This window comes from Spea bombifrons, chromosome 7 (genome assembly GCF_027358695.1).
Source record: "Spea bombifrons isolate aSpeBom1 chromosome 7, aSpeBom1.2.pri, whole genome shotgun sequence".
NCBI lineage: Eukaryota > Metazoa > Chordata > Amphibia > Anura > Pelobatidae > Spea > Spea bombifrons.
This window is the reverse complement of record NC_071093.1, coordinates 10,843,415-10,899,901: the sequence shown is the minus strand read 5'-3', so window position 1 is coordinate 10,899,901 and position 56,487 is coordinate 10,843,415. Positions and strand designations below refer to the sequence as shown.

The 56,487-nt window shown below is 39.1% G+C and overlaps 6 protein-coding genes and 1 long non-coding RNA gene across 8 annotated transcripts; 3 read left to right on the top strand and 4 right to left on the bottom strand.

Moving 5' to 3' along the window:
- Positions 1-2,241: 2,241 nt before the first annotated feature.
- KLHL23 (kelch like family member 23) lies at positions 2,242-11,673 on the bottom strand. Of its 2 annotated transcripts, none has more exons than XM_053471785.1 (4): positions 11,601-11,673; positions 8,695-9,909; positions 4,437-4,589; positions 2,242-3,986 (listed from the first exon to the last, which is right to left on the bottom strand). In XM_053471785.1, the coding sequence occupies exons 2-4, from the start codon at positions 9,905-9,907 to the stop codon at positions 3,676-3,678; spliced, it is 1,677 nt and encodes a 558-aa protein (XP_053327760.1). In that variant the 5' UTR covers positions 9,908-9,909; positions 11,601-11,673; the 3' UTR covers positions 2,242-3,675. The 2 variants fall into 2 exon arrangements, with proteins under 2 accessions (XP_053327760.1, XP_053327759.1); XM_053471784.1 differs by lacking the exon at positions 11,601-11,673 and adding an exon at positions 10,841-10,972.
- On the top strand, positions 6,167-15,406 carry LOC128502083 (uncharacterized). Its single transcript, XR_008355086.1, has 2 exons — positions 6,167-6,272; positions 15,240-15,406. It is a non-coding gene; the product is annotated as an uncharacterized LOC128502083 (long non-coding RNA).
- PHOSPHO2 (phosphatase, orphan 2) lies at positions 14,886-16,985 on the bottom strand. Its single transcript, XM_053471787.1, has 2 exons — positions 16,853-16,985; positions 14,886-15,691 (listed from the first exon to the last, which is right to left on the bottom strand). Exon 2 carries the CDS (start codon positions 15,687-15,689, stop codon positions 14,973-14,975), a length of 717 nt encoding a protein of 238 aa, XP_053327762.1. The 5' UTR covers positions 15,690-15,691; positions 16,853-16,985; the 3' UTR covers positions 14,886-14,972.
- Positions 16,986-17,610: 625 nt separating this feature from the next.
- CFAP210 (cilia and flagella associated protein 210) lies at positions 17,611-27,013 on the top strand. Its single transcript, XM_053471790.1, has 9 exons — positions 17,611-17,762; positions 20,033-20,250; positions 21,381-21,554; positions 22,140-22,327; positions 22,578-22,734; positions 23,936-24,075; positions 24,386-24,578; positions 25,409-25,573; positions 26,440-27,013. Exons 1-9 carry the CDS (start codon positions 17,693-17,695, stop codon positions 26,800-26,802), a joined length of 1,668 nt encoding a protein of 555 aa, XP_053327765.1. The 5' UTR covers positions 17,611-17,692; the 3' UTR covers positions 26,803-27,013.
- A 2,249-nt stretch (positions 27,014-29,262) lies between these two features.
- PPIG (peptidylprolyl isomerase G) lies at positions 29,263-38,757 on the bottom strand. Its single transcript, XM_053470634.1, has 13 exons — positions 38,598-38,757; positions 36,448-36,516; positions 35,036-35,110; positions 34,242-34,349; positions 34,112-34,156; positions 33,861-33,948; positions 33,594-33,623; positions 33,339-33,478; positions 32,775-32,967; positions 31,936-32,109; positions 31,630-31,708; positions 31,248-31,384; positions 29,263-30,743 (listed from the first exon to the last, which is right to left on the bottom strand). Exons 2-13 carry the CDS (start codon positions 36,506-36,508, stop codon positions 29,663-29,665), a joined length of 2,211 nt encoding a protein of 736 aa, XP_053326609.1. The 5' UTR covers positions 36,509-36,516; positions 38,598-38,757; the 3' UTR covers positions 29,263-29,662.
- A 586-nt stretch (positions 38,758-39,343) lies between these two features.
- Positions 39,344-48,153, top strand: FASTKD1 (FAST kinase domains 1). The gene is made up of 15 exons (XM_053471138.1): positions 39,344-39,418; positions 40,618-41,088; positions 41,175-41,243; positions 41,547-41,672; positions 41,780-42,178; positions 42,770-42,880; positions 43,008-43,139; positions 43,527-44,013; positions 44,484-44,598; positions 45,200-45,328; positions 45,759-45,890; positions 46,301-46,414; positions 46,766-46,901; positions 47,417-47,531; positions 48,004-48,153. The coding sequence occupies exons 2-15, from the start codon at positions 40,754-40,756 to the stop codon at positions 48,091-48,093; spliced, it is 2,490 nt and encodes an 829-aa protein (XP_053327113.1). The 5' UTR covers positions 39,344-39,418; positions 40,618-40,753; the 3' UTR covers positions 48,094-48,153.
- Positions 48,154-48,959: 806 nt separating this feature from the next.
- Positions 48,960-56,015, bottom strand: KLHL41 (kelch like family member 41). The gene is made up of 6 exons (XM_053471501.1): positions 54,845-56,015; positions 52,564-52,721; positions 52,371-52,478; positions 50,346-50,531; positions 50,025-50,171; positions 48,960-49,196 (listed from the first exon to the last, which is right to left on the bottom strand). Exons 1-6 carry the CDS (start codon positions 55,922-55,924, stop codon positions 49,085-49,087), a joined length of 1,791 nt encoding a protein of 596 aa, XP_053327476.1. The 5' UTR covers positions 55,925-56,015; the 3' UTR covers positions 48,960-49,084.
- Between the last annotated feature and the right edge of the window lie 472 nt (positions 56,016-56,487).

The window sequence follows — 56,487 nt, the reverse complement described above, 5'->3', positions numbered from 1 at the left end:
TAAATTTCAGCCAAAAATGTTAGCTAGGCCAAGTGGAAAGTGAGAAATACATACTTTCAGCTTCTGGTGGCCACTTTACCTGGGTTTGGAACTCTTGCTCCAATCTGATGGTGTCAGCTGGGCCTCGTTTACCACCTTATCCTGTGCAGCCGTGCCCTATAAGTAACTGCTGCTCTCTGCAAACGGGGCCTTTGCATTGTGTTGAATGTTGCGGCTTTGTCATCGGCCCCCTTGAGCTTCCAGCCTGTGCCCTATCCCAGTGCTTCCTGTCAAGTGCGCTTTCTAAGGGCTTCCAACCAGTGCCTTGCCCGCTGGCTTCCAGTCTGCCCTGTCGAGTCTGACCACAGAGCGTCACCCGCCAGTCACCACCAATACTGGCCAAAGTTTGCAGAGGAAAGAAATACCTCCCAATATATAAGATATGTATGCCTACAGTAGCATTTTAAATCTAAGAAGACATTTTTTGGGTTTTTTTCCTTCTTGGTAAATTGTCTAGGCCCTCCTATGCTCACCTTATAACATACTCTTCCTACTTCACCAGTCCAGACCAGCAGCGATTATACAGTTCACTGGGCCAGTCACGGGAGATCAGAGGATTTCCTCAACTATCCCATGATCTCCATTCTGCAAACCCGGAACAGTGGGGCAACTACCCTGGGCAGCGAGTCAGTGCCCAAAATCATGACTGTTAGGAGATATCCTCTCCCACGGAGCTGTCATGATGCGTGTAATGGTTGTAACTAAATATCATGTTTAGTGTTTCAGCCTCACTTCCTGAAAATGGGCCCATTATGGCAGCTTAAAAATGCTTAGGTTTTCACTAAAAAGTGATATAAGTTAAAACAAGCACCATTTTTTCCTTTTTTATTGTAAATACATATGGAATAACAAACCACAATATACAAAACACTTTCAATATTTACATATAACTCCAAAAACTGAAATTATTTACAATGTATTCAACTTTATATAAGGATGCTAGGTATACGCTATAATGTCAAAAAAGACTCAATTCCCAAAATAAGGCAAACATAGAAAACAAATGTACATTCAGTTTGAATACAATATTATTATAAAACTTTTCTTTATGATTCATTTTGTCCTAAGTAGTAGATATAAAACACTAGGAGCTTTAAAGTAAAATCTAAAATACTAAAAGGACAGTCATATAATATAAATATATAATATATTAGCTAATACTAATAGAAATAAAGACAAGAAGAAGAAAAGAGAGCCCTAATAATACATTAAATTGTATTGAGGCAAGACCCAAGCTGTTGGGCTTCCAGTATAGGGAGGAAGCTGCTTTCTTTCAACAATTAGTTCCCAGTCTTCTTCATCGAAGCTAGTCAAGTCTTTCTCAATTCGTGAAAGAGGTGACTTTAAGTTTTTCGCAAATTCATGATAACTATCCACGTACTTCCTGAGCTCCAGAAGCTTGTCCTCATTCAAGTTCCTCTCAAGTTCTCTGGCCATATCTGAGCATCCCACCATAGTCAAGGCAGATGAAATGTGATAATGTGTTATAAGTAGGAAGCTGCTGTCTTTCAACAATTATTTCCCAGTCTTTTTTGAAGTTTTCCTCCATGTGTACAAGTCCTTCTATATCATTATTATGTTTAAGTGTTTCGCAGATTCACGATAACCATCCTTGTACTTCTTGCGGTTGTCCTCGTTCAAGTTTCTCTCAAGGTATTGGGCCATAGCTGTGTGTCCCACCATAATCAAGACAGAGGAAATGTGATCCCTGTCTAAGTACACTGTTCTGGGGTCACAATCTCTCTGCAATGTGGTTTCTTCTGGTTTAGAATAAGCTTGTCTTCAGGTCTCCTGATTCTTTGGTAGAAATCTTGACATTTTTCTGGCGTAAGCATTGACAAATGTGCATGATCTTCACATGAAGTATAAAATAGGAAAGACCAGTCCAGACCAGCAGCGATTGTACAGTTCACTGGGCCAGTCACGGGAGATCAGAGGATTTCCTCAACTATTCCATGATCTCCATTCTGCAAACCCGGAACAGTGGGGCAACTACCCTGGGCCGCGGGTCAGTGCCCAAAATCATGACTGTTAGGAGATATACTCTAATTGCACCCACTCCCACGGAGCTGTCATGATGCGTGTAATGGTTGTAGCTAAATATCATGTTTAGTGTTTCAGCCTCACTTCCTGAAAATGGGCCCATTATGGCAGCTTAAAAATGCTAAGTTTTCACGAAAAAGAGATATAAGTTAAAACAAGCACCATTGTTTCCTTTTTTATTGTAATTACATATGGAATAACAAACCACAATATACAAAACGCTTTCAATATTTACATATAACTCCTAAAACTGAAATTATTTAGAATGTATTCAACTTTATATAAGGATGCTAGGTATACGCTATAATGTCAAAAAAGACTCAATTCCCAAAATAAGGCAAACATAGAAAACAAATGTACATTCAGTTTATATACAATATTTACTATAAAACTTTTATTTATGATTAATTTTGTCCTTACCAGTACCTGAGAATGTGATATTAAACACTAGGAGGTTTGAAGTGAAATCTAAGAGGCGAAAAGGAAAGTCAGAGATACAATCATATAAATAATGTATTGTCAAACCACCATATACAAAAGTTTTTCAATATTTACATATAACTCCAAAAAAAAGTATTAAACTTTATACCAGGGTGCACGCTATAATGTCAAAAAAGACCCAGTTTCCAAAATAAGACAAACATAGAAAACAAATGTACATTCAGTTTGTATACAATATTATTATAAAACTTTTGTTTATGATTCATTTTGTCCTAAGTAGTAGATATAAAACACTAGGAGCTTTAAAGTAAAATCTAAAAGGCAAAAAAGACAGTCATGTAATATAAATATATAATATATTAGCTAATACTAATAGAAATAAAGACAAGAAGAAGAAAAGAGAGCCCTAATAATACATTAAAATTGTTTAATTTTTACATCATAGACTAGATCTATACTAGAATGCGTCTACACATAGCACAGTATTTAAAACTCAATACTTTGTGTGATAACTCCACTTTTGCCATACTATGTACAAGTAAGCTCATTTTACATATCCTAAATTCTACCCCATATTGTACATGAAAGCTATAATACAATGATAACACTTGGTGACGCTCCAAGTTTTATTAATTCATTTAGCTGACAGCACTTACAGTAGTAGTTAAAAATCCTGACACAATTGTAGCCCACAAGGCCTGGAGTCTGATGTAAATGTTGTGTCTATCCCAACCCCTGGAGCCGTGACGTATTCTTGTCTAGGTCAACTACGCCTGGCAGGAAGCCCGTTGGCCCCATTGGAGAGCGTAAGAAGTCAACTAGTGAGACCACACAAGTTCACAATTTGGTAAATTAACCAAGCAAGGAGTGTAAGGAATAGAACCCTTTTTCTTCAAGGCATAAGAAGCAAATGAGCATATATAGCAAAGATGGTGCAAAAAAGTAAAAGTCGACCAATCTTGTAGCAACCAATGGAATGTTCCTGCTGATTCAACCATTTTTACCATTTTGTGCTAGGATTGCTCTTTAAACATACCCCCCTCCCCATTGTAAGCAATATTTGAGAGGTTTCATATATTTGAATGACAGCTCATTGAATAATCATTTTGTACACATCTCTTTTTGTCTGTTTGCGTTCATGGATATTTTCAGCTATACACTGTAGATGCAAACACAGCCGTGTGAGCGCATAGGGCTGGGAAGATTCCCTACTAACTCCCAATTGTCAGAATCCGGATTATACGTCTCTATACTCTGCAGGTAGGTGCCTTTCGAGTACGAGTAGCCTCCCGTGACATAGATACATCCATTCATGATGACGGCGCCGCATTCCATCCTGCGTTCCATTGTTGGAGACATCTCTGTCCATTCATTGGTTTCCAGATCATAGCAGTCAGTAGTAGTGGTCTGTCCTCCAACAAGGTAAAGTTTGTTTTGTAGTGCAACCGAACATAAGCCATATTCTTTGGGGGCAAAAACAGAAATTACATTGTTATTGACGCAAACAATAACAATATAAGATGATCTAATGAAATGGTCTACATATTACAGTTACTATAAAAGAAGGCATGTATAATTTTCCCATTAAATGTGCTGTTCCACCTATTTTGTTGAATTTAACACCTTTCTAAAATCAGCATTAAAAACATAATTTCAAGCCATCTAATGCCGTAAGACCCAGCTTTAATTTCAAATGCGTCAGTTAGATATATTTTACTACATTGTTTTGACAAATTGTCTATTTCTTCTGAAATACAATTTTTTCAGCAATATAACACAGTTGTCAGCTTTTCCACATCTGAACTTCTCGGGAGTACTAATCGGCCAGCGCTTTATAAATAAATATAATGTAATGTAATGGGGTACACCTCTAATATTACGAGTGAATTTATTGCATGAAATAATACAATTACCTGGATGTGGACAAACTGCTAAAATGCTCCATTCATTTATATCTGAATGAAACGTCTGGATTTTATCATATGTACAACTTCCTCTGTAGCCGTAGTGACCTCCGCTTACGTAAATGACATCATGCAGAACGCAAGCAGTCGCGTTTCCAACACCTGTTACGGGAAATAAAAGAGCACATAAAATATGGAAAGCATGACCTTTATTTCATGCAATCACAATGCAACGCTATAATCAATGCAAATGCGTGAAGAATGACAGTCCAAGAATTTAAATAACTACGTTGAGTATTCTAATGTTCTACCACATCGATTCTATTTTTACCGCATCTAAAAAAAAAATATTTTTGGAAATGATACAACTAAATTTTATCAGAATTTTTTATATTTTCTCAAATATATAGCAAGCTTAGATAAACCATGTGGCTACAATTGCTTCAAAATTAGCAGAAATGTTCATCTGTCCTACAAGCTCCATTTTTAAATATTTGCTTCTACATGGTCTTGTATCTGCAAACTGTACGGTCATTCATGCCTAAGCAAGATTTACCAGCTCCTGCCTAACGAAACCAAACAACCCTATAGATCTGGAAAAACACAGGTGGATTGTCATTTTTAGGTAATACTGTCTCGTTGAAAAGTCAAATTAAAATGGAGTTTACTGCAAAATGGTAATGGTTTTACCCTTTTTGTATTTTTATTGCATAATTATTTGAGGTCAACAAATAGGAAACGGTAATGTATTGCTTCTGCCAAGCAGGGAGTTCTACTCTTTACCCGGCAGTAGTAGCACTCAAACAAAAGAAATATAATTACGTGTAATTAATCATCTATATGAGACTATCATTAATGTTTTATAGTAATGTTTCTTTTCCTTAAATTCTTTAATGTCCTTAAATGACCATAAATAAACAATGAATAATCCAAGGACAGGATTTGTTGAAGATAAATTCACTAAGTCTATAATACCTAATCACTATAATAAGACAGACTTGGGTAACCAAGTGAGTAACGCAGTATGTCATCACATTGTGTTAAAATGGAAGAACTCATTAACTGCCTAAACAGCTTTTAAAGCTAAAAGTAATGGCAAAATGAAACATGGCAACAGAACACGGCTAGGGAAGTTGTTAGCAGATATATATATATATGTGTGTGTAGGCGCCGGTTTCAACTGCTGTTCAATATGCGTGCAGATTATGGGGGGAAAGTTAAAATGTTCACTGATATATTTACTAGCCGATTTTGGCTAGCTCAAAGTATAGGTCAAATATAACCCCCTATAAAGTGACATCTTCAAAGACAAATGCACTATAAGCTCATCTGATACACCCTTTTTAGAATCCACAAAAAACAATACTTTTGTGTAACTATAACCTGAAAGTTTCTAAGAGGCCATATATAGTAATTTGTCTAGGTGCCAAAATACCGATTTCCACCTCTGCATGTGTCATTCCAAAGATACAATAGCACTAGTGTCTGTAAAAAAATAAACTGCCGGTTTATAAAATGTTCATTTGGCAGATAAAATCCAAACATCTTTACTGTGAATTGTTTTCTTTGAGGCTTTGTCTTTTGAACCAAAAAAAAAGATTTTACTGTCTTTTGTTTGGCCTATGGTTAATATTTTTCAAATGACACGTTCAAACATTAACGTGATCTTTCACTCTATGAATGAGGAGAGTTCTCATTTTGCGAAACAACAGGTAACAGGCCTGAAATGATCAGTCGCATGCGGTATTATATTGTCTGTAGGATTAACCCCTGATTTAAGCGGTGCATTTAACAGAAAGCCTTCATTTCAGGGGAAAAAAGAGTGACCTATCACAGGGGAAATTGGTAAAGTACTCTGGAACTCAAGGAGTTAATAGAGAAAATACTTGCTTGTATGTGAAGTATTATTATTTAATGATAAATAAAGTACATATTTTAACAAGAGAGACTACTTTGTTTAAAACACCTGTTTATCGGCAGTTCTGTTTTGGCAACATATTTTTCCTGCCTTGTTGAAAGCAGATTCATTTCATAAAATGCCAGACAGTTAGAGAACAACTCGGGGTCACCTAGGACCAGGGATGGACAACCTACGAGAACGTAAATGAGAAATTTGCATACAGAAGACGAACAAGTCCATATTCCTGGACAATTATTGGGTCTGTCCCAGTAGGCCGGAATTATCTACCTAGAAGTACTGAGCAAGAGTGTCCAAGTCTGGACTTTCCTTTTACTCTTCAGAAAAGCCAATAGAGTCAACAATATGAGACTAACCTGACCGCTGATTTTTGCTGGTCCATTAAGGAGTTTAAATCTCTGTTTTTTATTGTTTATTATTTTTGCAGTAACATTTAAATTTCCAATAGCGATTGCTTCCTGGGGTCATGAAAATCACTGTAATGTGATTGAAAACACCTGCCAAGTCTTCTTTGCATCAGAGATGCAATAAGAGATTTCTATGCTAAGATTCTGATCTCTCCTCTGACTTCTAGCTCTCATGCGCGCTCGCAAGACTTCTCACGGCTGCCCCTATCCTCTGGGATATCCTTCCCCGGCTTATCTGTTTTTCCCTCTGCCTTTGAAACTTCAAAAATCCCTCAAGACCCACTTCTTTAAGGACCCCTACAAACTTACAGTACTGCCCATCTTGCTTTAGCTCACCTTCCTAGTCCCTCACCTGCCCTTGGAAAATACTTATATTAGTGTGGCTGGACCTTTCCTACACTTTTACCTCTTTTATAATATACTCCACCACATCTAGATTGTAAGCTTGTTTGAGCAGGACCTCCTTACCTCTGTAATTATGTTATAAACTACTTGATATGTCCTGTCTACCCGTTGTACAGCACTGCAGAATATGGTGGTGCTATATAACACAATAGATAACTTAAGAAATAAATAGTGTAAGAATGAGGCAAATTTGAGACACGTTTAAGCTTTCCAAATGGCAAGCTATTTATCGTTGTCTTTTCTCAGTTGAGTTGGTTTTGATAACAATTTGCATCTGTAGGCAATATAAAGACTAGGTGTTGATCTGTACTTTCCCCTAATTCGCATGCCTGAGAACTTTGTAAATGAGCTGACCCTGACAGTCTTGAAACATTAACCCTGTAATAGCCCATCGTGAAGATTCTATGTACTGTCTCACCAAATGGCTCTGATACCTGTTCTCATGTAAACCTTGACTTGTCATTATTTGCATTCAAGTAGGGATATCAGCCATAGCACACGGGTGGCAAAAGCCCCTGAACTCTGCGTGGTCCCATCTACAAACATAAAGACTGCGCTGGAATAGTCCTATGGTTATGCTGGAGACATGATGAAGTGTCTTATTGTAAGGATTGTGAGGCCAAACTTTGTCTTTAATCCCTTTGTCCAAAGTTAACATTTATCCCCAAGTGGCATAATGGAGTCATTTCCAGTTGGTGGACACTACCATCTATAATGTTCAGCTCAATGGAAGTGACAAACAGAACATACATTCAAATTAGTGAGTTTGGAGAATTGGAGTCTTGTCCAGTTTTAGCATAGCTTGAATTAAATTGTCTGGAGTTTTAGGTAAGGAAAGCCAGGCTGACAAGATACTGGGAGGTTTCCCGGTAGCCCACCTCCTCTAGCGGGGTGTAATTTCACATGTGGCCTGTATCCCGGCACGTATAATTACTTCCACTGCGTGTATGCCAGTCAGAGTTATATCCATAAGATGTTCACAAAGGGCTGATCTGACCTGGACAGGTCCGGCCCTTTGTGAATCATTTAGGACCAGCACGGGGAGGGAGGAATGCAACAGGGCCACGTTGTGTTAAATTATCTGAATTAATGAAAATTATATTTGAATATTGTATGAATATGAAGTAGATATGCTCAGGGAATGTTATTATGATGACGGGGGAAATAAAATATGGTTATAGAGATGATTGTTGTGTTGCAATGTGGGGTGATAATGGTAGGGGATGGATGGTGGAGAGAAATATGATGATGGGGCTATGAATATGGTGGTTGGGGGAGAATGATTGTGGTTGGGTATTGGAATGAATTAGGATGTTGGGGGTATGATGATGTCAGGAACATCTCTAGACCTTATAAACATCCATACACATAAACATATCCACTACACATACACACACCTTTACAACATACACATACAATGACACATACATACACACGCACACTACCAGACACTTAATGCCAGTTATCTGTTTCTTTTTTCTGGAAAAATCTTAAATCATAAAAGTCAGATGTGATACAAATGGATAAAGTTGCATACCTTTGATCATATTTGCAATGGGAAACCAATTCTTCTTTAGTGGATCATAAACCTCCGCTTCCTGGGCAGGAGCCCCTTTTCTATACCCTCCTAAGGCGTACACACAGCCGCCCAGTGTAACCGAACAGTGGTAATACCTTGCATGAAGCATGGGGCAACCTTCTGCCCACTCATCTGTTTCGACATTGTATATCCATACCGTGTTCAGTGCTTCAATGTTATCGGTCCTGTATCCTCCTGTAATATAAACACACGGCCCTAGGCTTGTAGCACTGTAGCTCTCTCTGGTATGATCGGGCATATCTGCTCCCTGAATCCAGTTGTTGTGGACCGGGTCCCACACATGCACTTCCGATAGTGGATGCCAATAATAGCCTCCAATCACAAACATGTTTGCGGTTGATTTTTTGGAAACCTTATGATTTGGGCTTTTTAAAGAGTAGTACAGCAAGGATTGTATTTTGTTTTCATTCAGCAGGTGCTTCTTGTGAAGCTCCAAAGATGACCTCAAATAATTCTCATCCACATCAATTTTGATGCATTTCACTAAGTCATGGATGTACTCGATGCGTTTTCTGGGATCGTGGCCAATCCATTTAGCCAGTGACTTCACAAGTGACTCCTCTTTCCAAACACAGAGGTTCTCTTGGGAGAAGATAAACATTAATTTCTCGAGGCTGATTTCAACGAACTCATCTTGTGAGCTCACTTCCTCAAACCTAGAAACGATTGTCCTCCTAGACTCCTTTTCTAAGTCTGGGCAAACATGGAATTCTGCAAATGAATGCATCCCCAGACAGTTAGTGATATCGAGATGTCTCACCAAGAACTGTTCGCATGCCTCTTTGATTGAAGCAAACTGGAGCTGATCGGCAGCCTGGAGAAGGCACTGCACATCCCTTGCAGTGATCCTTATCTGAGCAGTGTAGGTATAGTTCAGTAGCGCCTCAAGGATAGTGTGATCAACATCGGCCAGCTTGATATGGCTTTTAGATTTCTCCTTCATGTCCGCTGTGAACATTACTTTGAAATATCGGCTGCAGGCAGCAAGAGCCACTTTGTGACACTGAAAAACTTTCCCAGAGGAACTCACCAAAGTGACATCTGTGAACAGACCCTCTTTGTAAAAAGTTCTGAATGACTCCAGGAAATCCACATGGTGAGTTGGATCTTTATAGGTGAAGCAGTAATCCTCTTGGTCTTTTAGTGTCATTGCTATAAAATTAAACAGATATTTACAAAACCAAATATTTTTCACCTCCAGACACAACCAGGGCTAGACTAGCACATTGGGCCAATGCAGGTGGGCTACTGGCTGACATTGCTCAACCACCCCCCCCAGAAGCAGCACATCGGGTGCTAAAGTGTGCGGCCATCGGTTGGATATGCCCGGCCATGCGCTGCATGAGCACATAAATGTAGCGTGAAGCCTCTGATATATCCAGCCGTCGGCAGCGTTTATCTGTCATTGGTGGCCACCAGCCTTAAAGCCACAGAGCTGCCTCATCGTCGTCAGTCTGGCCCTGGAAATAATTACAATAATTCCATGGCATTCCACAGTATATTATCCATACATACTAACAACCTTTTATTTAGGTTTAGTCCCATGCCATACTTGCAAGAACATTTACATTTTCAAAGTTTCAAACAGATAATCTCTGACAACGCAAAGATTGGATTCTGTTCCAAATGAATCAAACTCTAAGCAGAGAACACAGAACATAGTACTGTCTACCTGTATATTTCTCAGATCATCTCCCTGAATCTTGTATTCTCCTCTGCAGATTAAAAAGTAATTTAGATGTAACGTAAGGAAGTTTTACTTTACTCAGAGGGTGGTAGATAAATGGAACTGCCTCCCATCAGAAGTGGTGCGGGCAAATACAGTAAGGGAGTATGCATGGGATAGACATTAAGGCTATCCTGAATCTTAGACGAGACCAAGGACTGATTCAGAAAAATGGGCAGACACGATGGGTTGAATGGGTCCTATCTGATGTCAAATTCTACGTTTCTATATAATATTCACAATGAAATAATCATGCAGTATAAAAAGCCTCTGCCTGCTGTGAATAAGATGTTCTTCTATAAGTGAAAGCTTCCGATACTTAAATAGAACAATTGTTCTAAATATAAGATCCATTACCATGCGTTCCGAGACCTTCTCTGTAACAGCTGCTGGGATTAATGGGGAGCAGTCAGGCTGGGGAGCAGTTTGCGGAATAATCTGCCCTTCCCACCATGGCACGGGGCTTCTGGGCGCTGCGTCTGCTTCAGGTGCCACACAGAGCAGACGCCAATCCATAAGACAAAGGCATGCAAATCCTTTAACCAACTGGCTGCCAAAACATTAGCAACCCTTCACTGTCACTATCACCATTCACTTTTATACAATGAAATAATAAGAACGCTGTGCTGGTGTCAGTTAACCCTCTCCCTGCCACACTGGGTATGCTGGATCTGATGTGCATTGTTGCTTTGCTGTGGCAAAGGTTTAACATTCAGCATGCATGTGCTAGTGTACCAATTTAACTGCTTCAGTGCCCCGTGCACATTAGTTAAATCACCCTATCTATGTGAGTTGTTCACGTGTATGATCAATGAGTTTATATCATACATTATTTCCGTTAGCAGGCTGTACATGCAATGTGTTCTGCAAGTGCAGCAGTATATGTGCAGATAATAAAACTCAATTAGCGGTAGCATGGATTGAATGGCTCGTGCGTTCCATTGCTTGTGATGGGCTCTCCCTTTGTCTGCGGGGTATTAGTGCTGATCTGGGTGCATGAGACAGATGATAATGTCCTGTTCTAATAAATCATTCAGAGTCATAGCCTAGATACCCAACATCCCTATGGAATGAATACAATGGATCTGCAGCTATGTGAATTATGATAAGACTTTACCTGGTAAACACTGAGCTCTCTCCTCCCAGGGCTATGAAGTGTTAATGTATCCAGATGGATAAGAGAGCCAGGCTCCTGCTTATGTTTCCTAAGATGATTCCATTGGATACAGCACCTCCTTGTTGACCATGTTAGGAATGGAAATGCCTGGGGAGGGGATGGATCATCCTATTTCGGTATCCCATCTGCTCCCCATCCTCCCTGCATCCCCTCGTCCCCTATCTCCTTTAATGCAAAGGTCACAAACGTGCTTTCCATGAATGGCTGGTCTCTTTAATATCAATATTTACAGGTGCTATTTTAAAACAATATGATTTATTAGTCATATTACATAATAGATGTTTTTCATATATAAAAAAAAAAACATTAAAATGTTTTTTTGAAATAACAAAATTATCAATCACTTTTAATAATTGGTCACTTTAAAATCAATATTTAAAGATGCTATTTTAAAGCATTATAATCTAATAGTCTAACTACGTAATAGATGTTATTTATAAATAAAAATTATTTTTTTTAAATATTTTTTTTAAATAATATACATCAGTTAATTAAAATTATCAATCACTTTAAATGATAGGTTACTTTAATATCAATATCTAAAGATAATATTTTAAAAAATATGATATAGTTTCATAATCTAATAGCCTAATTATAAATTAGATGTTATTTAGAAAGAAAAAATAAATACATATATTTTTTAATACTATACATCAGTTAAATGAAGTTATCAATCACTTAAATATCAATATTTATTGATGCTATTTTAAAACAATATGATACAGGCCCATAATCTAATAGTTTTATTATATAATAGATGGTTTTATAAAGAAAAAAATAAAGCTTTTTTTAAATCAACTAATAATAAAACATTAGTTAATTGAAATTAATTATCAATAATTTGAAATGATTGGCCACTTTAATATGAATAATTACAGGTGCCATTTTAAACAACATGATATAGGTTCCTAATCCAATAGTCTAATTATATATTTTATTTTGGAAATACAAAAACAGTATTTTTAAATCTTATAATATGCATGTTTATTAAAATGTATTATTTATTATTAAATATCAATAACTGATAACTTTATTAGTCATATTTGCGGGTGTTATTTTAAAGCAATATGATGTAGGTTCATAATGTAATAGCCTATATACAGAAAAGATTTTAATTTTGAAATTTTATAATATCCTGCAATTCATTGAAATGAATTATAGATAATTTCAAATAATAGCTGCTCACATTCATACCAATATTTGCAGATGCTATTTTCATACAATATAATGCAGGTTCATAATCTAATAGTCTAATTACATAACAGATTTTAGTTTTTAACCAAAAAAATATTTTTTTACTCTTATAAGCTTTTAAGCAGAACCCTCTTTACCTAATATATCGATTTGTCTTAGTCTGCCAATTCTAGCTTCGTCATATCCTTTGAATAAATGTATTGTATGAAAAGAAAAATATTGTTATTCTTGGAACTCCCCCTTTAATATAGTTTACAAGGATACGTTCATAGGGATTATAGAAAGCTTGGCCAAATGTTTAAGGTCGTGTCAAAAGTAATTTGCTTGCGAAGTAATCTGCTTAGATGCAACAAGAGCATTTCTCTAGAATAGACTAAGACTTTAAAGCAAGTCAGCAAACACTACAGCGTTACGTGAAAATAAAGCCTTTCCTATCGTATAATCTGGTTGGTTTTGGATTAAAAACAGAATTCTTAAAAAAAAGAAACAACAAAAAACATTTAAAGGGCCATCATGGTCAATAATGCAAACCCCGAAGGTGCTGATGGAGTGGGTCTGGGCTTAAGTTCCAGACGGTTCCTTGAAATACTTTCCAACTTTGCCCGCAAATAATAAGAAGACAAAAATCTCCGCTTTTAATTATGTGCTTAACAGGCAACAAAATCCGTAAGAGTGAAAACGTAATCTTTAAATCTACTATTCTTACTGTAAAGAACACCTGCTTTTGCCGATTTCATTTGCCAAATGACCGAGGAGGTAGCCGCATTTATTTCTGATCACAGACTGGGTTGCCCGTTACTATATGGGGCATTTTACGAGGAAAAATGCAAAAAAACGTCTATTTTTGTTTTCTTTTAGTACGATCGCCGCAATGTCCTAAAAGCACAAGACTGAAGAGAAGTTCTTTTACAAAGCTCGTTTTTATTATCGTTATTCGGTTACATTACAAACGCCATGTTGTTCGGGATAGATCTGCTTCGGCAGTGGATTAAAGAATGAATCATTCAAATATTAGTACATATCGTCGGTCGCAGCATTTGTTAACGTCAGCCTTTGACGTACCGCGGGATAATCGCAGAACGTGTAAATACTCTGTTATCAATGGACAGATAGCAATACGTTTGTACCAGCAATGCATTTAGCCATACACTTATTCACTGTTAACCCCTCGGATGCCAGAGCTATGTAAAAGTCACAATTTTATGGCACTGAACACTAGAGGTATGATTTCATTTAAGCGCACGCACTAGACTTTCAGCATACAATGAAAGAGTTAATTGGCAGTGTTATTGTACGGTGATTAAAAAATACACAGACATGGGAAGACTTGATTCAATCACGCCATAAATAAATATTTATTCCCTTCTCGTCTGTGACCAACAAAGCTTTTCATATTGGCCTGCAAAGGGATCAGTATTTGACCAGCGGCTACCTGATGACGTAAGAACGGCTAGCGGCTGGATATGCGCAGCCACATACTAGGTATCTATGTTCATGTAGCTCGTGGACGGGCATATCCAGGCACATTAATCGGGTGATTGTGCGGCCCCCTTGGCCAGTGGCCTAGAAGGTATTTGCCCAATGTGCCGGATGACCAGCATGACCCCAAGGGATGCTGAAATATACTGAATTCACTAGTCCATTTCCAGGGACACTGAAATTTCCAAGCAGAATTACAATTCAGGACCTGAAAGAAATAGAATGTTTGTTTAAAAATGTCCTGGTTTATTTATTTTGGAAATATAACAAACATATATAAAAATATATCAGAAGCTTCTCTGGCCAAACGGTCTAAGCCGACACTGCTTAATGTATAGTTAAATCAGACGACCTAAGAATGGTGCCTACATTAACTATGCATTATACAGGGCCGGCCAAGCCGTTTTGCAGAAGAGGCTCCTAACACATAGCGAAGAAAAGGATGGTTGCTTTAACCCTGGAATATATCGAACAATTTAGGCAAATTAAATCAAGATTGAACAAAGATAATATTCTCTAACAACACTGCGCTACTGAATAGCCTTTTTATCGCTCGTTAAATAAATTACATTAGGATTTATTGTGGAAGAAACAATATACGACTGCAACCCAAACAACAATTATCTCATTTATTATTTTTTATTCTTCTAAGAGCGATTTCAACCGAGACAATATCTCGCTGCCGGTTGACCAAACGCTGATAGACGAATCTATTATATCTAGGTCCTTGGAAATGCGTTTCTCCAACGTGTAACCCTCCCGGGGCATCGCGATGTCGCCCTTCTTAAGGAACGTTACCGGACAGAGGTCGTTTCCTCCATCGCCGATATATACGATTTTAGAATACTGAACTCCGCCGAGGGACTGCTTGGCCACAAACTCTTCTAACACTTTTCTCTTGCACAGGTTCTTGGGGCAACTCGCACAATGATGGACATGAAAATTGTGGACATGGAGATTCCCGAGGGAATCGAAAGCTGCGGGATTGGTGAAAACCTTATCAAACACATTGTGGACGTTTGCGTGAGACAGAATCCAATCAATAAAAATGGTGTTGGAATCAGAGATGATAATGCAATCAAAGTGATCTTTGTTTTGGCCGATAAACTGAAGCAGCTCGGTCATGCCCGGGGTATACGGTATCGCGATCATGATTCTTTTCATGTCATCCTCTCGTATTCCTTGTTCACCGAGGTAGCTGAAGATTCTGCCCATGTACTCCGTCCATTTCCCTTTCTCGTAGGAGTTCTGTAGACCATACGGAAGCTTCTTCTCAGGAGCACATTGGACAATCCACGTGTCGCTGTTATCATTAATAATAGTGTGGTCGAAATCAAACACCAGGAGCACCTTCATTTCTGCAACAAAGGGAAACAATTGGAGATGAAATGTATAAAACTACCCAAAGCGGCATCATCGCGACATTGTGAGGTCAAGAAGCTCCCAGACCCGACATCTTCAAGAAGCCTTATGCATGTAAACAGGACTGTGACAAGTCCATATGTAAAGGTTTCAGTCATACGTTTAAAGGTGGATGTCTCTAGAAGCATATGTAAAAGGGACCCTCAGTGCTGCAACCAATCAGATTGCAGAGAAAACCTCCAACTGCTCACTAAAAACCCACCTATGGAGAGAAGCATATAAGCGAGCCAGGGCCGGACTAGAGAGGACTATGTGGCCCCACCGCTTTAAAGCCAGATTAAGATCTACCCAAGTAATCTATCCAGATTGATCCGACAAACCTTCTGCATGAGATGCAGGGGGGGGGGCTGGCACCATCTGGCCCGGAGGAGGGCGGGCAGGTAAAGCCAAGTGACCCTAACTGCCCCCACCGGTAACTCATATATACACTGGCACACATATTTATACGCGCACACACTTTCACGCTAACACACACATACATACATCTACACAAACACAGACATTCACACGCACACACTCTTACACATATACATTCATGCTAACACACACACTTAGAAATACTCTCTCACTCTAATACTAATATATATATATATATATTTATCATATACTCCTCACCAGCAGCTTCTGTCTTGACCAGCGCGGGGAGGCCAGAACGTACGAGGGATAACATTACACAACGTTACATCACCCTTACTTTATGCCAGTTAACTATGTAAGGAAGGAATTTGCTAAATCCATTGGTTATACCCCACTAAACTGAAATACAGACCCTAAAATAAAACCTCAAAACTTTAGCTAGACTTTAATCCTGTCTCAACAGTGTTAAAATACCTTTACAGTACTAGCCTCTGCCACCTCTGCTGGGAGACTATTCCACTTATCTCGCACCCTCTCAGTAAAATAAAATTTGCCAATATCAGATCTAAGCCTGTGATCCTTTATTTTTAAATAATTACCTTTTATATAAATTTCCCTTGTACTCTGCTTAAGCCCTTTATGTACTTAAATGTCTCTATAACATAATGTACATGGAAATATATTCCCCGAATAATGTAACATTATTATTATTATTATTATTATTAGACTCGCCCACTCACTGCACGGAGATCGCTTGTATTTTGTCGGGTCCGGTGGAAATTGACCAGCCAAGTCTTTTAGATGAACGGGCGCTAGTATACTCCGCTCTTACTCTGCCGACACCGTAGGATTAACGCTCACTCGCAGCCAGAGGCCACCTGCAGGGCAAAGGGCACGAGTGCATCATTTTCGAGCAGCGGCCATCTTTTATTTGGGCAGGGAGCCCTTAGTTCAAAATTAATGAAATGGAAACAAAGGTGAAGAAAATCAAAACAAATGCTGAATACAATAACAGAATAGTACAATACGATTGCGCAGCATACATAAACGAAGACGTCTTATCCAATATAAAAATGCGAATTTGCTGTCACTTTTCCAAACCCGTAATATTATATTTAATTCAGAATTACCAACGAGGATGTCAGGGGGTTTACAAAACATTCATCGAATATGGCTGCAGGAAATTAAGCAGTTATTTATACATTGAGTTCTACACATGAGAGACACGATGCATCACGACACCGACGCCTCCATTCCAGTCAACACTGTTACAATAAACAGTGCAGTCGTTGGCTGAAGTTTATCTACTGCGACTCGTCGTCTGGAGGCAGGTTATAGCAAGTCTTAAACACTAAAGACTGTAACGTTAAGTACCAAAAGACCCCCGCTGGACTACAATAAGTGCCGTAATATCTAAAGTAAGTTGGAATTGTGTCTCTTGTGTTTAGCTGCAGCTGCTTGTATCCAGGCAACGTACCCACAAAAAAGTGACACTTCAATGGGCTGTTGTCAGGCAACGGGATACCAACAATACCCGGGAGCCTGGGATCAGGACGCCAGAAGCTGGTCTATCGAGGAGCATGGCCTCTGCTTTTGCCCCTGTTGTGCAGCATGGCAGGAGAAGAGGGCAGAACAGCAGGGTGCAATCAGGTGAGCAGAGGGGTTATTGATGTAAATACAACCCTATGCAACATTCCGCTAAAACCCATAACGTTATCATGTCACTAATATCTGTCACCAATAGGCTACCATGGAGACCTGTATTTTTTGTACTCTCTGCTCAGTCGCTATACGGATTTTTCTCTTGTTTTTTTGTTTTGTTTTGCGGACTCCGTATGAAAAAGTTTTCATTCTTTCGCAGTGTCCATGTTCATTTAGTGAGAGTGTGAATGTGTGCGTCAGACTGAATGTGACCAACTGGAGGAGTGGGTTTTTTTCTCCTCGTATAGCATTAATACCATATATATTACACATGACAATACAATACATATCAGTCATAAGCAAATTCAGACCAGGTGGAAACCCTACTGTTATTACATTGCACACATACACTCACTGGTCACTTTATTGGGTACACCTTGCTAGTACCGAGTTGGACCCCCTTTTGCTATAAGAACTTTGTTGCATACTTTCTACAAGGTGCTGAAAACATTCCTCAGAGATTTTGGTCCGTATGGATATGATGGCATCACGCAGTTGCTGCAGATTTGTCGGCTGCACATCCGTGATGTGAATCTTCTGTTCCACCACATCCCAAAGGTGCTCTATTGGATTGAGATCTGGTAACTGTGGAGGCCATTGGAGTTCAGTGAAATTATTGTCATGTTCAAGAAACCAGCGTGAGATGATATGAGCTTTGTGACATGGTCCTGCTGGAAGTAGCCATCAGACGATGGGTACACTGCGGGATGGACATGGTCAGCAACAATACTCATGTAGGTTGTCACGTTTAAATGATACTCAATTGGTATTAAGGAGCCCAAAGTGTGAAATGTCCCCCACACCATTACACCACCACCACCACCAGCCTGAATCGTTGATACAAGGCAGGATGGATCCATGCTTTCATGTTGTTTACGCCAAAGTCTGAACCTGCCAGTTCTTCCAGTCTACGATTGCCCCATTTTGGTGTTTCTGTGTGAATTGTAGCCTCAGTTCCCCATTCTTAGCTGACAGGAGTGTCACCCGGTGTGGTCTTCTGCTGCTGTAGCCCATCTGCTTCAAGGTTCGATGTGTTGTGTGTTCAGAGATGGTATTCTGCATACCTTGGTTTGTATCGAGTGGTTATTTGAGTTACTGTTGCCTTTCTGCCCATTCTCCTCTGACCTCTGACATCAACAAGGCATTTCCGTCCACACAACTGCCGCTCACTGGATAATTTTTGGACCATTCTCTGTAAACCCTAGAGATGGTTGTGCGTTTAAATCCCAGTAGATCGGCAGTTTCTGAAATACCCAGACCAGCCTGTCTGGCACCAACAACCAACAACCATGCCATGATCAAAGTCACTTAAATCCCCTTTCTTACCCATTCTGATGCTCGGTTTGAACTTCAGCAAGTTGTCTTGACCACGTCTACATGCCTAAATGCATTGAGTTGCTGCCATGTGATTGGCCGATTAGCTATTTGTGTTAACAAGCAATTGAACAGGGGTACCTAATAAAGTGGCCAGTGAGTATTTTCCATGAAAACAGCTAAGTGACCCCAAACTTTTAAATGGTAGTGTGTGTATATATATTATTTTTACAACATATTTAACAAGAACTATTTAACATGACAATAGCATTAACATATTTTATGACACACCGGTATTGAAGGAGAAGAGGGAATCTGCTCATCTGAGCTTACAAGCAATTGGTAGAAAATATGTTTTAAAATCCTTGTATTGAGGTGGAACAACTACAGACCAATAACTTTCAGCCAAGAAAGACCAGTTGCCCAAAAAGTATTACTCTAGCCTATCAAGCTTCACATCTGGTAGGCCGGTATTTATTAAAGTAGGTGTGCGAAATCTTAGGAAAGAGAGGCTTCCATTGAAATTCATGGCTGTGCTTTCTGCTCAAGTGCATGGGGGTCTCGTGCCACTGGCGGAGCTCAATAGTGACAAGTTTATCACGTGCCAACTAGACTCTGGTGTCCCTGGGAGCCCCCTTAACAAATGATGCATATAAAAGCACTTTGTAATAAATAAATAAAAAGGTGCTTACCCTAGGGAGAAGCTGCAGCTTCCAACCCCCTCCACGTCCTTTCGTTATGCACCAAATTTAAAAGAACCATGGAGCTATCAAATGAATTGAATTGCACGATGAATGGGGTGTCCCTTTAATTCATTTTCATCCCAGTCTGCTCAGTATTCTTGAATAAAATCCAGAGTATCTAGGACTTGGTAATATGTACATTATAAACATTTATCCTTTTAGCTGAGAGTAATTCGGAGAATGACAGAGGATTTGTTGTGTCAAAACCAGTCGACCTTCGCCAGGTTACCGTCCTACCAAAAGCCGAGTGGGAACGAATTCTGACTTACACCAACACGATTGAGCAAGACATGATGGAGTTTTACGAAGAAAAGAGAGAAAGAGAGGCTTTGCATTTACGATCAAAGGAGATGGTAAAAAACTGGAAGAACACCCTTGCTGTGAGTATTTATGGATGAGGAGCGACATGTTTTGTACCACTAAGTGGTCAGGAAAATGTCAGTTCGTGTGCATGTAATATTATATCCCATACAAATATTTTGCTGATCAATAACCGCAGCGGTTCTAATCACACTCCATAAAAGTCATCTCCTATTATAATATGAAGCCATAATTCCCTTGTTGGTTCTCATATTTTTAATGGAGCTGTTCCTTTTATTATGGTACCAAAGAAAGGCGTGTTTCACTTTTTTCATTGTTACTTTATTCTTGCATTATGTTTAGAAGCGAAGGGTCCCATTGCCCTTAGTCAGTTTCTCTTTATTTCCTGCACCTTATTCAAAAACCAAACTGTGGGAATTGTCTTCTGGTAGCCCTGGAAGTCCTGGTGGAGGGTACTGTTGTGGCATTTTCTTTAAATGTATTTTATTTAGAAAGACCAAAAATATGATGTCATAACAGCCCATGCCTCTTACTCAGAGCAGCCCTCATGCATATCTAGAGGTTTTCCATGACATTGGCAAAAAATGGGGTCATTACTGTTTGCAGATGAGAGGGGGCAAAGTACCGGGGACACGGGGCACCTAAATCGGCACTTACAATGCCACACACACGTACACATAGGTAGTTTCCAGCTTAAGGGGATTATTCTTTAGAGACTTGACATGAGAGTTTATAGGTGAGTTGTGGTTGAAGCTCACTTCATTATTCATTATGAAGGGCTAGCACCAGCAAGGAGAGCTGAACTGGGCCTGTATAATGCACAATTCAATGGGCGGGGAGACTGAAAGAAAGGATCTCCTTGAGTTAAATATACATTATAGAGGGTCGGCCATGCTTTTCCTACAGCAGAAGCTTATGGGAATTGGCCCTTTATAATGTATAGTGAAGTCAGGGAGTTTGAAACTCCAACTCTCCTACAAACTCTTCCTTTAGGTAATAAACTGATGTTGAGTGGCAAACACAAGTGAAATGGACATTCTGTTTGGTGTGTGAGGACAGTGGAGCGCCCTCGGTTGTCTTTACTTCTTCCTGAAGAAAGAATATAATGGCACGGCCCTCCATACCAGCCCCCTGTATTTAAGTAGTTAAGCCGAATTCGTATTTTAATGTGTTGTGGATATATCTACAGGGGATGAGGCAGCAAAAGTTAGAAGCCAAACAACTTCGCGAGGAAGAGGAGGAGGAGCGTAAAAAGATGATTGATATAGAGGAGGCGAAATACCAAGCTGAGAGGAGGAAAGAGGCGATAGAAAACGCAAAGCTCAAACAATACTATCAAACCGACAAAGTCAAGAAATTCCACGTATGTTCTATTTTTGTTTAATTAGCATTGATGTGTTTGTCTATGATTGAAACAACACCGTATACCGAGACTTTCCTTCATCACTCTCTGCTACTTTTAGAACAGTCTGGAAGTTAATGGAGTTAAATGTGTGCCCAAAATTCCCATTAAACTGATGAACTACTTTGAAATAGACACAGTGTGATGTCCCTTACTGCCCCCATAGAATGCATACTAAAGTACCTTGTGCAGCTGCAGCTACTCTCCTCCTCTGTGACCTAACAATTCTAGACAGTGATTGGCTGTTTGAAGCAGCCAATCAGTTCCAGGAAAACGCTCTCATTGAAATATTAATAGGTCCCTAGCAACTGCGTTTGACAAGCCGGCCAGCAGGGTGGGCAAAGTGGAAAATGTATAAGAAGGGATTCTGCCGAACCCCCCACGCATGTGCAAAATAAGACACCATGGGAATTTTAAGGGAGCTCTCCGCTCTCTCAGTTGTTAAACATCATATATAAACCATTGAGGTCTATTGGAGCTGTGACGGAGATGTATGTTTGTGTTTAGATAGCCGCATGTTGTGTTTATGATGGCTTTCTTGTGCAGAGTGCGCTGTTACTTACTGAAGTGCTGAAAGAACGAGAGGCCCAGATTGCATTAAAGAAGCAGATGGACAAAGCAAAGCATTCTTCCAACGTGAACCAAGACCTTGAAGGATGCATTTTAGATACCAAGACGAAGACTACCCACCAAACCACAGACAAAAGGGAGACAGCCAAGGAACTTCTGAAGCAGTATGTAAAACCAAAAGAAACCCCTTTTATTTGTACTTCTGCTCTTCATAAAAACCTCTAGTCTCACCACTGCTTGTTGGGGAAAAACCATACCTTCTTCATGTCTTCCACATAGTAGTGGACTTTAAAGTATCTATTTCTATATTAAATTACCGTTTTAAGCTCATGTCTTGTTTGAGGTTATGGTTGTTATTTTTATGACTTATATGGACACAGTGTTGCATATTTTTTTCATTGTGCCCCTGTTTAGGATAGAGGAACAGAATCATAAGGCTGAATTAGAAAGACTAGCCAATAAGAGGGAAGGTGGAGAAATCCAGAGACAGACCCGGATCTATGAATGGGAAATGCAGAAGCTGGCCAAAATGAAACAGGATGAGAAAAAGGAAATTATGAAGGCTCATCTTGTAAGTTATAAATCAGAGAAAGGAAAAATGATTGAAAGGAATATACGGGATCACTAATTCAGTGGCAAGTGATTCAATTGTACTCAAATCTTAAACAATAGGTCTTTTTATAGGAAGTTTAAAAAGGGGACATTTCACAAAATCTAATATATGTTAAAGTTCTTTTACTCGCCAACCTTACCTTTATTATGAAGGTCTAACTTCAGTAAGTTTAAAAAAGCTTTAATAGCTCTGTATATGGAACTATACATTATACAGGGCAAGCTCAGCTCTTCTTGATGAGAAGTTTGCCAGGGATAGCGTTTTATATGTAATCAGTTAGTTGAAACCACAACGGTAAAGTTTCCTGCTAAATGCTGCTGTACTGAATTAATGCCACAGTCTTACTGCAATGAGTCCCTGGGATCTATTAAAGAGAAAAAAGAGAATTTGCGGTAAAACGTCTGAACTGCCTGATACACTCAGATTGGAAGCTTGTGAGCTGGGCCCTCTTTGCCCATTGGATCTGTTTGTCTTAGTCTGTCAGTTCTAGCTTTGTCACTCTTTAATATCTGTATTGTAAGAGTAATACTAATAGCATAAATTGTTAAATCACGTCACTATGCATTATTGGAGACAAATCAGAATGGAGTTACCCCTTGTAATGCATTGGCCTTTATAACATATAGTGATGTCAGGGAGCTAAATTGTTTACCTTGCTTGCAAACTCCTAGTTTAGTGAATAGACCCCTCTACTTGCATATCTGCATGTGTGTGATTTCATATGAGACTGTTTAGTGTCACATCATTTGTCTAAGTTTCTGTAACTTGTGTTGATTTCCTGAACACTGAGTTGTGGTGTGATTAACCATTTTATCGTAATGATTAATTAGCGAACGGAGAAAGATTTAATCTTACTAAAACTTAAATCATTCTCTTATATTACATTTATTTATAAAGCGCCGGCCGATTCTGCAGCGCTGTTACATTCATTAGAACAATTTATAAACACATACAATAACAAACTAGTGCAAAGGAGAAGAGGGCCCTGCTCTCGCGAGCTTACACTCTAGTGGTTGGTTGAGGGGAGTGAGACAATAGGAGAGGACGGCTTGGATGGGGATAAGTTGATCTGGTTGCGATGATGTGTTGAAGCTGTTTGTTCAGATCGCTTGATTAGGATGATGGTTGTTTGTTCCTCTTTCTCACCGCTGTTCAAAAGGCAACTGTTGCAGACAGAGATTTTATCAGAGCTCGAGAGCAGCAAAAAGAAATGGAAAACGAAGAACTGATTCAACGTTACGCTCTTGCAAAGAAAAAGATGGGGCAGCTGAGAAAAGAGAGAGAACAGGAAATATACAGGTAGGTATTGCTGTTCTGTACCCACAGAGTAAGATGTTCTTGTCCATCGTCATAAAGGGATCTTAGGAGGTACTTTAATCCATAAGTAAATGTTACAGATACTGAATTGGTGAATATTTAAATGTACATCTCATTTTCATTTCTGTGATGTACCTCACAACTGCCCCTGTACACGTGGGAGAGTCCTGATTCTGGGGCTCCATCAGGATGTGTTCTCTGTCTCACCCGTTGCATGCCAGGTGGTAATGCTGCGTGCTGCGTGCTGCGAGATATGAGGTAAGGAAAGTCAATTACGTATTTTGTGATTCAGACAAATTCTAGAACGTAGAGATGACATCGGGAATCGCTTGGCTGCGCAAATAAAGCAACAAGTGGACGATGAAGATGAGCGCGTAGCAAAGGCCATCGCTGAGCTGGATGCCAAGAACACAAAGGAAAGCCAGCAAAAAGTGCAAAAAATAAAAGAGGACATCAAGGCCATCGCAGAGCATAGGCAAGCCATGGCAAGTACAGACGGGCAGCACACTTAGTTCTCTATTGTCACATATTAAATATATATGCGTGTGTCTTTTTATACACGTGTGTGTGTGTACATGTGAGTACAATTAGTTTACTGACTAATGAATAATGCACACACAGCTACAGCTTTGGTTTGAAAACAAATAAGAACAGAGATATGGTGACCACGGACAGCTCACGCGTAATTCGTAGCGAGAAAACGGGCAAAAGGTCTCCCTGATCTCCTCTTTCAGCTCAGGGTCCTTCTCTGCAGCTCGGCCTCCGTCCAGCTCTGAAGTGAGCAGTTAACACACATCACAGACTTATTTATTCAGTTATTAATAGGAACACACAGAACATCATTTAATCTAAACTATAATTTGTGAAGTAACTTCATAGGGGCTTTGTGTTACTTATCCAAATGTATGTCTGCTATTTAACTCTATGATGACATGAATGAGTACTGTCAAATATTTGGTATAATACAAACAAATTTACCCTTTGAAAAGTAAGGTGCGTATTATACCCGACATTGCAACATTAAAGGGGTTAATGCTTGTGTGTTCAGTCCTCACAGGCTTGTGGAGACCAAGCCACAATCAATCCTAAGCAGCGAGAGGGTTCATCCATGACTTTTTTTTTTTTTTACCTTCTATTACATAACTGATTGATATCTGATAATGAATGGTGACATTTTAGGTCACTAACCATTGATCAGGCTCACATTTAAATATGCGACACAGTGAACATTTGAAATACAGCTCATAATAAATCATCGGATATTAAGCACATGTGATACTATACGATGTGCTGAAAGTATTTCTTATTTGGATAGAGACGGAAAAAAGAAATGGAAGAAAAACAAGAAAAGTTGAATGCTATAAAAGCGCTTCACGCCATAAAGGAAGCGGATAACGTCTTCATCGCCCAACAGATGGAGAAACAAAGAAAAACCGATGAAGAACACAAGAGGATGCAGGCAATACAACTGCAGCAAATGGTAAGGCATCAACGCAAGAGAGGCAGACCAAGAGCGGGGTTCAAACAACATCAGAGCATAATAAGAAACTAACTTCTGGGGCTGTTTATTGAGATTATAGAATATGGGAGAGGGGCCATCAGATGAGGTCTGATATCCTGGACACCCCCAAAACCCAGTAAGTACTTTAATATGCAGTCTTAAAAAGAAAATCAAGCACTAACCTGACAAAGAGGTTGCAGTCCTGTTGCAAACATTGCCCTCTTCCTTCATGAGCTGACATGTCTTCCCACTGATTGGCTGCTTGAAGTTGTCAATCAGTGGCAGGAAAGGGCTCCCATAGCAATCAACGGGAAGATTTTCTATACATGCGCAATGCGGTCTGAGTTTCTGGAGCTGGCTGGATGCGAGTAAATCACTTTGCCAACCTCATCCCCTGCAGGGCATTTAACTAAAGGTGGGGGCAAGAGTGCTAATGCTGACCCCCCCCATGCATTTGCAGAATGGATCACACAGAAATTTAAAGGGACAATGCAGGTATCACATGCTTTAAAGTGATGCATGATTGTTGATGTGGTGATGTTTTGCACTCTTTATCCCTTGGTTTTAAGTTTTACTGTGATTTTTGCCAGGGACACTTCTTGGGGGGAGTTTATTTATGACAAGCTGTGTATAAGAGTGCAGGGAAAATCATGTCCCTGCACTAAGGACGACAGCGCAGTAAACACATCAGGGACAACAGATGTCACAAAAATGTTAATAAATAATAATAAAAATAGCGGGGAACCCATGCTGGTCCAGTCCTGAGTCATTACTTAACATGCTGCTTTATTGGAGAGACTACGCTCTGTGTTTTTTGATCTTCACGTTGAATTCTTACATTTTAGGCTGAAAAGAAAACCATGGCTCTGTTAGAGAAAGATGCAGAACTGAATTACACAAAGCAAAACGAGACCTTGCTTGCCAAGGAAGAAGAACAATTCCAAGAATACGCAAAGCAGGTGATTGATTCTGCCATCAAAGCCAAACGCAATCCTTTCCCTCTTAAAAAAGCTGCTGAAGTTGGAACTGGCGGTGGACACGGCCCCCTCTACTCCCGAAGGGGAGGTATTCGGCCCAGTTACCAGGTGCAGGACACCAGCGGAGTCCAGTTACCATCCTTTAAGAGCGACAACGCTCAACAAATTAAAGACATCTATGACACGGGTGATATTCAACAAGGAAAGAGAAAACTTGGTTTCACATGGTAGAAACAAATTATTGTAACGTCTGTTATCTTATAAATGTATGGAAAGGAGAGAGGAAGGACATTGTAGACGTCAAGTTCCGATCACAAATCCATTTTATGCTCAGTTTGGGTTTAGTTTCTTTTTTTTTTCCCCAGAACATTCTGTGTGAGTAAAAATACACAGTATATCACCAGCGCTATCATAACTAATAAATAAACTCAATACTACTGTTTTCGTTGTGTTTCACTTTGAAATCTTTATAAAATGTTAAATTTAGTGTCAATATCGTGCTGTTTTCTTTTAAAATAGTTTTAGTTTTGCCTGTTTTCATGCAGCTCCGTATTAGCCATGTGTATGCATTCTAGCTCTGAGAGAAGGTTTTTGCCAGACTTTATTCCAGCACTTTTTACTTCCGGCTGTCACCCAGCATCCTCTATTTTTCCTGTCTCAGTTACGCTGTTTTCTGAGACACACTCTTCAATGCTCAGCATCCGTCCTTCTGCACAACGTTCATGAGACAAGGGCTGGTTGTACAAAAGGCACTTTTGCCCTTTTACGCTCAAAGTATAAATCACAGGGGACAGTAATTTTCATTCTACCAGGATTTACTCAGCCCTTTCAGAGTCAAAAAGTGCCTCAACACTTGCTGCAGACCATCTTCATAAGATAGCAGGAGCTCTGCGAGTATAAATGTCGATTCCCCCCCCCCCAATCAGGAGATCAGGTTAAACGGGGAAAACCGCTTCTTCCTCTAAAAAAAATAAGGTATATAATGACTCCAGTGAGGTCACCATCAGGGATACCTTCTAAGTAAAAGACAGATCACCAAGGTTCTCCTGCTGATCTATAAATAACATTACAATGTACCATATAACATCTGTCAGTATATAGTGGTGGAATTGCAGGGGTTAAGCAGGGTAACTAAACCCGAGATCTGCAGCCAGAGTAAACCAGTTCCAGTAATATTTGCAGCATAAAATTGCCCCTTATTTAGTGTATTTTCGTACCGCCCGCATCAAGTTCTATGGAGGCGCTAAGAGTTTTGCCATGATTGCAAACCCGTTGACAATTCCCTGCGAAGAGTGATATCTGTTGTAAACGCTGCCACAGCGGAGAGACCGACGCTTACCTGCAGACTAGAAAAGGCCACAGGAGAACCCGGCACATACAGATCCGAGTGTGCAGGGAGGTGGTGTTGGATAGAGCTCGGGGTTATCGGCCTTTTAACATTAACATCTTGAATAGGACTTGACAGAACGTACAGGTATTGAGAACAAGCATCTAAAGCATGCCAAATTAAAAAGTGATTTACCAAGTACCGAGTAGACATTACAAGGCTGGACAGCAAAGAAGCACGTCCACATCATACACAGCACCCTCAAAATAACACACCTTAATCCATTCTTGTATTTATTGTATTCTCTGTACTCCAGTTATGATTTCAAAATGAGTTCAAGGTAACAGTTTACAATATTGTACTTACAGTATTCAAAACGAGGGATAAAAAAATAGCGTCAGTTCATTACTGTACATAATGATTGGTAAACACAATCCTGCAGTGCCAAAAATCTGCAATGATAGATCACGCATACAGCATCTGAATTACCATAGATCCGGCCATAGGAAGGAAAGCAGCCTACATGCCTCAAAGTTTTCAGTAGGTCTTTAAAAAAAGGAAATTTGTTAAAGTAAAGCACTGCTGAGCAGGTCAATTCTTCACAAAATACGTTTCAATTATTTTTGTTCCGAAAATGTAAATGTCCTCAAAACATAAGGCAGGAAATATAATAGATGAAAAACTAACGGGACATCAGACTTAAAGCCTAACGGAACAGGTCACATATATATGTTGTACTTGCTCCCTATACAGAGCTTAGGAAAATACAAAAAAAAAATTACAACACAAATTTAGTATATGGTTACGGCACCCATTAACCTACTAAATTACTGTGGGTAGAATATGTTGTCCTGGTCTAAGGGAGGCGAGGGTAAATAAAAGGGTTAAGTTTATTTTTAGAATGAGTTAATAGCACTACACTAGTATTACTATACATAGCAGAAGCCACTTGGACAGACTCTGCCCTCAAAAAGCATCCCAAGTTCTCTCATGAATGCAGTCATAAAATAGTCTGGAGTTAGTGCGGTGCTGGAGAGATCAGGCTTTATATGCTTTAGCTATACTGTCAACACCAGATTTAGGAATGTAGGTTTTTTGTTCAAAGCACAAATTTTTTTTTTCCCCTTACAAAAATATATACAGGCGGCATGACAACACAGTGTCACAAAATACCTGTAAATGGTAAACGAGTCTAGAATTAGACAGGGTAAGGAGGGAACCACATCTATGAGTGATTGTTCAGACCAAATACAATAAAGGATTCATGCATAAAGAAAAAAACCTAAGATCTGAAAATCAGTTTTCACAAATGCGTACTTGTGTAGTAAATGTACATACAACACAAATATTTACTTTATGGCATATTTGCTTATTTCCTGTACAAAAACTATTACAAGCTATAAACCACTGAATACATGAAATAATCACTGGACAGCATCAAACTAGGAATAGCTAAAGCCTAAACAGAAATGATGAAATATATACATGCACTCTGTGAAATAACAAGGGGGGGGGGAGTCAGAACTTAAAGCAATTGAAAAAAGACCAGCTCTATGAACATCTACTGATAAAGTATTAGACCTAAAAGTTTTTCATTGATGGTTTATTAAAACTTTAACATTACAAACGTTCCAGATTGAGAATTATACATATAAAAAAAAAACAAAAAAAAGGAACTAAGGTCCATAATAAAAAAATAAATGTCCACCAGCATACATCTCTCAAACATCAACAGAGAATGTAACCCAAAGTAAAATGTATACTTTATTTCTCATTGGTAGAATCAACTCTTGCTGGGCTCGACTCAAGATTTGATTTTTTCTCTTTCGTTTGAGAACGATCCCTCTCTCTGCTTCTTGATTTTTTGTTGGATTCCTTCTCGTGTGAAGATCCGCGTGTCTTTTCTTTATCTCTGCTCCTGCGTGTTGAAGATCTTTCCTCCCTATCTTTACCGCGTACGTTCTTGGAGTCTGGACTTCCATCATGATCTCTGCTTGCTTTCTTAGTCCACCTGTTCTCTGGACTGCTACTCCTAGAATGCTTTCTTCTATGGTCGTCATGGTCTGAAAGCTTTCTATGTGAACTTTTGTCATCCCTTCTATTAGAATCTTTACTTTTACTGACTTCTCTTTCTGAATCTTTTGAGTTATCCCTACTCCTGTTTCCTCTTTTTTTGGAATTTTCTGGGGACACTTTTCTGTCTCGGCTCCTGGACCGGCCTCTCCTTCTGGGCTCTCGATCCTTGCTTCTTGCACGGTTATTTTCTCTGCTTCTTGACCTGCCCCTCCTCCTGTTCTCTCTGCTCTTACTTCGCTCGTTACCTTTACTGCTGGAGCGGTGTTTTGTTCTACCAGACTCTCGGTCCCTGCTTCTTGATCTTCCATGTTTGTCTCGGTTCCTCTCCCGGTCCTTGCTCTGACTTTTTTCTCTTTCATTTTTTGAGGAGCCAGGTTTAGACCTTTCCTTACTTCTGCTTCTCTCTTTATCTTTCCCTTTATTATTTGAGTGCTTTTCTTTTTCCCTCCCTCTTTCATGATCCCGATCCTTACTCTTAGACCTTGCTTTGTCATCATGTCTACTGTGTTTAGCATCTCTGTCGCTTCTCGAGTTATCTTTACTTTCACTGTGGCTATCGGATTTTGTTCTTTTTCTACTCCTACTTTTGCTAGTCGTTTCTTCTTTCTCAGCATCTTTCTTTGACTCTCTGTCTTTGCTGCTTGATTTGTGATCTTTAGGCTTCCTTTCCTGATTGCTCGGGATCTGTGAATCTGGTCTTTCATCGGGCTGTTTCTGCTCTTTTCCTCTTACCGGGCTTTTCTGATTGTCTTTATCATTAAGTTCACTTCTACAAAAAAGTAAATCAGAGGCTAATCTTAATTTAAATAGAGTGCAGAAATTAAGGGGTCAAAGCTATCATAATCATCGCTTGCTTAAATTTTTGGCAATATAAGGTCACCCTTCATGGTTTGTAAAACATTAGGGTGAGACTCCCCATTGCATGTTATTTTAAGAAGGCAAACAAACTGCTGGGATATAATATATATATACATATAAACACGCACAAAAAAAACATTTTATATATATACATACACACACACACACACACATCGTTCTCTCGCTCTATAATATATATATATGAATGTGATGATGAGTCACTTTCAATTGAACATTTCATCTGGTCCACGTCTCAAAGCATCATGAAGAGCCAACTCAGGGAACGTGTGTTCATTTGTTTGTTACTCAATGGTTTGTGAACAGCACCCAGTGTTGTAAGCATGGTAAGAATTATTTTTGCCAATAAGCATTAGGGCAAGAAACTGAAAACAATCACAATTGCAGAACTACGCACTTGTCGCCTTTGATCCAACGCTCTCCACTAGAATATCTCATCCTTTGGGTTCTCTGCATTTCCTGCCTCCAATGTGGGGGGGTTTCACTTCTCCTAAAGCGATCTCTGGACCTAGATCTAGATGGAGTACGGTATCTCTAAAGAGTCAGAAAGGAAATACTGCTTAAGCAACACATTAAAAAGCTAAATATTTCAGTAAACAGACGTTGAATGAATGGAATCAGTTGACAACTATGCACAAAACAAAATTAAAGCATGAGAAACATTTCTTCATGGGAAAAAAATAGATTTTTAACTAAAAAGTGAAGATTTTTGCAGCAAAGAGTAAGCATAAGTCATTAAGTGCCTGCTTATTTTTAATGGACATATGTGAACAACTCACCCTGGGACCCCTTCCTTTGATTTTTCTTCCAGATCTCGTTACCAAAAGTCTTCTCTGGTAAAGAGATGCTTGCGAGTTGCTAAAATAAAAAAATGGACAATAAGCTATACTCTTCCATATTAAAAAAAAACAAAACAATACATAAGTATTTCATGGTACGTTTATTTTTGTGCATATCCACAGAGCGTGGCTGGTGTATCAAAACTATATAGGATGCTAATCCAAAGCAACCCGTCTCTGGAGCCACTGAGCATTTAACATCGTACAGACTACTTTAGCAGTAGAAGAGGAAAAAATAAATCAGACACTTGCCTTTCTCTCTCTCTTTCCCGTTCTCTGTCATTTGTTCTCGTTTCTTTTTCATCTGCTCTTTGAGGGCTTTTTCTCATTAAAAATTTGTTTTCCGGTATGGTCGGGATCTCTTCTGGACGGACAGTGGACGTTACTTGCACTTCTTGGTCTTCATTTTCACTCTCAGAACTTGTGGAAAAAATTAACAGTTAATAAAGTGCATTTACATTACACGAACTTTATCAAAGAGCCGGAATTGCTGGAAATATGAGGTTAAGCCTAAAGTCAATGGGAGAAACTTTTTACTGAAGGATCCCAGAAGTTGTTAGTGCTAGTATGTAAAAACAAAAAAAGATCTTCACTGGACCAAGGAACCAACAGAATACTACAAAAGTTTTTTTTCACCGTTTTGCTTAGAATTTCTTTTACAAAGTAGGTGCCACTAATGAACAATTCATGCTTGGCAACATGCCCTGCATTTACTTTCATTTATCACAATGACATCACTGAGCTCGCCGTATTGTTTACTTTTTACTTTACTCTTTTTTTTCTTTACCTTTTCCCTTTGTGGGAAGAGGGAGAAATGTTTCTTATTCTCTTCACTGATCACACAAGGCACCACAGGCTTGCGTTGCTGATTGCAGTGCGTGTGATCAGCCAGCAGAGGGAACAATGAGATGCCAGCAGGGTCTACACTGACCCTGCTGAATCTCTATTGTCCTCCAATGACACTCTGTTGAGGGCCAACAATGACACCAACTGGAAGGGAATGCCTAATTACGTGATCAGGCATTCATTGTGTACCAAGCGCAGTTACACACAATCGGCCGACAGGAACTCAGCTATGAACTCACCTTTTCTTTGACTTCTTGTTTTTTTTCTTCTCCTTTTTCTGCTTTTTCGAATTCTTTTTGTGTTTCTTTTTTTTCTTTTTCGACTTTTCCTCCCCGTCGCTTTTAGAATCAGAAGAGGATTCTGAGGAAGAGTCAGAGTCACTGGAATTTTCAGACTCACTCGAAGATTTGTGTCTTTTCTTCTCTTTCTTAGCTAAAAGTGATAAAAAGAATGATAAACAGTGTTCAATGAAAAAGTGTTAATAAATGCACACAATGAAATGATGGGTTTATGGTCTTTTGGTGCAATTCATAAAATATTACGAGTGCCAGTTTATAGAAATCTCAGTTGTTAAATGCACAACAATGTCAAGTGAGCATCCACATGCCATAGACCTACAAGAGCAGAAATATTCCTTTAGAGAAAATAATAAAATTACAGATCAAAGAGCAAAATATAGTGTATAAACATAACAGCACCTTTAGGCAAACCCATTTGTTCAAACATTGAATGTCGTACCAAAGCAAGGCTTCTAACACAGGTGGATGCCAAGTAATCTACAACGGAAAACACAGGTTCAATACCTTTTGATTTTTGAACCAGCTCTCCACAATCCTGTATTCTGACATCAACACATGGCTTGCTGGAAGCATCCGTTTTCTGACTTTCTATTTCCCTAACCACCTCTTGGCCGGAAATGAGCTGTCCAAAAACAACATGAAGTCTAATGAAAAGAAAAAAAAATGTTAAACATATCAAGAACAAAACACTGATCAATTAGACATTTATATACAAATAAATGTATGTTTGTCAACAGAAGCAAAGTCATGAATATTTACCCATCCAAATGTGGTGTAGGTTTAGTTGTTCTACGATAGCGTCAGGAAGGAAATTGTCCAAGAAGAACAAAAAAAAACAAAAAACAGTCAATTAACTTTTATGAAACAATATGTCTGCCTAGTATATCAAAGAATGAATGAATGTTTAGAATTAAAAATATAGCTAACTTCCGATTATAAAAGTAAAACAAAGAGAATACATACATAATATACAACCACGGTAAGAAAAATATGTTCTTTATAACAGTTATGATTAATGTAACTTACATAAAAAACTGCGATCCATTTGTGTCCTTGCCTCTGTTGGCCATTGACAGCAGAAATTCCTTATTGTGCTTAGTAGTAAAATTTTCATCTACAAGAACAGAAACCAGGTTATGTACAAATTCTATACTCCACATTTAACTAGAATCAAGGGCTGAAGAAGAAAAATACCTAATCACCATGTTTTCAACGTCAAGGGGGGTTGAATGTGTTTTGTCACTATTGTACCGAGTAACGACAAACATAATTCTTACCTTCAAAGAAACCTCCATATATTGATTCTCCACCTCTTCCATTTCCTAAAGGAGCATGAAATCGTAAAATAAATAAATCAGACTATCTGAGGAAACAAAGATCTGCTTTTGTACATAAACAGAACCTTACCCTCGCTAAAGTCTCCTCCTTGGATCATAAAATCCTTAACGACTCTATGGAATAAACAGCTTTTGTAATGCAAAGGCTTCTGGGTAATTTTCCCTATACCCTTTTCACCTAGAAATGAAAACAGTTTTAGAAAATGGGTCCCGAAGGAATAAACGCATAAGGCTGAACATACTAAACAACGAAATGCCCACAAGATATAAAACATCATCTGATTAACTCCACACATTTTGGGTAGTACAGCTTCTCTGTGTTAGCTGGATTGTGAAAATGTTACACAGAGAATTTCTGAAAAATGTCATTGAAATATTTAATATGGACTCAGTTCAGCCTGAAAAAGTGATATATGTGCAAGTGGGAGTTTGTATAGTTGAAGTAGCAAAGATATATAAAGATACAGCTCTGACAAAAGAAAATGGTTATTTACAAAAAAGTGAAATATATATTTTTCATCTGAACGCTATTGTTTTATTTATATGCTTACCAGTTTAAAGAGAGTCTGTCTTACAAGTTTTGGGCATTCTGACCTCTCATTTCTAGTCTTATACCAAAATCAGAATAAGATGAAAAGGATTTCAAGTCTTTAAAACCAATATATACATTATATTACATACTATATGCATATTACATACACATACAGAGAGATAGCTGCAGTGGTGCTAAACAGCTTCTGCATTGGCCATTTCAACCACGATCGTAAATACAAAAATCATTAAAAACATAAAATATTCTCTTACTTGGTATAAATACACTAAGAACAGTAAATATGACACCATACGAGAGACAGTTTAACAAACCTGTGCAGAGACAGCGGAAATTTTCACACGTTTTTGGGCAAACATCTGAAAACAGTTCGAAGACAACTCTCCCAACTGAAAACAAATACAGAAGCAATTCATGCAAACACATTTTCCTTAAAAAAAACCCAAAAAACACAATATGCCACCATTGATTTTGTTCGTAATACAAAAATTGAATAACTTCTGGCCAACTCTGCGCCGTGCAGCAGGTCCGAGGATGTTCTATCTTCGTTTGCTAATTTTGTGCTGTTTTTTATCCATCTCTATGGGTGTCTCTCTTTCTGGCTCCTAACAAATACCCACGTGTCTGTCTGGCTCCTGACGTCTACGCAAATTTGTCCAGCTCTATCATATATTAGAATCTGCTTGAAAGCAGACATTGTGTTCAAATGCATGAAATATTCATCACCTAATGCACTATAACTTACACTATATGGCCAAAAGTAATTGGACACAATTATTGAACTCAAGTATTTGCATTTACAAATATTTGTGAATAAAATGGGTCATTTTGATGAGCTCGGTGAAGTCAGGCGTGGTACAGTGATAGGAATCCACCTTTGCAACAGATATTGCAGATATTCCACATGTAACAGTAGAAGAGGAATCGTTTCGGAAGAGCAGCAACTCTAAAGCAGAAGACCACGTAAATTCACAAAGCAGATGCCAGGAGAACGTCACCTACCTGACTGCACTGTGCCCACTGTAAAGTTTGGAAAAGGCCATTTTCTATTCCAGCATGACTGTGCCTCAGCACACAAAGCAAGGTCAAATACATGGTTGGATGAGTTTGGTGTGGAAGAACTTGACCAGCCGCACAGAGCCCTGACCTCAACCCCATCGAACACATTTGGGATGAACTGGAATGGAGATTGTGAGCCGGATCTTCTCATCCAACATCAGTGCCTGACTTCACAAATACTCTACTGGATGATGGGCAAAATTCCCACAGAAACTCTCCAAAATATTGTGGAAAGCCTTCACAGAAAAGTGGAAGCTGTTATAGCTCCAAAAGAGGACCAACTTCATATTAATGTCTATGTATTTAGATTGTAATGTCAAAGTCCCTGTTAGTATAATGGCCAGGTGTCCCAATACTTTCGTCCAAATTGTGTACATTTAGTTCAACATCTAAGTGGTTTAAAGATCTGTAGTCCCTGCCCTTACCATTGAACTGACTGATGCTCTAACCATGACATTTTACCTGCTGATCAAGTCAAGTTTGCGATGATGAGGCTACAAAACACAAATCTATGTATGGACAAAAGCTAATTCTGCTCAGCAGGTGCATTGATTGCATCACTGAATATTTTTTTTAAACATTTTAAAGAAAACCGCACGGGTTATTTTTACACTTCCGCACAGAACTGGACGCAGCGTGGAAATAAGTAGAGGCCAGTGTTGCTTACCTAGTACGTTGTTTATGGATATGTCAAAAAAACAGCGAGGACGTTGCACTTTTACTCCCATGATTTTAGCTGTAAAAAGAAAAAAAAAATCAAGTATGGGTTACTACAGCCTCCTTCTCCATATCTGAAGTGTGGGAAGGTGTGAATGCTAAAGTCTAATGTCCCATAGAGCCCCCAACAGTAAAGAATGAATTATTATGAAGGTGGAGTGTTACGGCAGCGGCCAGGCTGAGGAGATGGACATAGCTAGTCTCAGCTAGCCACAGCAGTCTGCTAAACGCGACGTACTCACTACTAACATTTCTAACTATCTAAAATCACATGATACTAATAATAGATTTAGAAACCGGTGATTTACTACAAAAACACCTTGTGATAAGAATCCCACTCGTGGACTAGAAATATTTATCTGTTAAACAGGCAGCAGTGAGCATTGCGTCATCCAAAAACACTCCATGCATATGTTTCAAAGGTTCAGACATATCCTCAACTCCCAGACTCGGATGGGTGAGAGCTCAGCCGGCCCCACGTGTGGAGGTTTCCCAAAAGCCAGCTTGACTTTTATTCAAATAGATGTAACATTATTTAAGCTCATGCGAGGAAAAAAACATTCACGGGGAGGCTCTATAACCTCAGCAAAACTACAGCTCCCACCATCACACACAAAGGATATATTAGGAGCATTCGAGATGAACTGTGAGACGGCAACAACCTGGAGACGCTTTACAGAACACGTTTAGTTTAATGTCCTCCGTATGACTTGGTGTGGAGCAGCATGAACAGTGCTTTTAATACTCACTACCAAAGGTCTATGGGCCTGCCGTATATTACCCCCTGTGCCCGGGGACATGACCCAAGCAGAACTACCTGCGTTGCGGAGAGAAGATATATCTATACGCTCTCACACATCCCGCGCTGCCGCAAACATTTTAATTGCAAGGAACTGGAAGAGCAGATATACCTCCACGGGAAGTTTTATAAAAGCAAATAACCTACCAATTAATCATGGAAAAATAATTGAATGTAACCTCACAGCAGACATGGATGGATTGGGAACGATATATTACATGTTACATGATATATTACATGTTAATGGGAAGATCTACAGGCCCCTCCGATACATTCATATTACCTACTAGAAGAGATATACAAGGATTGGACCTCATTCCCCCTCCTCTCCCACATTATGTTTTAGTTGGGGGAATGAATGAAAAGATTGTACTTAAGATACTAATTGGGCAATGTACACTCAATGTTATGTAACTTTATGATGTCTTTTATTTGAAGAAAAACACGTGTCGCTGGAAAGACCAAGAATATCTAAACAGGTGTGAGTGTGATCTATGGCCGGTGATCACAGTCTCCGGTATAATGCGCTCTCGAGATATGAATGAATAGCTGGAAATAGATTTTCAGAACAGCTTTACGGAGAAGTCGTGTTATTTGTGGCTGTGAATACTACAGACGCCTTCTCTGAATGTCACAGAAAAGGGAAATAAACAGGGGTTAGAGACAGGATCTGCATGAAGTGTGGATGGGTTTGCTCTGCGATCGCACCGTATAGAAATCTGTCGCTAGAAGAGCCTTCATTACGTTATTAATGTGCTGGGGTTTTCTTTGGTTTTAGGGGAGATTTATCCTTTGGGTTTACAGACATAGTAAATGTGATTTGCAGACTAATAACTGGGGGTAAATGCTGGGGTTTTATTATGTTGTTATACAGAAACCTCATGTAACGATCAATGACATTACATTTATTTATATTCAATTATGAGAAACTATCTGGAAGATTTTAATGCAGCCTAATTCACACCACCTATTACAAAAGGCCTAAATATCATTCAGCGAGGCGTCTGCTTGGGTTCACCGGTGCCAACTCTACTAAAATACGGATTCGGGAGGGCCCAGGGGCTGTCCCGAGGGCCCTACACAGGTAAGGTGTGTGAGATGTATATCCGAGTTCCTTCCACGGGTTCGAACCTCCCGCATACTGCAGCAGAGCGGATCACATCTACTGGGCAGGAATACGTGCAATCTGCGTGCCCTGGAACGCATGCTCGGTGCAGTCACCCTGTGCGGGGAGGTCCCTGGAAAAACGATTGTGCAGCGAGCGCTGAGGCCTGGTAAGAGGGAAACCTATACGCACTCACCTAAAGCAGGACGGCGACAGAGGGCCCCAAGAATAAAAAGCCAAAGCTCCGGACCGCCCCGGGGGCAGCAAACCGAATAACGTTCTCACAGAACCAGCCTCAGCGAAGTGCGGGAACCAAACTCCGACACTATCCGGCCCGGGCCCGCCTACCCCAGAGCATAGAGCGCGCAGTGACTCAGGCATTAGCTATCACATACCGATTAGCACTACCTCTACAACAGTCGAATGGTGTCATTTGCCAAAATGGCCTCGCACAGCATGATCACGTGACCCACACAAAAACACAGATCCTGTAATAGGGCATCGATTTATTTTGCCTTTCAATGCGTTTCGTCGGAGCCAAGTGGCAAGTTGCAAAGAATGCGAACATGCGCATGCGTATACACCCTCATTAAAGCTTTGTTTGCTCTGTGCTATTCTCTTTCGTTATTCCAACACATCTGCATTTGAATCAACGATGTAGTGTTACAACGGCACATTTTTGATAAAGCATACTTTTTCGGTTGAGATAAGGCTTTAGAGACGACGTAATTTACCAGGCGCATTATATCAGCGTCATCCGGTAGTGTAGAGTTTTATATCTAGAGACATAAGCCGTATAGTTTTTGTTTTCTATCGGATAAGAGAGGGTACATTTTGCTGGAGAGCAATAACATAAAATAAAACGTAGCGTCCGTGTTTAATGCCCACCAAATAAACCTTTTTTATAAAACAATTACATAATGTTACCATATTATGTTCTGTCTCTATTGTTTATAACAATGCGCGACGGGTTACAGAATGATGTCACGGATGCGCCAGGAAGTGTTTGACCTGCCAGTAGGTTATCACATGGGTTAGATGGTTTTATTTTACGTATTATTTTAAGTAATTTATATATTTTCTGTTAAGCTTGTTGACTCAATGAGTCGCTTTTGTCGTTATATGTTATTTTTTTTTAAATTGTGTTCTGGTTATTAATTTATTTAATGGTGTGTGTGTTTGTGGTCTTAAGAGAGAATCAGGCACATTTGCAGGGACAGTAACAGAGAATCGAAATCTGTCTGGTCTGAGAGGACTGTCCCCTGGAGTCATATATTTGTATGTAATATATAATATGTGTAGCTTGGAAGGAAGAAGAGAGAGGCAAGATATGATAGAACCCTTTAAATACCCTAAGGAATTTAACAAGGTGCATGCGGGACGTTTATTTCAAAGGAGAAATATTAGAAGAAGAGGCCATACAATAAAGACTGCCGGGTAAGAGGTTTAGATGTAACCTAAGGAAGTTTTGTTACTGAGAGGGTGGTAGATAAGTGGAACAGCCTCCCATCAGAATTGGTTGAGGCTAATGCAGTAAGAGACGCTACACAAGCATGGAATAGGCAGAACGTTATGGGCTGAATGGTTCTTACCTGATGTTAAATTCTACGTTAATGCCGCCGTACAGCCATCAACGGCATTGGTAGGAGATCCAGCTTTCAACAAGCGCTAATATATTGAATATACCCCCTTTGTCAGTAGCAAATAAACAACACTGTGAATCTATGACACCATCCCTGCGGTGTGTACCAGGAAGTGACATCAAATGCTAGGACCACTAAGAATAAATGTGGTGGGTTTTTCCTACCGTTATGCCCCTGTTCTCTAGCAGTTTACATTTTTCCAATGTGTATGAATGAACTTATCACAGTACGGCAATAAAACTAGCGTATATAAGCTGAGTAAAAATAATGCTATTTTGTGCAAATCAAATGCTTTATTTTTCTAAGTCATCTATACAAGTAACTGTCAATGGGTGATGAAGTCCGCTGAAGTTACTGGCCACTCTGCCAATTGTCTCTTGTTATCAGTTTATAAGATCGGAGGTATGCTTGTCCCATCACCCGCTACTAGTCTATATGAAAAAAACATGCATCTCATTTGCTATAGCAGTTTGGCCCTTGACATCGCATATAACATTACTGTTAACCATATAGCATTTCACATTAAAAGAATCTCATCTTCAACTCCCTCTTACATTTTTTGTTTGTTTGCAGGTGCCAAATTTTAATTATGGAAATAATAGAAAGTCAATGAAGTATTTTTGGCATGGACAACTTACAGGTCAATGAATGAATGAATGAATGAAGGATTTTGTGGTGTCTCCTGGGATTTGCTCTTGGAACCACAGACATGCTTCGTTGTATCCTTAGACACCGTCTTCCGCTGAGGTTGTTGCAAGTGCGCTGTATGAGTGTAGACCCCTTGCTTGATCAGTTGGAGACTTGCACGGGTGAAGATCAAGTTCTTCAGTTGGTCGGGAACAACAAAGCTAAGCTTTCAGTCACTCATGTGGGTCGTGCAATCAACCTACTGTGGCGGTTTCAGAAAGAGAAACCCACGATGCTGAGAACTGTCGATCACATCAGGAGTCACCCTGAGTTTATTGCCCTTCGGATTTTAGCAGAAAATAAAATTGATTTAATGGATGACAATGACCTGGTAGAAACATTGTACAACATGATAAGGTGAGTATCCAGACCTCATCTTCTCTGTGGTTTTATCCTAGCAGTGATCACACATTGAATAGGATTTTGTTACATTTGTTTTTAAGGTTTAACGTTGAGGACCACGATTCTTTGGTGCAACAGCTGGTGGTTGAAGGTTGGAAGAGACTAGAAAAGTAAGTAGAGGTGGAAGCCTACTCTGGCTTCAACAATGATTGTGTCGCATACACGTAGATGGACCACTTTACACAGCCATCAAGATAACTACACCTTCTCCTACATAGAATATAATTTAAAGGTGCTGTTCCACTTACTTACATTTCATAGCCACATCCGCAAACAAGTTTTATAAATGTATATATGTATGTTTTTTTAGACATTTTATGTCATCATAACAAGTGTAATACTTATTTGTCTTTAATAATGGGTTTGGATTTTTTTTTATATTTCTGATGGTAATTTATGTTTTTCTTGCTTAGTTTGAACCCCAAAGCACTGTCAAAATTTGCAGTTTGCCTCACAGAGCAACATATGAATACAAGTCCAGTAACAGGGCAGATAGCTAGCATTGTGGACAGGATACTGGATGATCTGGAAGATGCAAGGTATTTTTTTTGTTTCCTTTTGTTCAATTTAAGCGAAACAGTAAAATTATTAGAAGTGGTTAAAAAACACGCTTGCAGCTGTATAATAAACTCTCTTTTGTGCCCAGAATCCTCTCCAGTTTAATGGTCAGCGTGAGCTCGGTCATCTCTCCGAGACTACGGGATCGACTTATAGAAAAAGCAGACTCTCTCGTCGAAACATTGGACGTCTCTCACTTCAATCACCTGCGGAGGATTGTGCAGTTCCTCAGGAATGTTAAATACACACACAGGCCGCTGCTGGAAAAATGCAATCAAAAGTTAATTCAAAGCATTAGTCTAATGGACCCAGAAATCTTATGTATCATTATTGGCTTGTATCAGTCTTTACAGTTCCACAACTCAGAGTTTCGAGTGTTGGCAAAGGCACGGTTGATTGAGTCGATGGACCAGTGCAGTGACACTGCTAGCTTTACAAAACTGTTTGCTACCCTAGGACCTATGGCAGGACAAGAGACCAGAGAAAAGTAAGCTTTTCCATCTATGATTATTCTCCTTTTAAGATAAAAACTGCTATTGACATTTAAAATGCTGTATCTATGTGAGGCTCTTTTTGTGCTAAAATTGAGTTTAGTATGGCCTCCTAAAATGCTTGGGCTTTAATCTAAAAAGAGAGGACATTTTAGATGACGAGGTCATCATCTAAAACTAGAGGGTTGTATATAATTAGATTAAGGTTTACTTAACTGACAGGAGGGTGGGTAAGCGGAACTGCTGCCCAGCAGAAGTAGTACAGTAAGGAACTTTAAACATGCATAGAGTAGACATATGACTATCCCTAATCTAAGGCAACACCAAGGACTGATTAGAGTCTTTACAACATAAAAAGCAGACAGATGAAATGCTGCCCGATTCTCCATTTCTATGATTAATATATATTTTTAGTTCCTGATATATATATATATATATATATATATATATATATATATATATATATATATATATATATATATTTGACAGTCCCGGTCCAAGCATGATATGTTTTCAAATCTAGTTACTTATATTCCATTCTCTGTACAATCATGTAACTTTTGACCTTTTCCCGTTTGGTTCCGCAGACTTGAAGAAGATGCCTTGAAATTGGTTGATAAAATGAGCCCTCAGCAGATTTTGGCTGTTCTTGGAACAATGGAAGAAATGGAATGCAGAAACGCTCTCCTCATACAGAAGTAATATGCGTTATTTTGGGTCATAAAAAATAGGGAGCGCGTGAGACGAGTTCATATTTACACTTTTTTTTTTGCCTACAAAAATATAATTTTTCTTTTATATATATTTTTTACGTTTCCCCTACAGGATTGCATCACTCTTGCATCGGTGTTTGAATACCTATAGACCGGTAGAGTTGGCTAAAGTAACACAAGCTTTGGTGGTGATGCGCTGCCAAACCCCAGAAGTATTTACACAGCTGCAGAAGCTTCTGATAAGGTGATTTTTATATGTGTTATTACCTGTTATGTGACATGATGCGAAGAATATCTATTGTCTTAAAACCACTAGGAATTATATACAAATAGTGAAAATAGTGATTGAAACATCCCAGAATTCTCTTACTACGTAGCCCACAATGTGTTTCTGTTAATTCCCGTATATTTAGATTGTAGTGTTAAGATATTGTGCATCAGGGTTGGAAGAATCCGTAGGGATAGTAAATTTTATAATTTATTAACGTGCATGAAGTGTCTATTTTCATAAACCAAATCCCAGTTTATCAATGGTTAATGTATATAATCTGTTTTGCATTCCCAAATATGCATACATTGTGGGCCATTTTGAAACCTGCGTTTTTTTTTTCTTTTATTTCCGTTTTCACAGCCATTTAAAAAACCGCTTCATCCCGTGTGATGTGGCAATGTTGACCCGGGTCCTCACTATACTGCCCTCTCCTAGAGTAGATGAACAGATCATTTCTAAAGTGGAATCTATTCTGCCCCAATGCAGCCTCAGTGACCTAAGCGCCTTAGCGCTTGCAATCATAAAATGGGTGCGGACAGACAAGCTGTCTCATTACAATCCATCGGTAGCATACGGCGGCCTCCTAAAAGAATTAAATGCCTGCGGGCTTGAAAGAATCCAGAAGATAGACAACGTTGACCTTCTTCTGGAAGAACTGAAGTACATGACCGGCGACTGGCTGGAAGAAGTGCTTTTGAAAGAAACTATAAATTCCTTTGAGCGGTTATTAGATCAGGTTACCTTCAGAAACGTGACGGATATTGCGCTGTTTATTACACGAACCAACTGCCTTTGTACCCCTCTGCTTAACAAAATCGCCTCTGTGACAGTGGAGAATATTGCCAAGGTAAGTAAAAGTTCTGAAATGTTCACTATACCATGTTGTAGGCTTTAGGTCAGGGGAGTCCAACCTGCGGCCCTCCAGCTGCTGGAGGACTACATCTCCCACAATGCTCTTTGAGCTAAGAAGCAGGCTGAGACGTATGGGAGATGTAGTCTTGCAGCAGCTGGAGGGCCGTGGGTTGGACACCCCTGCTTTAGGTTCTTGTTTAGTGGTTATCGGTCCACTCCGTGTTATCCTTTTTGTTCCCCAGTTTAATAAATGTAATGGGAAATCGGCCTGAACCTGAGGAACATTCTGCTTGCGCTCAGATGCTTTACGTGTGATATGGGTGCAAGTTTTCATTATTTCGCTACTTGAAAGTCCCTTTAATTATTGCTCTGACCCTTTTAATACAATCATCATGTTTAAAATAAAAACATAATTTTTGAAAGCAAGAAAACAAGTATTTTACTTTTGTATTTTTTTCTTTTTAGATCCATTACTCTGCGATGTATGCAATTCTGCTTCCTTTTATTGTACTGAATTACGATCCTCCTCAAGGAGAGGAGTTCTTTGAAACATGCATTCAACATTTCCTGCCTCACATCAGTAAGTATGGCTTCATTTTATGAATAAGTAAGAATACTCGATCTTAATAAGAGACTCGACTTGGTCCATTAATTTCACTGCAGTTTGTTAATTTATACGATGGAAGAACGTGATGCTAGAAATGTAAGGAACAGTTTGGCTCATCCATTTCCCACCATGTATAATAAGGAAATGGATGTAGCCATATCGGTCAACGAGAAGATGAAGGTAATACCGTTTATTGGTCCAACATGGTAAAAGATTGGATCAATACAGTGGTCTATAAATTGGCTTCTGCCTTTTTCTACTGCCTGTAATCCTTGCTACACAGGCATGCATCCACTAGCTTTCTGTAATGCTTTGTAATAATGTACTTTTTTTAAGTTTTATGATCATTATCTTAGTTGTTAATATCTTTTGAGCATTTATATTTTTCCCTATATTAAGTATACTTCAAAGGAGTCGAAATGTTCAGACAAGAGGTCACAGGCTTAGATGTAATGTAAAGATGTTGTACTTCACCGGTAGGGTGATGGATAAATGGAACAATCTTCCAGCAGAAGTGGTAGACGTTAATACAGTAAAAAAATAAAATATTTTATCTTTATTTTTCTCTATACAGATGCCATAGACCCTCACCTTTTGGTGCTGATCGGCTATGCCTTGGCCGTTGCAGAATATTTTCCGGAGGAGCTAATAAAAGCTTTATTCAACATCGATTTCCTGAGCAGACTGGATGCGCAGTTAGAAAGTAGGGGTTACATTTTATTCTTCTTTATCCTTTCAATTTTTTTCTTTAACAACCCCGTTCGTGTTAGAGCTGTATAGTATACTTTTGTTTTATTTAAACACACACTAGATCTGATGTAGTTTTTTTTTTAATTTAATTTATTTTATTTTTTTAAAAGAAGAATGTTTACAGACATGTTACGGCAGCTCATTTTGTATATTTTTCTAACGTCATTTTGCACGTGAGTGAACAAGGACACTACATTTACGAGATTCAAAGCAGGCTGCTAGAATTTTTTGAATTCTAATATTGAAGACATTTTCGATGCAGCTCTCACACACGCATTATTAAAGCAAAAATATCCTCGTTTCTATGGTGTATTTCCCAGATCACATCTACTCTGTATCTATAGATACAGCATTTTAATGACTTGCATCTTGCTTGATTTCAGCCCTTCCGTCTGCGTTAAATATTAGGATCCGGCTCCGGCTGATGCAGTTAAATCGTGCGGTGTGTCTCGAGTGCCCTGAATACCAGATCCCATGGTTCCATGATCAGTACTGTCAGCAGGTTCAGCACCGAGGTGAGACAATTCCCGGTTACATGTTAATCTTTTTGCTGTGCTTTAAAATAGAGGGTTCAATCTGTTATCAGACCAACTGTATCCTTCTTCAGGTGTCTTCCTCCCCTTTTAGTTTAGTTGTGTTGCCATTTCTTTCTTTGCATTAATTCGATCCTCTTGACTTAACCAACTTTAAAAGACGAACCTGTCAGATCAGGGCAATGCTACTGAGAAACATGTCTCTTCCAAATGGTCTCCAAAATAAATGGCTGCTCTTTACCCTTTAAAAGTTACAGGGGTGTGCAGGGACTCACACTTTCTTGTAGCTCACAAGGTCTCTTGCTTTTGAAGAATATTTTCTTTTTTAGTATTTTTAGGCTTACACGTTTGTGTTTTTTTGTCTCAAATTTTGTCATGACCTCTCCCTGCAGTGAGCGGAAGCATAAATTCGGTGCAGAGGCAGATCCACCAGTTTCTGGGAGAGATTCTTGGAGGATTAAACTATGTTAAAGTATCTGTGATGACCCCTTACTATCATTCTATAGGTAAGATATAAGGGTTACTCTCCATTGTTGTTATTTGGCCGTGGACATGGCCTTAGCAAAGAGGAATAGGGTTGTATCTGTTGTGAACAGCAATGATTGTTATAAAAATAACACTAATGTAGATTATGCAAAAATTACTGAGTTATTTAATATAATCATCGTTTAGTTTTTATGAACTATTTGTATTTAATTCATCCGCTTGGAGTTGAATAGTCAGTGAAAAGTTTAATCTGACCTGCAACTCTTGGTTTAGAATATACTCCAAATAAAATGTCCTTTTTACTTTTTTTTGGAAGGGGGGGGTTCTCTACTAAGTTGTAACATAGTAGTTTTCTTTTGTTTTCTCTTCAGATTTTGAATGCATATTGGATAAAAAGAAAAGACCAATTCCTTACATGGACCAGCTTTCTGCTGATTTGTCAAAGATGCAATGGGGACCAGATAATCAGTTATTGGAAACAAAGTCCCTACCGCCTGGGGCTCAAAGGTCAGTTAAAATTGTGTTGAGCTATCAGCTGCTGTGCTTAATATAGAAAAAGAAAAAACATTCACGGGGGGGGGCTCAGATGGCACATGCAAGCTGTTTGGGGACAAAGATGAATCAGGCTCTTTGGGGTCTAAGATGGCACTGACAAGCTGTTTGGGGACAAAGATGACACAGGCTCTTTGGGGGCTAAGATGGCACTGACGAGCTGTTTGGGGACAAAGATGACACAGAAAGGCTCTTTGGGGGCTAAGATGGCACTGACAAGCTGTTTAGGGACAAAGTTGGTAGAAATTCCCAGTGGATAATCCACTACCAATAAGTGAAAAAAAAACTGGTGGCTTATGTGGCATTGTGGGACGTTTTGCTTGGTGAAGTCACTTTTTGTTTCATGTTGCGCCCCTGGTGGCTGCCGTCATTGGCCTACCGATAAGGGCAATTGGGAAAAGTCTGTCTACTTTAAAATGTACACAAAATTGCGTGCAGAAGTGAAAGATCATTGTTTTGATTCTTAACAGAATAGCAGTGGAGTTTCTTGATTCAAAGGCATTCTGCAAAAACTCTTCGCATATTAAAGGAGAATATGCCATGAAGAAGAGGCATCTGGAGATTTTGGGTTACCATGTAGTTCAGGTAATGGGCAAAGCATTGTTCTGGTGGGTGATCCTCTTTAGATATCTTCTATAGTTAGTCTTTTTATTTTAGTTAAAAATATTTTATACTGCTTCATGCCAGCGCTGTAAGATCTGTCAAGGAGTTTAGAAAATGGCTGAATCAAAATTCTTTTATGAAATATAACAATTTAGCTAATGAAGCATAATTGTAAATCTGTGTTATAATAAAATATTTGAAGGGTTGTCAAATATATTACAAAAGGCAGCATTTGCATTCAGACACACCTAGGCACAAAGACAATCAGGAGAGAGGTGCTTGAAAGAGCGTCTGAAATCAGCAGGGCTAGAACTAAGCCCCTCTTCCTTGCCTCCCATGTCCCCCTAAAAAGGGCATTTGAGGCACACGAGTCATATGTCTTATGGAGATTTCTGAGCTAATACATGGAAAATATATTGTATTGTTCTAATTACTGATTATGTGCATTTTTCAGATTTCTAGCTTGGAGTGGAACTCAATGGAGCTGTCCACAAAAGATGCCTGGAAGGACTACTTAAGGAAGAAACTATTTGATGACTTATAATGCTTTTTTATAGAATGTATTTATATTTTATTTTCAATAAAAATATTTTTTCCAAAATGATTTTAGCAGCCTCTCAGTAATCCTTTTTAGGTCCCCCCCTACATACTTACATCTGTTTGTTTACTTTGATCTCTAAAATCTTGCTGAAACCAAGACCCCCACCTCTAAACAAATCATTGCATTTTGTATATAGAAATCAAAACTTTAGAATGTGTGAGGGTGAAAATTTGGGAGAGATAGGACATATAGCACAGATTTCCCAGGTGACGTTTTATCCATATTTTACCCCTTGACACCAAAATAACACGTTCTAGTCATTTATTCATACCATGATTGTGACTGTTGCTTAAAAATAGTAACTTTTAATGGGAAATAATTATAATATGAATTGTAATCCGTTTTATGAATCTGCCCATCTTATTTTCATAAACAGTCTAATAAGTTATAGAAACCATGAGCCAGAGTACATCCCAGCTCAATAATTCTGTGTTCAAGGCCAACTGCCAGCACGGGTCATTGCACGTGTCCTTGTGGATGCGGACCCCTGTGGCTGTAGATGCGGACCCCTAAAGGAGCTGCTTCAGCCCTTCTTAGTTCCAGCTAACACTTCTCCCTTCATGACAAGGTGGGCTCAACTAGGTCTTGGGTTCTGTAGGCCCTCTGGTGTAAAAATCAGTGGAAAACATAATCTATAAAAAAATCATACACTCACATGTATGTATTTATTTATATATAGAACATGGTTATTAAATATTGGCTCTTGTAAGTCTGCCCCTACTACATTTTTATATTCCAAACCTATTATCTATACTCAAGACCCGCACACCACTCCAACCCAAGAACGGAGATTTTGTTTGTCCACGATGTATGGAAGTCAACAGTTTTATTCTTTTAGCTATAAATTTCTGTACAACTTTTGTTTTATTCTTGAACAAGTAGCAGTGACAAAAACAAAGGACAACGCATTTTTCTGTAAACTTTAAGTGTACACTTATAACTTTGTAAGTTTAAAAAGGTTGAGGCGTGTCTGAAGACAGGTGGCTCCAGAAGCGTATCTGATTTCTTTTAACATTCCGCTCCATTCTTTTTTGTCATCCTCAAACCTGAGAAGAAAGCGAGTAGGAATTCATTAAGAACTGTTACTACAATCCAATCCAATATACAATCCAATCTGTCTTGATGCAACGTATGAAAATTCCGGGTTTTGTAGATTTTGTTGCACTATAATATTTTATATAATTCTCTCCACATCCTTAATTATTCCTAAAATCAAAACTATTAAAAGGCTTATTCTAATGATAAAGCTTATAGTACAATTCACATTTCAAGCAATTTATTTTTCTTGCATTGTTTTGGGTCAAGAGGACTATTTTAGGAACATCTCCTGTAAGTGTCAGCTTCAGACCTTAACTCAATGGTATATGGTAGAAATAAGATTAGAGGTAGCATAACTACATTAAATTAGTAAGGCAATGAACTATTTTACCCCACGGAAGCTGACATCTTACAATTATTGCCTGGAATTAATCGGGATTAATATGGTCGCTTCGATCAGAGCTGATGCTATCATGTAAGAAGGTTAAGCAGCAGCATAGAAGCCCCATTGATTTAAGGTATACCTATAACCCACCAACATTTCAGGCACCCAGAAGAAGAGACAGTTTTTTATTTTCTTTTAATTAATTGAATTACAGGTAAGGGCTCCATAAATAATATTGCTTGATCCCCTTAAAATTTAGAACTACCCCTGACTCCAATGGAACATGAGTAGGGTTTCTATTACATATACCAAGCTATTGCATTTCTGTAACATGTATACAAAGTCAGAGCCCTAAATAATCATTTGGAACAGCACTTTTCGTCTATAAGTGAATCGGAGTTCTAAATGTAAAATTCATAGATCCACTTTTTTAAAAAAGATCTCCACTTACTTCCACACATCAGTGACTTCCGATGGTGCAAATTCCTGGGATTCGAGCTGAACCATAGCAAAGCCTCCGATTGCATACAAAGACCCGGCTAGAGTCGTCATGTTAATTGAACTTCTCTCCTGGGGGAATTCTGAAATCGTCTCCCACCTTAAAAAAAAAAGTGAACAAATATATTTAGTTATTGCCATCAAATGAATGTGAGGAAGCCAAATGCTTTGTGCACTATGCACCAAAGTCTAGAGAAAGAAAGTTCAATAGGTAATTATTGCAATCAACTTAAAATACAGTTACTTTTATTAAAAAAACTTCAAATATACTCACTTGTTGGTTGCAATATCATACGCTTCAACTGATGCGGTTAGACCTTCTTCAGTGACACCTCCGGCTACAAAGATCTTGCCATTATGTATTGTTGCCCCAAACATGGAACGAGCTGTTCTCATGGGTGGAAGGTCTTTCCAGTCTCCTTTCTTTGGGTTAAATACAAACATTCGTCCGGTACATTTCCTATTAAAAAAAGTCATAATCTCAGATCGGATTATTTCAAGTGGGCGCCAAATAAAATCTAATATTACAAAAGGAACATATTTGACAGCACTACATACCGTATTTCCCCATGTATAAGACGCATCTTAATTTTGGGGCCCGAAACAGCTTGCTACAGTCTATTCTCAAAACCTTAATGTGAAGTTTTTTTTAATTCATTTTTTACACATAAAGGGAGATATTTTTTCTTGATTATGTCCACTCCTAGAATCTAGAACCAATGCGTTGTCTATGTATGTAGTGAGGTTTCTCTATAGTTCATCCTGACAATCTTAAGTATTGTAACATTCCCATAAGAGACCATTCCACTTTAGAGTATGGTGAAAACGGTAAGGGGGGGGCTATTATTTAAATCCCAAATTTAGGATAACACAATAACTAAAGAGACCCCCAGCCAAGGTGTGATTTAGTTTATTGTGCGTTTGGAACTTCAGTTTATAATGGCGTGCACATTTCTCCATAGTTCCTTTGGCAGCTGTCAGCAAATTTGGCTACCTAATGTATCACACCTCTGACATTTAATGGGTTAAACAATCTCCGTTAGTATGCAGTGCTGCCCGGGATTTAAACGTTTAAGATGGGGGGGCATGAATGTTCTCGGATTTCAGACTCTTGACAGGTGCAGCAACTGAGTTGTGTTTGACAGAGTCTACAAGGCACCCGCTGAGATCGGCTGGAGGCTTAAAATGGCAAATACCCTTTTCAATTCAGATGGTGCGGTAACAGGTGCTACATGTAGGCTGAACAACAAGGCTCTCAGACAAATGGCAAATGGTGTATTTTTTTAAAAAAATCCCCAGTGATAATTCTGCATTTACTATATTAATTAAAAAAGTAAATACCCCCCCCCCAAAACTAAAACCTGTAAATACGGTTTTGGATCTAAATGGATAAATTTTAAGATATACAATAAAAAATGTATCTAACACTTTAAATGTCAACATGGGGACTGTAGCTTAACAAAACTACTAGAGCACTCCTATGCAAAATCCATTCCTATACTAAATTATATGTCCAGTATTTCACAGATGAAAGATACAGGGTTTTTGTTTGTTTGTTATTTTAGAATGTCAGTTATTATTATAGGTACTCACGCTACTGGCTCTATCACAATGTCTCTAATGAGCTTCTGTTGTGGCAACAAATTGTGTCTAATATCAGTTAGATGTTGCTCTGTGATCTTATTAGATAGGCAGTGGTTAGAATGTGGAAATAGCGGAGGGTTAAGAGTTTATAATATTCTCTATCTCTATATAGAAAGAAATTTAAAATACTGATTTATACTCTGATATAGTCGCTAAGGGCAGTTCTTCTTATGAAGCCTTCTTTCTCTTTTGCTCATTGTTAATAAACCAATAATGGTGTGGATTTTCTGCTGTCACATACCCTGCGGGTGTACTTCCCTACGAACATGGGTATGTATGTATGAGCAGTCTTGACTCTAGTTATGGCTCTGGACCATTTAAACCTTCCAGCATGTCCACCCACAGAGTTCCTTATTCACCCTGCTTATTGTGATGTCATTCAAGAAGAATTACATTAAAATAATTCTAAAATGATTAGAAGATGTATAGAGATAAATAGAACAAGAGCCTTTAAAGATCAAGCATGAGTTAAGTTCCATTTGCTACAATGGTCGATCAACACCGCTTTATTGGACATGACATTCAGTCTCATTCCTAACTTGTTTTCTGCTTACTCGTGATTTGGAATATTAATGACTTCCACCTACCGTGTTGCCACCTAATGGGAATATGCAGTCCCTCACACTCATATCACTAGTCCTTAATTACCACTTACTTGTCATCTGTTTTTCCTCCAAAGCAGTAGATCAGCCCATTGTGTGACACTACAGAATGCCCGTATATCTTGATTGGCAACTTCTTTGCTTCTTTCCAAGCCACAGCCCTAAAAAGGAGACATTTAACTTTAATACAGCATTGTGAGAGATGCTAAACTGTGGCAGGTGTGGAAGAAACCATATAGAACATACTTAGGATCGTAGCAGAAAACGGAATCCAGTGACTCTTCAGACTGCAGATCTTTGCCACCGATGGCATAGATCAAGTCGTCTGCCTCACCCAGGCCAAATAGACACCTGGCAGACGGTAGAGGTGGGAGTCCAATCCATTCACCAGCGATGCTATCCAGCTAAAAGAAACATGTACAAAACGCACACGTCAGCAATCATTAAATGTCACAAAATGCTGCCGGCGATTCATTTACTGGTCCTGATGTCAGCAACACAACAACGTGTATTACTTTTTTTTCTTGGATCATGTCCTGTTTATATTTATTTACATTATATTTTAGGTATTTCTCATATTGCTATATAAAAGACACGATGGCAGCATATATATCGCAAGATAAAATGCAAAAGAGAATTAATTCTCGATGATGCTAAATTTCTGTTTTATTATATGAAAATTACAAATATGACTAGATTAAAGGGGAGTTTAAGGAATAAAACAGAATAAAAATGTGGTAAACAACCCCATTTTGTGGACCTAATGTTGGCGCATAGCAGGAGAGCGGAGCATTATCTTGAGTATTACAGTTACTGATTTGGAAGACTCACATAGGGAGACTTGGCAATTCTCAAACTCACATCCATATAGTTCATACCCTGGACTGGCTACCTGGCACCTCGGGCAAATGCCTGATGGGCCGCTGCCAGACATGATTCCGTATGCACCTGATCTGCTTCTCCCATTGACCGCACGCGACGTAAACATATAAACATTACATGCGGCCTGTTATATCCAGCCATTGACTGCGCTTACGTCATTAGGGCGGCCGCCTGCCTTAAAGTGCCAGAGCCGCCCTTTTTATCCTCATTCCAGCCCTGTGCCCTTGCCACAATTTTACATACCTTTCATGAACAATTATAGCTTATTTTTCGTGGTGAGTTTAAGTACTGCTGTCCTCTATGTGCGAATTCGTTGTACAATATTTGTTTTAAGTAATTAGCATTCAATGGAGGAGAAGAATATAATGCTAGTAACACTGAACTTGACAGCGGGTTAAAGCCATTTGGGTCATCTCTTCCCCCATTGTTTTTTTGTCTGCTCTTGAGACTCGGCCCTCGGTCTTATGTTATGGGCAGCCTTACGTCTATGCCATGCATGTTTTATTTCACAGTGAATTCCCAGTGCTAATGGGATCGTCACATAGTCAGAGTTATTGTGAGCCAGAACTTAGGAACGCAGTTGTATGGATGTTATAGTAGCTCCATTATGCTGAGGTGAAAGCGGACACACAACTTCTACAGTCATCTATAAATTCATGTTTAAAATCTGATTTTCCATATGCTTACCACGGGGCGAACTTGTATATCCTCTCGTTAAATAATGTTCCTGTATTGTGTTGCCAACCCTATGTACTAAAAATTCTTGTATGTGAAAAGAACTTCTATAGCATAGCAAACGAACCCACTGGTCCTACAGATTTTGGACGCTTGCATTAAATGCATTTTTTTAAAAAATTCATAGTAGATGGTTAATTTTTCCTTTTTTTGTGGTATTTTATCCTTTCAAAATATACTTGGAAGAATAAATTAAGAATAAATAACTCCTGGTTCTCCAGCTTGAAAGTATATTGGGAGTAATTATAATAAAATATTCCTCCCACTCAATAGCTTGGCTGTTAGGAACACAATCTTGGTAGGGTTAATTTAGGATATCTTAGATCACTACAAACTTAATTGTATGACGCCAAACTTTAATTGCAGCCCCCTACAGAACTGAATTTAGACAGCTGTCAGACATTTACCCAGACCTTCCACTCACTCCATCAATAGGCTTTCAGGATCTCCTGAAGTAAAGGTCTCAGATCCATTAGTATGTATCTCGGTGAGGAACACCCTGGTTCCCTAGTTACACGTGAACTTTAAGAAGTTTTGTTAGGAGATATGTTGCCAGAATTCTTTATATACACGTGAAATACCAATACACACATATGTGGAAAATAACACCATGGAAAATGCATAATCCCCCCTTAGTTCCTATGTGATGTCCTGAAGTGTGCACCTCTGTGGTACAATGAAGCTTCGTATGTGCTTAATATTGGTTTCATATTTCAAAATGAATGGAAGTTCTCTACATTATACCAACTTGCTCCAGACTCTAGGGGCTTTGGACATAGACCATAAAGTGCATTATTACCATTCCGGCATCCAACCGGCAAAGGTTTGGAGGAGATGGAGCTGAATACCTGTAAGCGTTCATTCAGAAGAACGTTTCCATATCAATAAACACCCTCTTTTTGAGACGTACCTGGAAGAAGTATGACTGCAAAGGCTGATCCTTGTTTTCCTCATCGACGTACAAACCACCAATCACATAGACTTCGTTGGATTTGGAGACTATGCTGGAATGATTCCTTGGAATCAGCTCGGATAATGCCACCAAGAAGCATTCATTTTCAACAGCATCATAGGCCACTGTAGCGGTGTCGCTAATCATAAGGATCAGATCTTTGACAAACATACCATGTCTTGGAATGTCATTGAGATATCCAGGAAGTAATTCTTCATCACCAGCTTCATTGACTTTGGAAGGTTCAGGTAGCTTGCCAGCATAGGCATCCTTAATAAGCTTGACTTTTTTTAGTATTTCTTGATTACCTTTGATCAGGTCATCTTTTTCCACATGTTCTTTGAAATATTTTTCAGGCATCAAGCGGAATCGAATGCAGTCGAAGACATCATTTAGGCTCTTTACTTTGTTCTCCTTGTCCGTCCTAGCCCATTTCATCACAGCCTCAAAAACGACCTCTTCCTTTTCGATGTTCAAGGCATCGTTGGATATTACAGCAATGAGCTCGTGTGGGGCAAGCTGCAGAAAGTCGTCTTCTTTGCATATTTGGGCAAATCGGTCAGAAACGTAATCTCGAGCAGTTATTGCAAGTCTTGGGCAGTCCAAAAGAAGACCCAATCTAAAGATGGCAAGGCAATTAGTAGGGGAGAGTCTCCTCTGAAGATAAGTGACACAGACAGTGAAAACAGATGGGATTTGAAAGCGGCTGGCCAATGCAAAAATATCCTGCACATTACCATCATTAAGCTCAATATCAGCAGAGTAGAGATATTTAATTATGGATTCCAGGACAGTTGGGTCGACATTCTCTAAATCCACATTTTTTTTCTTCTCCTCGTTTTCCTCGGATAAGAATAACTCACGGAAGTAGGGGCTACAAGCAGCAAGAATCAGTCGGTGGCAAGGAAGGCTTTTGTCACCAGCTTTCAAGTAGCAGTCAACAAATTTATTTTCATCAAGAAGCTCTCTGAGGCCATCTTGAAGAAGAGTCGATTGGTAAAGTCGAAGTTCTTCTTTTAGATCTTTCGTGGGATCCATTGTTCTACTTCTACAAGTTCGTGGAGAGGCTTGAGATAGGACTGAATAAGGCCCAGCCGCTGTCAGCTCTCAAGGCAAGCAGTGAAAAGGCTGATCTGTGAACTCCACCAAGCTTAAAGTCTCTGCAATTTAAGCTGGCCGGCTAAATATAGGTACAGGCTCTTACAATATGGAATTCAGGTTGGCCAATTTAGAAAGAGGAATTGCTCAGGCAGCTGTCACAGATTGAAAGAAACAACTGGCGATTTTGGTCACTAAGGGGGGTATCTTTCTAGCAGTTACCACCACCAAGGGGAAGTATTACCATACAGGCATTCAGATTCTACTCAACTGTAATTGTAGTTTTTCTCTGTTTTCCCATCAAATGTCCATTTTTGCTATTAGCTTTATAAAAAATATAAATATATAATATGGCCTAAAAAAGATTGTTAACTATGGAGAATTATATTTTAATACACCATTAAGGGCTCCAGCAGCAGATTGGGTATGGAGTGCTCGCGGCTAGCGGCCCACCGGACATTTGCCATGTGTGCCAGATATTGAGTCAGGCCCTGGACGGCTCT

Bases quoted from the DNA above. Each gene is read 5' to 3' on its own strand.
- FASTKD1 (XM_053471138.1), top strand. From the start codon at position 40,754: ATGCTTCGTTGTATCCTTAGACACCGTCTTCCGCTGAGGTTGTTGCAA. The intron at 41,244-41,546 runs GTAAGTAGAGGT...TTTCTTGCTTAG, and splicing joins GGTTGGAAGAGACTAGAAAA to TTTGAACCCCAAAGCACTGT. The intron at 45,329-45,758 runs GTAGGGGTTACA...GCTTGATTTCAG, and splicing joins ACTGGATGCGCAGTTAGAAA to CCCTTCCGTCTGCGTTAAAT.
- PPIG (XM_053470634.1), bottom strand. From the start codon at position 36,508: ATGGGAGTAAAAGTGCAACGTCCTCGCTGTTTTTTTGACATATCCATA. The intron at 33,479-33,593 runs GTAAATATTCAT...TCTTTTCATTAG, and splicing joins CCTACACCACATTTGGATGG to ACTTCATGTTGTTTTTGGAC. The intron at 30,744-31,247 runs GTGCGTAGTTCT...ACTTTTTTGTAG, and splicing joins CGTTGGATCAAAGGCGACAA to AAGTGAACTTAATGATAAAG.
- KLHL41 (XM_053471501.1), bottom strand. From the start codon at position 55,924: ATGGATCCCACGAAAGATCTAAAAGAAGAACTTCGACTTTACCAATCG. The intron at 52,722-54,844 runs GTACGTCTCAAA...TGTTTCTTTTAG, and splicing joins TGCAGTCATACTTCTTCCAG to CTGGATAGCATCGCTGGTGA. The intron at 50,532-52,370 runs GTAAGTGGTAAT...TTTTTTTAATAG, and splicing joins GGAGGAAAAACAGATGACAA to GAAATGTACCGGACGAATGT.
- CFAP210 (XM_053471790.1), top strand. From the start codon at position 17,693: ATGGCCTCTGCTTTTGCCCCTGTTGTGCAGCATGGCAGGAGAAGAGGG. The intron at 22,328-22,577 runs GTATGTAAAACC...GCCCCTGTTTAG, and splicing joins GCCAAGGAACTTCTGAAGCA to GATAGAGGAACAGAATCATA. The intron at 22,735-23,935 runs GTAAGTTATAAA...GCTGTTCAAAAG, and splicing joins AAATTATGAAGGCTCATCTT to GCAACTGTTGCAGACAGAGA.
- PHOSPHO2 (XM_053471787.1), bottom strand. From the start codon at position 15,689: ATGAAGGTGCTCCTGGTGTTTGATTTCGACCACACTATTATTAATGAT.
- KLHL23 (XM_053471785.1), bottom strand. From the start codon at position 9,907: ATGACACTAAAAGACCAAGAGGATTACTGCTTCACCTATAAAGATCCA. The intron at 4,590-8,694 runs GTATGCAACTTT...TTCCCGTAACAG, and splicing joins CATTGCAAATATGATCAAAG to GTGTTGGAAACGCGACTGCT. The intron at 3,987-4,436 runs GTAATTGTATTA...TTGCCCCCAAAG, and splicing joins AGCAGTTTGTCCACATCCAG to AATATGGCTTATGTTCGGTT.